General features: G+C 38.6%; 3 protein-coding genes and 1 long non-coding RNA gene across 4 annotated transcripts; 1 reads left to right on the top strand and 3 right to left on the bottom strand.

Moving 5' to 3' along the window:
• Positions 1-1,406: 1,406 nt before the first annotated feature.
• LOC124281474 lies at positions 1,407-23,351 on the bottom strand. The gene is made up of 3 exons (XR_006899934.1): positions 23,341-23,351; positions 21,888-21,891; positions 1,407-1,520 (listed from the first exon to the last, which is right to left on the bottom strand). It is a non-coding gene; the product is annotated as an uncharacterized LOC124281474 (long non-coding RNA).
• A 12,246-nt stretch (positions 23,352-35,597) lies between these two features.
• LOC124281065 (putative nuclease HARBI1) lies at positions 35,598-37,181 on the top strand. Its single transcript, XM_046717078.1, has 3 exons — positions 35,598-36,310; positions 36,455-36,676; positions 37,110-37,181. Exons 1-2 carry the CDS (start codon positions 35,813-35,815, stop codon positions 36,563-36,565), a joined length of 609 nt encoding a protein of 202 aa, XP_046573034.1. The 5' UTR covers positions 35,598-35,812; the 3' UTR covers positions 36,566-36,676; positions 37,110-37,181.
• Positions 37,182-41,549: 4,368 nt separating this feature from the next.
• LOC124281673 lies at positions 41,550-44,151 on the bottom strand. The gene is made up of 4 exons (XM_046717614.1): positions 43,867-44,151; positions 42,543-42,672; positions 41,936-42,086; positions 41,550-41,712 (listed from the first exon to the last, which is right to left on the bottom strand). Exons 1-4 carry the CDS (start codon positions 44,035-44,037, stop codon positions 41,550-41,552), a joined length of 615 nt encoding a protein of 204 aa, XP_046573570.1. The 5' UTR covers positions 44,038-44,151.
• A 2,915-nt stretch (positions 44,152-47,066) lies between these two features.
• On the bottom strand, positions 47,067-57,095 carry LOC124281678 (sodium- and chloride-dependent glycine transporter 2-like). The gene is made up of 10 exons (XM_046717628.1): positions 56,981-57,095; positions 56,155-56,286; positions 54,885-54,940; positions 53,967-54,101; positions 53,512-53,615; positions 52,837-52,961; positions 52,150-52,262; positions 51,636-51,764; positions 48,130-48,213; positions 47,067-47,249 (listed from the first exon to the last, which is right to left on the bottom strand). Exons 1-10 carry the CDS (start codon positions 57,093-57,095, stop codon positions 47,067-47,069), a joined length of 1,176 nt encoding a protein of 391 aa, XP_046573584.1.
• Positions 57,096-72,089: the final 14,994 nt, after the last annotated feature.

Consider the following 72,089-nt stretch of genomic DNA (forward strand, 5'->3'; position numbering starts at 1 on the left):
CCTGTCCTCCTGAGATGGTACGTAAGTACCAAAACATTCAAAGACAATTTAAATCTATCCAACTTTTTAATCGTAGAATATGTGTTTTTTTAATTAATGCTAGATGTGTCTAAATTGCTAGCAGCTGCAGGGATGGTGTAAATCCAGCTAGGGGCCATGCAGGAAGCAAATGTACTGTAGATCCCCATGGTCCCTAGTATTGTGATCTACCTTCAGTTGTTGGCAATCTATAGCCTGTTGTTGTATTGTATTTTCTTCTGAGATTCAGCTGTTTTATAGTAACATACTAGTTTTATATTCATATCTGTGATATTCTAGTTAATTTTACTGTCCTTCGTTGGCAGGTTTTTTAAAACATTTACCTTCATGTATTCTAGATTTATTACCTGTTTTTTAGGCACGATATGGCTGAAATATTGCCGATGTGACTTAACTCACTCACTCACAGCCATCCCTTATATACCTGTTATACAGTTCTTGAGAATTCTAGCAGAAGCACGCCACTACGACCATTAAGATAACACTATGACCATTTAGAAATTTATCACAGCTTCCACAGCTTCGCAGCATCCGCGGGGACAACGACAAAGAGCAGGTAACTCCCAAGCCCACTCTTAACAGGTGCAAATACACAGCCTAAGTTCAAGGTGTGAGTTCAAATCCACGCTCAGCGCTTTAAACTTTTGTGATAATAATAACTAAAAGTTACTTAATGTGACATAATTAACAAAAACACATCCTCATAAGAATACATCTTGTAGGAAGCCGAATAGTTGTCCATAATAATATGTCAATAGGCTTACATGTTCAAGAAAGTTACAACAATGAAAATAATACCATACAGGTGGATTTGTTAACGTTGTATTTTAGTTGTATCATTTTGGCTTTTGTCCTCAAGAAAACAAACGTTACCTCTAGAATGCCAGTTTGGGTAAAAAAAATTCGTAATTTTCCCTAAAATTTTGAATTTATTCATTTTAAAGCTTGAGTACTAAAGTACTTAGGAAAAGAAACGTGCATTAATTGAATGTTTTTTACCTTTAGTGTTACAAAATATTCTATTTTCTTATTTCCTGCTATTGCTCCAAATACTTTTTTTTCCAAATGCATATGAGCTAGTTTTAAGGTGGCAAGGGTAGACTTATTTGTTATTCTTGAGAAAGCTGTGTTCTACATTCTCAAACCTTATAAGGCATAATTGTAAAAATATTTTGCCAGTTACGCAACCATTATGTTTCTTTATAGAGTTGCACAAAGTAACGTATCTGTCAAAGTTTCAAAGCAAGATCAAAACAGTCTGTATTTTGAAGAAAACAAACTTTTATTGTCCACGATTTGTCAAGAAATGTTCTCAGTTAACATAGCAGTAATTGTTTCTTGACTTAACATAGCAGTCTGTTTTCAGACAAACTGAGGCCTTGAGGATATATTCGCTGAAGAAATTCAGCTTCCCGTGTGATGTATATGTTACTAGTTTGGTTCTGTGATAGCAAATCAACCATTGAAACACTAAATGGTATCTGATCAACTTTTATGTTTTATTACCTCCAACAAAGTATTATGTATCTCATTTCGCTCAGGACAAATGTGCAGTAAAGTATCTGTTCCGAAAACAGTCAAGGTTTCAGTCCCCGTGTATGAGAAATCACGACAAACTAAAACAGCTTCAAGAAGCTAGCATAACAACTTTAGAATTAACAATTTAATTTTACGTTTACCTTAAAACAACTGGACAAGCTTCATGTTTGTTACTTTGCATGTTAAGAGTACTTGGCGGCATCCTGAACTTTCTGGATAACATGTAGGACCTTCTTGAGTGAACTACTGGACCTTTCGTTAGTGGACTGACAATGAAGGAATCAAACTCTTTTAAATCCACCTCATCCACTTCCAGAACTTGTCCCACGTACCACTAGTCATCATACACTGCAGTAATGAATAACTCTACATCTGGTACCTGTCTTGGATTTACTGGATTGTCTGGTCCAGACTCGATTATTTACAGACCTCCGTCAAACAAACATTACCACTAAGGTGAGACGTCACATCAACATATCTAAAAAAATATACTCTAACAAGGGTATTATAATTCATCTCTAACGGGTAAGTTCCTAGTATGGTGATCTACCTTCAGCTGTTGGCGATCTATAGCCTATTTTTATATTGTGTTTGCCCCCTATAGTTAAAATGTTTTAGATTTAATTACTAGTTTTACATGTATGTCTGTGATATTCTAGATGTTTTACTGTCCTTTGTCGACAGGTTTTTATAATACATATATATTCCATTTCAATGTCAACTGTTCTCGTCACGGTACGGCTGAAATATTGCCGATGTGACGTTAAATATTAAATCACTCGCTCACTATAACGGGTAAAGTCTGTGCAGTTTGTGTTATAAGGGTGTTTGGTAATGCAACTGAAGATGGTGAAAACGCAATAACATTTTTCCCTCGGGGTAATATAACTTCAACCTGGCTTGTAATCTCAGTGAACGCAGTTTTTAATCAAGGATTCATTACCAAAGACCATAATAGAAAGTTCAACAAACTAAGACGCAAAATAATATACATGTTTTTTTTATATTCTTAGTATACTTTAATTTCAGTACATTGACACTATCAAAGTACACATGGTATGACATTTCCCATGTTTTATGACATTAATATTTTAACAAATGGAAAAGTCGATGTCTGAAAATTATTGTGTTGCCAGCGAGTGCGAGGTTCCCTGCGTGGATTGAATGGCATGAAGTTTATTACCTTATTTATGACGAGCAGTTTTCTTGTGTACACAGCAGGTTACAGATTAAACCCTGTTTCCTTAATGAAACTAGGCTGTGTTTCCGTATTGTTCCCAAGCGTTTCCACATGGCATTAACACTGATGAAAAAGTTGGATGATCGATGGCATACACATACTGGTCCATATCAGTACAAGCTACTGGTTAGTTAGAACAGTTTTGACAGCAGTAAGGAAAGCAAGGTAGATCTATCGAGTGAAGACGATCAATCAAATGTCAGAAGGGAACATCAATTGCTGATTTGCAACGTATAGCATTCATTTTCGATTTCGGTGGAAGTAAACTTTAATTAGGCTATTTGTTATACTATGCTTTTGATTCCGTACTTCCAACTGAAAATACATCCGATGAAATCATAAAACGATGGCAAGTTTTGTTCATGCAGGTATATTTTAGGTGTGACTGTAGGTGGCGTGCACCTGTAGAACGGAATTAATGCTGTCGGGAAATACACCAATTAGAGCCTATGTTATATGTGCATACGCGAGAGTTATTCTTATATTAAATGTACCAGATGTAGATGGAAGCTTACCATTGTCAATGCGTTGTTGCTTGCATTGTCTTAACGCCAAACTTTTAGCCTAGAAGAAAGGCAAAACGTGTTTTCTTAACAAATACATGTTATGTATAATTGTACATATTCTAGAGCGTCTAGTCTTCCCATTCGATATTGAACAAAATGTCAGTACTAACCAGCAAAACCTAAACGTCGCCTTGCTGCCTCTTTTTCCCTTGAGAAGTTGGTCTGAGCCATGAGGATATGATATCTAAATTTTCTTGATCCGGTCCTTTCCTGTGTTCTGAATGTACGTGTATTTCCTTTTCTCGAAATTATGCTAGCTGAAAGCTTACTTGCGCTTAAAGTCCACAAGACGTTAGAAAATATGTTTCAAATACCCCAAGTGGTCTGGAAGACTGTCACCTAAACCGACGATATCACCAATGGATAAAAGACAAAGCGACAATATAACACCAACTAGACGTTCTTCCATCTTCCGTGATGTTGAGATGCACTCACCAAATGTGAAGCAATTATATCCATGAAAGCTGAATGGTCTGACTGCCACTGCACTTTGTTCTTCCTCCTCGGTGATTCGTTGCTGGTTATGACCGGACATCTGTTTCCATCCATCAAATTTATTGTTGCTTGGATGAGGGGAATAACATACGAAATTTTGACAGTCCAGGACAAAGTTTGACCTAGTGAGTGTGGTTTTACGCCGCTGTTAGCAATACTCCAGCAATATCACGGCGAGGGACACCAGAAATAGGCATCACACAATGTACCCATCTGTGGAAGCGAACCCGGGTTTTCGGCGTGACGAGCGAACGCTTTAACCACAAGGCTATCCCACCGCCCGCGACCATCTTTGAGCTTACGCAAGACAATATTTGGTGACCAAGGTATTTGAATAAAACACTACTTGCTAATGACTTTGTATGATCGTTGCTTATGTACCATGTCCACTTATAAAATTATGTAAATCATAATGTTAGAAATCCAATACTGTCGTCAATGGACACCGCGTGGCATTGTTTTGCCTTTAGAACATCAAGATTAATTAACGGGACACCATGTGTTATGCAGGATTGACATTTGTCGGAACAGGTACTTCTGGTAAGTGAGGTGAGGTGAAATTGGGTTTTACGTCATGCTTGAGAATATTTCGTTCATATGACAACGTGCATGCGTGTGTATGTGTATGTGCAGCTGCTTGTACTAGCCCAGATTAAAGCTGGTTTTATAGTGCTAGCCCACTGAGATATCATGCCGCAGTGAAGCATGAAGTCTGTATGACTGTATGAAGTCACGTGTCATGGGTTTTCGCTTGAGCCTCTCTTTTCATTATCACGTGACTGTGTAAGAATGGCGACATTGTACGCGGGTCAAAGATTTGCTGGTACTGAAGACACAGCTATCATGATATCATGATGAAGCTCACTATAGTCCACTCAAGATATCCCATTTCTCAAACGAGAAGTAAGATACATTATTCATGGTATTCTATTGAAAACATCGTTTGTTCTACCTTGAGTCTGAATTCTTTGTTACAGTAAATATGGATAGATTTAAGAAATACAGTTCGCTTTACCACCATGTATAGTGTAATAAAACACTCTTTCGCCCTGAACTATTATAGTTAAAGTACGAGGACGCTTGCGTCCGAGTGCTTTAACGTTATAATAGTTCGGGGCGAAAGTGTGCTTTATTACACTAATCCGCATTTTAAATTCAGCTCTTCACGGGACATCTGTACGTAAGAATGCAATAAATTGCCTACATATTGACCAACAATTCAAAGGCTGTCAATACCAGTTCAGAACTGTGAACCGATCACCCCAGTAAGAGTGTGCAACAGAAACTGATTCAACTACTCGAGGGAAATTAATAGAGAAGTGAGTGTTGTTTTACACCGTTTAGCAATATTCCAGAAATACCACGGTGGGGAAATCAGAAATGGGAATCCCACATTGCCCGCTTGTATGGAATCAAACGTGAGTCTTCGGCAAACCTCTTACCGACAAAACACGGTGAGTTTCTTATCGGATGAGTTTGGCAAAGAGTTCGACGTCCTTGGTCGTGATAAATCAAGAACACATATCCCAACATCACTGCATTGTCACAACCCGTGAATATCCGGGTTAGAATTGATCTTCAGAATCTCATACTTGTCGTAAGAGGTGACTTTAACGGGATCGAATGGTCAGGCTCGCTGACTTGGTTGACACATGTCATCATATCCCAATTGCGTATATATCGATGCACATGTTGTTGATCACTGGATTGTCTGGTCCAGATTCAATTATACATTTCAGAACACACACAGTTAAACAAAACATACACCAACCATTGTTTCCGGGTCACAAATGTCAGGTTTCTGTCACAGCGTGTTGCCAAAAAAACAAGAGATGATCATTGTCAGTGTGAATTCAATTAATGGTCATATTTTAATACCACGTACATTGAATCTACATTTCTCACAGTGCTACAATAGAATTATCAATTACAGTGGAAACCTGATCAGTAAAATTTCAAGGGACTTGCCAAAATTGTTTACTTATCAGGTATTTTACTTATCCAAACTTATAAAAACCTGCAAATGACAACCATATGCATGTATATGTATGCATATTTAACAATAAACAGCTTATCAGGGCTGGCCTCCAGTTGTCAGTGTATTGCCAACTGCTTGACGCCAGCGAGCTGTAAGTAGGATGTTTGTTTGACTGGAGACTGACACGACAGCCCCTCATGTCGGATATGTGGTGATCGCTAATTTAGTTATCTAGTATCTTTTGCTAAGTAATTTACTTCCAGGGACCGTGAGAAGACGTTTAGTTAAGCGGTATTGTTTACTTATCCTAGGTTCGATAACCAGACTCTAATAGTGATAATTAATGAAGAAATTTGCGGGGACCAAAGAAAAGTGTTTACTTATCAGATCTGTTTAGTAAAGCGGTCTTTACTTAGGCGGTTTGCACTGTCGTAATAGTCAATAAACATGTGTGATATGCTACATGGTTCAACTTCAGGAAAGCACAAGGTGAAGTTGAACCGTAAGTAGAGTGTTATATGTATCTATGGAATATATTATAAAGAACATCTAAAACAAAACCTTTGAAGATACTTCATTGGGCTGCCGCATTTCCCTTGTGAGTCATTCTAGAGTACTACCATTGGTTGGAACACACCAGGGACATCTTCCTCGTTCTGTGATCGAGTCCAGTCTTCATTGGGTTCAAAAGATTTCTTCAATTTCTGAAATGTGTCGATGTGATGAAACCATATTGATATTCATCAAGCAAAGGGTGATATTTAACGAACGCTGTATCCCCAGGAAAGAGCATATCATGAGAACATGATTTTCATGCTTCGTGACATGACACGTTCAGATGCCCAAAACACTTCAGCAGCTAGTTCTAGTGAGTTACAAGTGTTCATAAAATGGCATCACTGATAAAATATTGATGATCATCTGACGTAAAAAGAGAGTACACACATTGTACTTTCGGATTCGTTCTGAAAAGCAACGTACATAGTTTGAAAAGTGTTTTTCTTGTGACTTACACGTCACAACCATGTTGGCATGCTGTCACTTTCGAACTGCTCCAAGACGACAACGTACAAAGCAGAACACATACGTAACGGTATACACCAAGTGAGTTGAAGAGTGCCAAACTGATTCAGATATCTTTGAGTCTAGTTGCGTTTACCTTTTTCATTGTTGCTCCTGGAGTGTTGTAAACCGTCCAAATGAAAACAGCCGGTAAAGGCAGTAGTGATGAAAAGGATATGAGCCACCCAAGAGCTGTTGCCCATGTGGGGTAGATGTAGTCCCCGTACTTTGGGGGTCGGTAGGAGTAGAAGGAGTAGCAGCAGATCACCTGGTACAACAGTTGGAACATAAAAGATACACACTGTCCTCTATAGTGGTGTTCACTTTAAAACTGAGGATCATGTATTAATTTTCAAATATTTATAGACGTTGTGGTGGTGTGTGGTCCTGTGCATAGGACTGAGGTCACAAACCAGTTGCAGTTAAGCAACGATGGGCGCGGAGAGTCCTTGGTTCGGGGACCGTGTTTAGCAGCTTGACTCCTGAGAGTTTCTAGGAGTTCAGTCCTGCCCCACAAAGAAGCGCATGTGATACATGTGGTCTCACCTGAGGCAAGTGAGATTGTTCAAAATTGCCTCTGTTCACCCAGCAGAAAATGGGTACCGGGTGGAATAAGTCATGTGTCTAATAACCTAGCGCCTCACTGGTAGTCAGATTGTTAGCGCTATGAGCATCCACCTAGTGAATGGAGTTTAGAAACTGGTGGGATAAGTCATGTGACTAATAGTCTAATAACCTAGCCAGGGTAATAATAGTGAGATTGTTAGGAGCATTCGCCCAGTGAATGGTGTTTAGCTCATTATAAATGCTCAATTATTATAACTCGGTGTTTGTCCAAGATACGTTACATGGATCAGGGCTGGTGATTTCCTAAAGAGTGATTCGTTGCTCGCCCCTAGTATAGTGATCTACCTTCAGTTGTTGGCGACCTATAGCTCGTTTTTATATTGTATTGTCTTCATAAATAAAATAGTGTTTCATGTACATGCTAGAGTACATCTGTGATACTCTAGTTATTTTACAGTCCTTCGATGACTGATTATTTCGCAACCTAAATGTATTGTTTCTGTAAAACATTTCTCGTCACTATATCGCTGAAATATTGCCGAGGTGACGTTAAATTGTAACTCACTCACTCACTCACTCATTCGTTGCTCATAATATACCCAGCACTAACCTGTCTGTCATTAACAGTTTGCCATCGCACAGCTGAAATATTACTCTGTTATTGAACAACAAACAAAGCCAATTATATGACGAACTACTCGTACATAAGTACCTCGGGCATTTACGCACTAAAACCGCCGCAGAAATATTTTCTTCAAGGCATTATTTTGGCAAGAGTTTAAAAGTATATACAAGCATGTTAACGCTGGGGGCCCCTAGTATGGTGATCAAGCTTCAGTTGTTGGTGATCAATAGCCCGATTTTATACTGTGTTGTTTTGTAATGATTTAACATATTACACTGAACTCAAACTAGTTTTAATCGATTTGTGATATTCTAGTCGTTATATTGTCCTTCGCTGACAGGTTTTTAAATAAGTATACATATGTTTATTCTGAGTACATACGGTTTGTCGTCACATTATGGCTGAAATCTTGCCGATGTGACGTTAATATTAACTCACTCACTGTTAACGCTGGGACTTTGTTGACTGCAGCATGTAACACGGTTTTCTTCAGTTTAGCGTATCATAGCAATAATTTTATTGCAGTTCATTAGCAATTGCTGTTGTGTAACATGTTCTTACTTATATGTTAGTATAGAAGATTTAGAAGTCTCGAATTACTTACGACTAGAAATAGAGGGCACACAAACTTGAAACTTATGACCATGACCCGAGGTATCGTCTTTCCCCACATCGTACGGATGTCCTCCTGAAGCCTCTGTGTTCCTGAAGAGATAGTCACTACGTTCTATTATTCACAGGTACACCAGCAAGAGTACCTACTTTGCAAAATATGCTTAATATAAATTAAGGCAAACAGCTCTACCAAAGATAGCTTTGGTGACTGTTGATGAATATGTTTACCAAAAGAAGTTCTTGAAACGAATGAAGCCAACGAAACGTTTGCAGATTAGTCAAACCTAAAGCAGGTGGCTGGTAAGTTGGTAACACCGCCTATTACTGTAATAAAATTATTTTTGTCTTGAATATAATGATTAGATGATGTTAGACCAGGTGCCAATTTACTACAATCGGCTACCAACATTTAGAACCGTCTGTCACAGGACAGGACAGCTAACGACAGGATTGTATAAGGCAGCAACTCCAGCTTACATTTCTGAGCCTTTGATATGCAACTGATCCAGCTCTTTCCACGAAGCTTTTAAAGAGCGTCAAAAGTCAAAACGGGCATGGAAAAGTTTTGAAATGTGTTAATGCTTAACACGCTTGCTCAGGTTATCATGTTTTGCATGTCTTTGTGTGGCGGATGCCGCCAGTGGATTAGGACACGTTCTTTTCTGATAGCATTTCGTGTTCACAGCATCATGTTACAGTACAGCAGATTCGACTTTCTTCCTTTGATTATAGAACGAGTTTGATCGCATTTTGTAATTTGTCGGCCTGTCTGAAGACCATAAAAAATGAAAGGGTGAGTTTAGTTTTACGCCGCTTTTGGCAATAGTCCAGTAATATCACGGCGGGGGTGACCAGAAATGGGCTTCACACTTTGTACCCATGTGGGCAAAAAGTACCTGAAGGGTAAATAATGACTATTTGCAAATGACTGCTTTTTGCTGCAGTAGACATATTGTACTCATTTTAAGTTGATCATTATGTCAGTGTTTGCACTTAAACCTGAAAAGCTGCAGACCCGAAGGACCCAGAACCATAACAAGTTGTGGGTCCTGATCAGAATGTGCAGGCTCTATATTTTAGCTACAATATAAGTAATTCCCGTCATCTAACAAACTGAGTTAAAAAAATATCGTATGTCAGTAATCTAAATTGCTTCCTCGAAAATGATAGCCGTTTCACTTACAGACAAAATCTACTGATCGAGATAAAATCTAGAAATTACCGAATGATATTTTCTGAAAAATAGTACTCTTAGTTATTAAGGATGAAAAAGCCATGAGGACCTGCAGGAAGCAAAAGTTGTTGGTCCGAGTGGTTTTCAGTCGGTTTCAGGCCTATGGACCGACGCTGCATTATGTTACTTGAAACGTCAAAGACTTACGAGTATCTAAGCATCGAAACATACACATCACAATAACAAATAAAAGATCATATCTTTTTTGACGATTTTGTAATTGCCAAGAATCATGCATCCTTACCATAACACCATCCCACAGCAATACACTCAAGGATGCCAAACACGGCCGTCGATGGGAAGTAGGCGTACCAGTCCATAAGCGTCAACACGTATATCCCACCCTGAAATATACATATTGACCAACAGGGATAAAGACATGGTATAATAAATCCCTAATATTCACACTCATTGGGAGCAATATGACAAGCTTTCGTCGAAAAAAATAATGAAGTAGCCATGCATAGTTCAGAAGGGTATAAATGCATGCCATAACAAGAAGACGTGGTCATCATCACTAAGTCAAACAACGCGTGACAAGGGCCATAATTCTATCACAAATTGTAACACTGTTTCCGTTTTCGAACTCCATCAAGGCATGAATATGTCCTGAAAACACATACCAAATTTGGTGTCCCTATCTATAACGGTTGCTGAGAAAATCTGCCCCCATTATCTCTGACGGACGGAAGGAGCTCAAACCAACATCCCCCTCCCACGCGGGGAAAAATAACACCCTGATATTCATACAGGTGGTTTTTTAGATTCCCAAAGCTGATTTTCTAATTTTCTAATTATCCTATATTTGCATTGGGAACAATACAAGTTCATGTCACAAACTGACAAAAATAGTGAGTGAGCGAGTTAAGATTAATAATTTAAGTATTTCTGCCATATCGTGACTAAAAATATATATATATATATATATATATATATATATATATATATATATATATATATATATAAGATACGTACAGTTAGATTTTAAAACCTGTCGACAAAGGACAGTAAGTGGTATATCAAAACTTCCATCGTGAGCTAAATGATTTGCACAACTGAACACATTACCAAATAAAATAAAAACGGGCTGCAGTAACTTAAGGTAGATCACCTTACAGGGGGCCATGGGGACTTTTGCTACTTGCTTGATAGCCTCACAAACATATAATGAAGTAACCAGAGTTAGTTATCTGTCTGAGGAAAAAATCATATATATTTCGTTTGGTGTACAAAACCACAATTACCTGTGAAATTAGATGTTTGATTGGCATTTTAGAAGATGCTATTTGATGAACAGAGATACTTTCTGGGTTTCAATAAAAAGAAGATGAAACCCAGAAAAGTCTCTCTGTTTACCTGTGAAACATACATCAATCCAAACAAGAAGGGACTTGGGGAGTACTATTACCTGTGAAATATACATCAATCCAAACAAGAAGAGACTTGAGGAGCACTTACCATTACCTGTGAAATATACATCAATCCAAACAAGAAGAGACTTGAGGAGTACCATGACCTGTGAAACATACATCAATCCAAACACGAAGAGACTTGAGGAGTACCATTACCTGTGAAACATACATCAATCCAAAGTACTCATTAAGAAAGAGACTTGAGGACTTAGGATTACCTGTGAAACATACATCAATCCAAACAAGAAGAGACTTGAGGAGACTTACCATTACCTGTGAAATATACATCAATCCAAACGAAGAAGAAGAGACTTGAGGAGTACCATTACCTGTGAAATATATATCAATCCAAACAAGAAGAGACTTGAAATACCTGTGAAATATATATCATCCAAACAAGAAGAGACTTGAGGAGTACCATTACCTGTGAAACAAACATCAATCCAAACAGGAAGAGACTTGAGGAGACATCAATCCAAACAAGAAGAGACTTGAGGAAATTATACATCAATCCAAACACGAAGAGACTTGAGGAGTACCATTACCTGGACAACAAACAGTACCATTCCAAACTGTGAAGAGACTTGATATACATCAATCATCAAAAACAAGAAGAGACTTGAGGAGTACCATTACCTGTGAAATATACATCAATCCAAACAAGAAGAGACTTGAGGAGTACCATTACCTGTGAAAGAGACTTGATACATCAATCCAAACAGAAGAGACTTGAGGAGTACCATTACCTGTGACAAGAAGAGACTTGAGGAGTACCATTACCTGTGAAACAAACATCAATCCAAACAAGAAGAGACTTGAGGAGTACCATTACCTGTGACTTGAGGAGTAATTACCTGTACATCAATCCAAACAAGAAGAGACAAACCACCTGTGAAACATACATCAATCCAAACAAGAAGAGACTTGAGGAGTACCATTACCTGTGAAATATACATCAATCCAAACAAGAAGAGACTTGAGGAGTACCATTACCTGTGAAACAAACATCAATCCAAACACGAAGAGACTTGAGGAGTACCATTACCTGTGAAACATACATCAATCCAAACAAGAAGAGACTTGAGGAGTACCATTACCTGTGAAACATACATCAATCCAAACAAGAAGAGACTTGAGGAGTACCATTACCTGTGAAATATACATCAATCCAAACAAGAAGAGACTTGAGGAGTACCATTACCTGTGAAATATGAAACAAACACATCAATCCAAACAGGAAGAGACTTGAGGAGTACCATTACCTGTTGAATATATATCAATCCAAACAAGAAGAGACTTGAGGAGTACCATTACCTGTGAAATATATATCAATCCAAACAAGAAGAGACTTGAGGAGTACCATTACCTGTGAAACATACATCAATCCAAACAGGAAGAGGCTGAGGACCACAGCACAAGAAGAGACTTGAGGAGCCAGCGTCGCTATCATCCAAACAAGAAGAGACGTACCATTACCTGTGAAACATATCAATCCAACAGCAGGCTGAGGACCTAGCTCGTTGATGAGCCAGCGTCGGTGCCATGCGGAAACAGATTCAGCGATGATAGCTCAACAAAGGTGTCTGCACAGATACACATTCAAAAGGTGTCACACGTATGCCAGTTTCAGAAGTTGCCACCTCGCTGTTTCTACTCGTACAAAATGTGAGCAGACCATCAACGATGAGTTGACCCTCCCAACTTCAGCTAAGCAAGAATTCCACGTTCAAGACACATGTTACGAATACATCTCAGCGTTGTTACTATCCAAAATAACATGCACATTTTGTTTTATGGTACATGGTTTGGACATGCAACATTTGGTGCATTGCACTTTTTAAACAATAATAGACGTGTTCAATAATTTTCTGAAAACAATTTATGACTAGATGATCATTAAGGATACATGAAATAGTTGTTGTTTGAAAAGATTTGAAAGACTCCTCGAATTATTCTTGACAAAATTGAAAACATCCTTAACAAACTTTATACTACCCATTTCCTTTACACGAAGACACTATCACCTAAATTTGAAAACAATTTTTATTATATAGAGGAACAAATTTCAAGTTTGGAATTTTTTTCGAGTTTAAGAGACATAATTTGTGATAATTCTTGATACATTAGAAATATCATAATAAAACATTTCACCAGACACAATATCTCCCAAAACATGGCCAGATGAGATTGTAATGGTATTACAGTTAATCCTACGTTCAATTAAAAACATAGGTTGATGTTCGAGAGCTATTTATTGTATGGGAAATCTGGAGTTCCCTCATTACCATTGTATCGATAGCCAACAACATCAAGGTAAAGAAGGTCATCACAGACCACAGCTGAGGAAGAGGGAGAGCGGAAATGACCTCGGGGTAGACGATGAAGGCAAGGTCCAGACCTGCAATACAACTGAGGTAGTCAATGTACGTTTGTATATCTGTTCAATGTTTAAAGTGATATTTTGAAAGAAACAGACACGTAATTTTGCTAATTCCGATCTCTTTATATTCAGTCAAATGTTATTTGTTTGGACAACAGTAGACACAGGGAGTGAGTATTGGTTTACGCCACTTTAGCAATATTCCAGCAGTATCGCTGCGGGGAACACCCAAAATTGGCTTCACACATTCTACCCATGTGGAAGACACACAGGGACGGAATAGCATGTCAAGAAACCTTCCATACATTACATGTATGCAAACAGTGGAAGAGACTGTTCCTATTGGGAGAGGGCGTTCCTAAGATGGATAATTTGTGCCCAATCCATTTCCTTTTGGAATAAGATATGTTTAAAACAAAAATAAAAACTGTTCTTATCCTTGAGACAATCCGACCAGCATCAAGTATGCATTTAATGGGAAACTTGGACTGTCAGATGTTGAAGAGGCCAAAATGTAAAACGTTCAAACAAAAGGACATTGATTTTGAGTGACAATCGTCATCAGTTAAAGTGCACATAACTGTTTGTTTTATAATAGGCAAAAGTTGTTTATGGAAATTATGCGACTTAAACACATGAGGTTGTCATGGGGATGTCGATAATGTTGAGTGAAATAGCGTTGTGCAGATACATGTTCAAAGAGTCCACGCATAACTCAAAGGATGGCTGTGAGTTAGTATGGTTTAGCGCCTCTTTGGTGAGTATTTCAGCTATAAGACATCCTGGCAGCGCGAATACCTTTTGAATAAACTAACGAGTATAGGGATGGTGTTCTGACAAACTGTAAAATCGCTAATTGCAGAGTCTTGGTACCTCCGTACCCCTAAACTCATCAGCAATAGGTATCATTTTAGGTATCAGTATGTTATTTACCAGAGGATTGAAACGCTTCAACAGTTACTCCACGTTGGTAGGCCACGTGACCAACGACACAGAAGAAAGCGAAGCCGAAGAAAACGTTGGTGAGTGAATCAATCAGGCAGATTATTATTGCATCCCTTTAAGAAACAATACATAAAAGTATATTATTCAAATAAAGTTGAAAGTTAAAGCATTTTACAGACAATCGGGCCAATCATAATTCATGGTCTGGGACCTAAATGAGGTAATCAACATCTCATTCTTCCTTTGGAGTTTGATATAGTGTAGTCACAAATTATCATAATTAGTGTTACCATGTTCTCATACAGCTGTAACATATAAAACCATGGAATATACCTGAAGCAGTTGTTATCCTTTCTGTTGTGTCCAGACATCGTGACGATACACCCCATGGCTATACCCATGGAAAACAGGGCGTATCTACACGAGTGAATCCACACCTGAGACCATAGAAACGTGCCGTGTATGTACAAAATTACATTCTATTTAAAATTACAATATAGAACTTCATCTTTGATTATTGTATATACATCCGTATCAAATTACACATATATAGGACGCCATATTAGTGTTTTTGGACCTTATCTATTGTATGTGAAGATGTCATGGTTGGAGAGAAACAACGAGTTTGAAGTACTTCCCTGACTAAGCATCAATAATTAAACGGGATAAATTGAAATTAGCTTTATTGATATAGTCATTGTGATAATTGTAATCACAATGACGGCAAAACAAGCAGTTGGGCAAGTCAAAACAGATTTGTGCTCACTTTAGGGTCTGCCAGCTTGTCAAACTTAGGGTAGACGAAGTAGTAGATTCCTTCTGCTGACCCCGGCAGTAGAGAGCCCCGGATCAGGAACACCAAGGTGAGGATGTAGGGAAGGGTTACAGTGATGTAGACAAGCTGGTGGAAATTAATTATTTAGTGACACAGGGAATGACGGAACTAGGATTCGACTAGGTTAACAAAAACAAACTATATCACTGAAAGATCTGATCTCATTGGTGTACTAAAGATACATGCATAAAAGTAAGAATTCTTAGTGTTCCGTGTAACTATCCAAGAGAGTCGAAAGTACCATACACGTACATATGACATATAATACCTTCCCTGATACTTTGATTCCTTGAAATATCCAAAGGAATAAGATCACTGTGGTGACGGCCAGACACCCAACAAGATGCCATCTTAGACCTCCAAGGTTGTCGAGACCATCACTCTCTCCGAGCATCTGGAATCTGTGGAGGTGAAAACCATTAGATCATTAGCCTGCATTAGGAATGAGACTGAGTGAGGTGGGCGCCATGCAAACAATATTCCAGTCAGAAAAAATGAAGTCAGCAGAAAGACGTGCACGTCTTTAAAATGTATGGTAAAGCAAAGAAGGGTTTGTTTTGGCTGAGAAACAAAAAAGCATGATTATCTGCAATGTTACTTTATCTAAGAACATGAAATAAATTGTAAATATAAACATTCCAGTGAATACTACTGTATGCCTAATAAGACATTTTAGAATTCGTAAACCAACTTCCAGAATTCTTCGGCAGCAGCCATTCTTCCGTCTGATTCGTTAAAGGAATGTCCAGCGTCTGTTGTGTTAGACGTTGTATCATTTGATACATATGTAGCGTTCTTGTTCCATATGCATGCTGGGGTGTTCCATGCATTGTCGCAGTGAGACCAGGGCAGGTTGTTAAAGAACGAGTAGTAGAAGTAGTAGACAAACCATGCAAACGTGACGTTGTAAAATCCAATGTATATCCACGTAACGACAACAGTACCGACGCCTATACCTGCAACGGTGGGGAAAAGGATTGGTATACTGATTCCGAAACATCGCCATGTGTTAAAATGTTTCGAAATGTCAATAGCTACTTGATATAAACTTCTTCACAGAACGCCATATTCAGTGCGAATGCGAACCTGTGGTTTGAATTCAAGTTCACTGGCACTTCCTAAAGGATGCGATGCCAATTTTAGGACCATAGATGAATGAACCATCCATGCAAACCAACACCTGACAGAAGTTCGGGCAGATTTGCTGTGATTTTCCGGGGCGATATGGCCCTAATATGCCACTATAAATAATTGAAGCAACGAGGAAATGCACGAAATTTCAGGTTTCGTAGGGAAACTCGAAGTAACGAGAAAATAGATAAGCAATAAGAAAATGCCAAAAGCAGTGAGAAAATAATCGATCCAAAAAAAAAACATTTCTACTACAAAAGCGTCTTAAAGAGTTCTTATTGAAACTGGACTTGTTTGTGTTTTGTCACTTGGATGTAGTTCACTTGTTACCTTTGAAAGCAGGACATATATTCCAGACTTTTATGGGTCCACTCTGAGAGAACTGCCCGATTGTCATCTCCAGAAACACACAGGGGATGGTTCCAATGATTGTGAAGAACATGAACAGTATCAGATAAGCTCCTTGACAACAAACGGAAAAACATAATTGCATGTTTAACAAAATATATGTTTAGCTGGTACACATCAACAGATCAATTCTAACTCTGGTGGAATGTAAGTAGCTGTAGCAGCTGGCTTTTTTCGACTTTTCTCACAAACGTACAAGGAATCTGCTATATGTTTTCAGAGGAGACCAGTCAATTTTGTCTTATACGTCACAAACAGTGTTCGAAGTACTTTCCACCGCATATTTATTGCATCCACATTATAACCATTATAACTACCTCCAGTTTTTAATCTTAAATCATAAGAGCTTCGGCCTTCCTCTATGACAAGGACATTTGTGTTATTGTTCATATCTTCTGTTTCATTTTGAGATGCAAATATATTATTATTTATTATTTGTTATTTTATTGTAGGATATTTATATAGCGCACATATCCACGCATCTAGTGCATGCTCAAGGCGCTGGTATTTCTTCCCCACGATCACTGGATGTCAGTCTCAACGGCACATCGTATTATCAATCTCATCTCCCTGGGGAGTATACAGCTCTTGCAGCCACCGAGTTATTGTGGCTTTCTCATCCTAACGAGGTACCCATTCACAGCTGGGTGGACTGGGACACATAGTCACAGTACTTTGTCCAAGTTTACTGCACGTTGCTGTACCCGCAACTAGGTGTTTGTACGTATTCATGTGGCCACCATCTGGTCATATACCAACGGATTTGTGGGTTCTTTTAAGTGCACAGGGTTGTGTACTGTACACTAGGGGCTGTGACAACACTGAAAGAGTCTGCAAAGTTGACTCCAAGGTTTTTACACCCGGTCACAGGTGGGCTCGATCCTGACACTAGCCTGGCGACTTAGCCAGCTCGCCCACCGCGCCCCCTAATTGGGAGGTATTATTTGACTGAGGCTCACCTCCTCCGTTGCGCATGCAGTAGAAAGGGAACCTGATGAATGCTCCCGCCCCGACACCGTATCCCACAAGGGTGATAATGTAGTCCAGTTGATTGCGCCATTGTTCGTGAACCATGGTTGCATCCAAACTATAAAAAGAATTCCAAGTGAAATTGACAATTGCATGTGAAGTATCGGCAGCGTAAGACACATGACACCTGTCTTGTTGAGTGCTGCAACTTTTGATATTCGATATTGACGATGGTTATGCCAAATATATTGTTTCCTGATAGGCGGTGTCTTCCTAGATTATAACATACAACAAACAATGAAAGTTTTTTATTTACGGTCCGTATATTCACTGAGGACGAATCTGCCAAGTTCATACATTGGTAATGTCAACTTTTTTCTTGTCTCTAAAGCTTTAGGGCGTGCTCTTCTCTCCTGTAATGGTCTCCAAAGCGCCATTGAAATCAGCACGAAGAGAAATATAGTAGTAAGGCCAGCAGATATACCACTTAAAGGAACTACCGGTATATCACGACACACTTCTCTATAAGTAAATAATGCATTTCTCTATTAGTAAATACTGCATTTCCCTCAATAACACTATCAGCACTCAGGGAAGCTAACATATGATTTATTCCCCAATACACTGCATATTTAGATTTAAGTATTAAATTAAAACGTTCGAATAAATTAATACAACGTTGCATTAAATCGACTCTCGCGACCTCTACCTGCCGAACATTATTTCAAGTGAACCCCATAGACTTATGTCCCTTGGCGCGCTCTTTACGAATATCCTTCACATGTTGTGATTGAAACCAATTCGGCAAACACCGAAAACACCGCAAGCGACAGTTTTCAATGTACGGAGCAATTGTTTACATTCCATATATGGCAAATTGTTCTCTGTTTGGAAGCTGTTTCTAAGTTTCAATTATCCATTACAGACAGCAAGTCGTAAGGGATGATAAGTTTTTATTGCGTCAATAGGAAGCTAAAGTGCGTGCATATGCCCCAATGTATATATGGGAGGCCAAAATATTATCGAAAATGGGCCTTTAAAGCTTGTCAGAAACATTAGCCATATTCTTTTACGGAATCAAGGTAGTGTAATAGGCGACTCCGTTGCGGCGAATCACCCAGTGACAGTAAGGTTCTAGGTTCGATGTTTCTGAACGGTTTCAGCAGCAGACTTTGCGTTGTGTATTTTTTTTAGTGGATGTTGACTTATTTCTTTGAAACCGGAACCTTTATAACCTTTCTTTTAGGTTCTATGATAGTTTAAGTCATGACTAATGATTCTTGCAGAGAAATAACATAATTCAAGTTCGCCAAACAAATACAATTTATTAGTTAATAAAAATAAACTGAACCAAACTTAACAAAATAAATACCAGACTTCCTCTCACGCACTCACCCCTAATAATCTATTAAGCCTAAAAAGAAAACCCTAACTAATTCATTCCTACAAAATAAAAACCTACTCTAAACCTATCATTTCCCCCAACCCACTAGTCAGTCTCCTATTCTACATGAAAAACAACCCTACACAATACCTAATAGGAAAGGAGGAAGACCTCCCTACTTACTACAGTCAGGGTATCCTGAAGTAAGCCACTTCTCTGAGCTTTGCAGGCCCGTGCGCTAACCTTTGACCCGGGAGACGTTAGCTTAACACCCATTGGCCCGCAATGGAGTTAGCCGACCAATCACGGCAGCTCTACCATACCGCACTCGGCATGCGAACAGAAAACACACCGGGCCACGGCAATCCGAGCATGCGCATACCGTGACTGTAAACAGTTCGGTAAAGGAATAATTCCAACTGAATTTTACAGCCAAACAAAGGTAAAAAGCGGAATTTTATGCACTACAAGCAACCTCTGAAGAAATCACTTACTCCGGAAATTGCTACGTAAAACTTCCCACTAAATTACAAACCCACTAGCGTGAACAAACCCAATAGTGTGAAAAATAACATTTACTCCCAAAGAAAAACCCATTTTCCTACAGTAGGAATTTCATTATGTCCACAGCATGTGTTCCAGAGGCGTGGTTAAACTATTATGGAGATTCCGAAAGATTTGCTTGAGATTGTTACAATCCGAGGAAAAACGAATATCAATTCTGACAAAACATTTTATTTGTAAACTTTGTACAAACGTTGTCCCTTAGCTTTAATCATGAAGCTTTTGTTGCCAAACGTGGTGACAATATATAAAGTTAGATATATGTCTTCGAAAATTAAAGACAGTTCTTAAAATTCATTTTGATATTATTACAGTGCACATGTTAACTTCACATGACATTTGTTTATATTGTCCTTTTGTTTGTAATGTGTCACATCCAACAAAACAAATACTAGTACATATAGTATATAGTATATCGTGTCTGGCGTTCGATGCAAAACGTAACAAAGTTGTCATTTGTTGAAAATACAAAATGAAATCTGTTGACTTCACTTGGTTGACACACGTGATCGTATCCCAATTGCGTCTATGCTCATGTTGTTGATCACTGGATTGTCTGGTCCAGACTCTCGATTACTTAAACAAGACTCAAAGCAATCTATTGACTTCAAATGTCACGCCGTCACACGCATGCGACATTGGTTCACCCTGTCTGTTTATCGTAAATTTATACAAGGTTCTTGAGAGGCACACATTTATACATGTTCCGCCAAATGCCGACGAGAAGAAAAGGTAGCTAGTCGAGCGAATACACATTGCCTTCGCAAAAAAAGGCAAGGTAACCGATCACTCGTGAGGGATTGTACGAATACTTAACTACCCTCATTACACTGTGTGTATGGTGACACACTTTAAAGGCATCTGTGGGAGGGCAAATCATTGCGTCAACACGAGCTCGAGGTGACATTGAATAGGGAATGTAATTAACACTTCCGGCGCTCTTGAGGTAACACGAGGCGTAGTGTCGAACAAATAATGGCAGTTTTATTTCTTCTAGTTAACTTGTGGGGCGGGCCGAACAGCTACGAGGGGTAGGCAACAAAGTGACGCTGACAATTGGGCAGTAGATGGGCTGGATTCACTGGTCAGTTCGTTCCTTCAAGTCCCTGGCTTGCCCTTTTTCTTCTGGATTGTGCGTGCTCTGCTCTGTCGGCTCTCCCCAGTTTGCATGTCCTGCCTCAGTTCAAAGGCAGATGAACGACTAACAACTGTCTGCAGTTTCCTCGGACATATCTGTGTTGGTCTGCAGTTCACATGGCCATATTTTGACGAGCCTGACATATGTCTGACAAAAGCACAACAACAGTGTTGTTGGGTGGGTGTTGGTTTGAGAGACCTTGTCACAATGTAGGACAATCTATCTGGAAATGATTTATTCTGTTGAACCTTCTTCTTATAGATATATGAGCCATTCAACACTATAGATAATAACTTCTTGTTTATCTTATCTGAGATTTCCTCATACAAAACATATATGTTGTAATTTGGGTTTCTGTGTACTGCATAATATGTCAGTACATCCCCCATGGTACTTAGTATGGTGGTCTACCTCCAGTTGGCGATCTATAGCCCATTGATATACTGTATTGTCCTAATTGAAAATCCAACATTAGAGAGAAATGCTAGTTTTTATTCTTGATACTGTGATATTCTAGTTGTCCTTCGTTGACAGGGTTTTATAATTTACAGGTCTTTCTGGTGAATTTAAAACTTGTTTTAGTCACGATATGGCTGAAATATTGCCGATGTGACTTAAAATCTTAACTGACTCACTCACTAGTGATCTACTTTCAGTTGTTGGCGATCTATAGCCTGTTTTCATATTGAATCGTCTTCTATATATAAGCCGATTTAGATATAATTACTAGTTTTAATTTCATATCTGTGTAGTCGCTTTACTGTCCTTCATTGACAGGTGTTTATAATATACTTTTAATTATTATAAATCTGTAATTTGATTTAGTCACGATGTGGCTGAAATATTGCCGATTTGACTTAAGATCTTAACTCACTCATAACAATTATAATAATTATTGAACTGAATGTTTACCTGCTAACCCTTTATAAATAAGAAAGAAGCCGACTGGAAACTAATTAAGTAATTTAGTCGATAGAGTCTACCGCTTGATCAACTCTTCTTCTGTTGACGGTATGTCAGACAGATATTATTATTTACGTCTCATCGCTGTACATCTTAAACATATACAGACAGACATAAGACTTCGTACAAATAAGAATATTACCCAACTCCACATATACTAGGCGTCATTAGTAAAGGGTCAAATGATATATAGCACATGTGAAGAAAGGTTTCTCGGAAATAATAGAACTGAGAGTGTCATCATGATGTTTAATGTATTGACAAACGTGACACATCGTGACATACAGAAAAAACGTTCAAACAGCACTAACTAGCTAACATCAGTTGTATAGACCAACACCCGAAAATGAAAATGACAAACATGAAGCACTCGGTCATTTAATATCTTGTGTACCCTCCTCGCGCGTCAAAGACATAGGTGCACCTTATCATGCTCATTATTAAGTTCATTAAGAAAGCTTGCGGAATTCCTCAACTAGAGCTCTGCGGAGTCTCGGAGATCCACTGGTACTGGGTGACGTGTGTACACACGTCGACCGAGTTCATCCCAAGCATGCTCAATTGGGTCTGGCGAACATGCTGGCAACTCTATCCGCTCGACACCCTGCCACCTAGGGAATTCCGTGACAACCCTGACTCTGTGAGTCCCAGCGTTGTCGTCTTGCAGAGGGTCGACCATAAAAGCCATGCTTAGCTTGCAGGAATGGTACTGCTATAGGAGCCAGAATCTCGTACCGATAACGCTGTCCGGTAAGAATACCGTCGTCGACCACGCGCTGTGGAGTACGTGCAGTAGGAGTTATCCCTGCCCAGCACACGAGACCATTGACGTTGATTCCAGCGGCCATGATGTCTACTCCATCTCAAACGGGCCTGCCTGTGACGTGGTGTTAGTGGTGGACAAACCTGCAGTTCGCCCACAACGGAGTCCGGCTGCCCTTAAACGTCAACGAACGGTGTTCCTGAGTATCCTTACATTGTTAACATTGAAGTGTTCTGTCTGAAGATCTGCTGCGTTAAGTAATCTGTTACGTAACGCAGCGTTAATCTCGGACTATAGCGACTCGGGGCGACCACATTCCATGGATCAGTTGGCTTGAAATCTCTGCCACATTCTACCAATGGCACTCTGACTCAAAATAAAGCGGACAACAACCTGAATTTGACCAGATTCCAAAATGCCTATAGCCTGCAGCTGACCCATTTCATCAAGTGTCCAAAAACGTCTCATTTTAAGCTGCGATTTCAAACAGGTAACTGAACAGTGAACGACAAAAGCATCAATGCACGTGTGTTGTCCTCCACTTTCCATGGATAGAGCGACTTGCATGTGCAAATCATAGACATTAATTAGCAGGTGAAATTCCATGTTGACAATTTGAATTAAAAATTCTTTGTAACAGAATGTATCGGACGTTAAAGAATATTTCAACGGCCTAATGTGTTTTTCCATACTGTTACGAAAGTTTGTAAAACATTCAGTTATATATATTTCAAACAAAACAAAAACGAAGATATTACAATTAAAGGCCGGGGCGCAAATCCCCCGTGGGTTTCAAAACACACACACACACACACACGCACGCACGCACACACACACACGGTTACTCCTCAGCATTGCCTGGCAAGAGCCTGATGGAAGTCTGGGGATGTCAAAGCTTAAGCTTGGAATTTACTACTAGAACAAACATGTGCCTGATAGTAAATGTCCAACAACCCTTCCCTTCATTTCATGAAGATAAAAATGACAGACTCATTTGATAAGCGACATGCTAATTTACTTATTCATTTGAAAATCAACTTTTTCTCAAAAGTTATTTCTAATACAAACAAATAATTTTTACACAAAATTCAATCATATTACTTCAGTTATACGCTATGTTAACAATTTATGTCCTAATAAAAATATAATATTTACCATTTGTTTTGCTGTAAAATAAGTCTCTAAATTAAATACATAATATTTATAACATATTTTAATCATGGTATATTACCTTCATAACAGAATAATGCATTCCACTTGAAAACAGCATTTCGAATAGGAGACAGCACAGACATATAGCAACGATAGCATATGTACATAACGTTCATATAACATCAGGTATGTCCCATATATGGCTTATTTGCAGGATTGGGGAGCCATGTCCGAACTAATGTTATGACACAATCTGGCATCAAGTCACGCTGGTGTCTGGTTCCAGTCCACACCAAGTGATGTCTGTTGAAATGTCTCTCTAATGCCTGTCTCTTTCTTTCTTGATATCGAGCATCTCTCCATACACCTCGGTGAAGAAGCATGGTCCAAAATCGCTTTTAGTGCCCATTTCTAAGTTCAGAATTTCTTGTGTTTTCCTGAAGGATATCTTCCTCCCACCACATGTGCCTGTTCACTGGGTCTGTTATGCATGGTTTGCACAAACAGTGAGGACACTCATCTGCACCAGGTCTCTGTTGTATGAGAAACTCGGGGTCACCTTCAGATTCATTCATACCTGGAAGCGTTGTCACTGTTGCCTCGGAATGGGAACTTCTATTATATCCCAGTTATGCTGATGAAATAGATTATATATAGTTTCTCTCTGGAGAGGAGTAACCATCAATGTGTGAGAGAGTCTTTCTTCTTCAACTTCCATGATCGCTGTTTCTCGAGGTTGTACTATTTTACACAGCTTTCTCAAGACTTTATCTATGAAGTAACACTGTTGCGATAATTAGTAGTAACAGTAAAGATAAACGAGTCAGCAAATTAGAGGGTCAGCAAGGAAAAATGAATTATCTGATGGCCATACATAATTGTTTCAGGTCAAAATAATCTCCCAAGATATCTGTTCCATACATTGCGCCTGTAATTGTAGGAGACAGGTTTGTAATTCCCATTCCTGCGACATCTCTGCACAAAGGATTCCTTGAATGCCACTCAGAAGTATAGCTTCTATTCACATTTTCATTCCAGTGGCAAACAGTGAGTGAGTGAGTGAGTATGGTTTTACGCCGCTTTTAGCAATATTCCAGCAACATCACGGCAGGGGACACCAGAAATGGGCTTCACACATTGTGTCCATGTGGGGATTCGAACCCGGGTCTTCGGCGTGACGAGCCAACGCTTTAACCATTAGGCTACCCCACCGCCCCTCCAGTGGCAAACAGCTAATTGAGATTTTATATTGTAAATACTGCCAGTAAGTGAGATTCGTTTGTCTTGAAAAATATTCATAACATTATTGAAACTTTCAACATAGAAAGTATCTTTAGCCAAACTGATGTCGTCTGCATACTTGAAAAGGATGGAATCTGTGATAACACCTTTCAACAATGACACAGCTTTCTCACTTGTGAGCACTATACGTGATGGTTCATAGTTTGGATCTTCCTTGCACCTTGAGGGTGGGCTGCAATCAGAATGATTGTTCTTATAATGTTCGATCACATTTATGAGTGAGGATCTCGCTGTGGATTCTCGCTGTCACCGTTACATTTCGAATGGCATGATGGAAGTGTGTAGCAACAGGTTGCACTTTGTCTGACAGCTGTTCATGCCAGGTATTGCCATGCTTGTACTTTGGCCCAGTGGATACAGCAGAAAGGGACTAGGCTGCTGATTTTATGCCATGTCATATGTCATTTTGGTTCATTGTTCCACTGTCCCGAATGAGTTTATTTACAGACAGGTTTCTGTCGTGGGTGTGTACATTAACATAGACATTTCTCTCTTGGAGGTAATAGTATATCTCCACTGTTCCAATCCTTTCGCGCCGCTGTGAAACAGGATCATTCTATTTGGTAATATGTTGGCATGTTAACACCTTATGAGTGTAATCACCAATGGCCACCACACTACTATCCTTGACATTTGTTCTCCAGCCATCTGTCTGTCATGATGTTGATGCCGTCCAAATCTTCATAACCAGCAACTTCTTCTAACAATGAAGTTTCACACCAGTCAGTATATTCTGCCTGAACACAAGCCTTATAGGTGGTAAGTTGTTGTTCTCTATATTTCTCAGATTACCAATCCCTGCAGCTGAACAGAACCTTTGGTACTGAACTGGTAACATACCACAGCTGTAAAAAGCATGTCCAACCTTCTCATTCACAAGAAATTTGTTGTCGGGTAGGTAGGGTTATAACGCCAGACGATACTGGTGTGACTTGCGGCAGCGAACTGTCATCTTCATTTCATGGCCACCATAACTGACTTGTGTAACAGTCAATTTATTGGAACATTTTCGTCCATGCTTCTCTGCTACATCCAGACACATTTTCATGGATGATTCAGATATAATGAAAAAATTGTCATCAGAGTCACCTGGTCTGGCTGTGTCAGGTATGTAACCGGTGGATCTTCTGGGGCAGTCACACCATGGTGCTGGAGATAATTTGACGGAACCCGGTCCAGAACCTCAGCATTATTAGCAGGCTTGTTTCTCTCTGCTTTTAGGTGTGCTTTCACTTGTTTCAGTTTTTGGAGAATACCTTGCTTGACTTCTTTGTCACCAGGTATTTCGATTGTAAAACGAGCACATCGCTAACTTGGATCCATCATGTGAGGAAATCAGTATGGTCAGCCAGATAATGAGATATGTCAAGTTTATTCCGATAGTAGGATTCAATGAAGTGTGATCTCACCCACGAGTTAGCATACCAAAACTAAGCATTGTTCATTTGAGGCTTTTGGGTTTTGAAAAGTACAGAATGTTATGTTATTACTGCATTTTAGAGAATCTTATGTTATTATAAAGAATTGAGGACACCAAAGGTTTACTATAGAAGATAATTAAATTTGCCTACTTGATGTGTTGATAATAATAACAAGGATACCAAGCCAAAATCACCCCGGGGGGCGGGGAATCAAGTGTTCCACTCAGTGTCAAGAGGCAAATCAGTGTACAACCCGCACATCAGGAGTGGTGGAGTGCATCAGTTTCACTGACTGCCTGGGAAGAAAGTGAAATATGAAACCCTGAATGAAGCTTTAACTTCCACTAAGAGGTCTGTTTCTGCCGAGACGCACCTCCTCTGGCCTCCTGACTGATACAGTGGCAAGTTCAAATTTGGATTTCAAAAAGAGATTATATATTTTTAAAAGGCAGGTTTTGTACACAGTCTACATCAACACGTTTTGCAGTGAGTCTTCATAACATACTTCTTTACACAATGGCTTAATTTCATCAAGAACCGGTAAGTCAATTTTGTGATATTTCATGGAATGTTTTGCATTGAAAGACACCTTTGGCAAGGCAAGGAGGCCAGACCCCATCTGTGTATAGGTTTGAAGCCCGGCCTTTAAGAACGTATTAGTAATACCAATAGCTTGACCCTTCATTAATGACGCTGAGTATATGTATCGTGATGAGAGCCGGAAAAAAGCATACAGGCGTTTGTGCATATATAAAAGCAATGGTTTATCCATATAAAATATGTTTTCTACGTTGCAGCATTAAAAAGCAGGTTGTGGCAGTTAGAGAGAACTACTCGTGTTTGAAAATGACACGTGACGTTTCGTAGCTTGACAATGTAAACAATTTATAAACAATTTGTAAGGTCAGCAAAGCACACTGAAGGACAATGCCTGAATATGGGTTAGTTCTCTTTCATAACTGATTGTCACTATTTCACAATACCATATTAAATATTTACCGACTTTCCTTGTTCACATATATCATGGTCATGCGATGTATCATAACCAATGGACTTCAGGCTCTAAGGGTGTGGGGCGATGGGGTAGCCTTGTGGTTAAAGCACTCACTCGTCACCGGATTCAATTCCCCGTATTGGTACAATATGTGAAGCCCATTTCTGGTGATATTGCTAAAAGCGGCGAAAAAACAAACTCACTCTCTCTATGGGTGTGGATATACACGGTCACAAAGTGACCCTTAACTGCCCAATCGAAAGAAGAGATGGCACCAAACGACTGCACTATCGGTATATTTCATTCAACTCAACCGGCCCAAATACTATACAGACTATACAACCCATCAAAAGTCACTATATGTTATGTATATATATGTGGTTACATCGAAGATGAAGTTTTACTAACTTAGGGAAACCAACTGCAAACCTTATGCAGATGAATTGCACGAGGATCATGCATCAAATTGCTGAAAAGCATATGCAAATATCGTGCATGTGAGCAGCTGCGTTTCGATGTAAAGTTTCGTTCAGAATTCGCCAATTTTCACTGCGTTTCATCATTTATTGAACTCATGACAATAATCTTTTCAACAATACGAATCTGTTTTACAATACATCAATTCATGTGTAAACAGTACCTTTAAACAGTATGGAATATTTTGCATATTTGAATATTCTGGTTCAGAACAGTTGAATGAAGTAAGTGGCTACATTTACACTAGTGAGTCTTAACTTTTGATGGGTAGTATAATTTACTCGCCACATGGAATAAGTAAGAGACGCAATAGATTTAGAACTACATTGAAGGGTATTACATGGCGGCGTTCCCTATGCTGTACTGCCCCATTTCTACTAGTTATACATCAACTTACCCCACTTCAGTTCTCTCTCGCGGAGGTGTTGGCAGAGTTTTCAGCCTCAACGTCTCAAAATTAGAGGTACAGCAATGCCACAGAAAGAATGGCCCTGCAATCTCTCACATTAATAGACGTACCACGACTTTACAAGTTTTCCCGCTGGTGGAGAGTATGTTACCTCTGTCCTCAGTTAACTGGTCTCAACCAGAATGCTCGTATACCGTAAAATCTCGGAATCTATTTCAGAAACGTGAACAGACCCGACTCACCTGAGGACTTAATTAATATCATTTATATGACGGCTTTCTACACGGATGAATTGATCCATTAAACAAACTCGGCAGCCTGTTGTACCTCAACCCTGAAACTAAACTGATGTGCAAAAGAAAGTACACAGGTTGTGTTTCTTCCAATAAGATAAAAATAACAAAACCTTTTGATGAAATGGAACATGTATGTTGAAGCACACTGCAATACACATGTTTTATCAGCAAAATGACATTGTAACAATAAACAGCGATGTAGTGATGACCACTGCAGACGGTTCCTACGATGCTGGAAGGTCAAGGCCATTCCACGCAGCGGTCGGTAGGCCCATACATGCCAGCAGGACGAAGTCGTCTTGTCACTGTGAATCGGCTTACGCGATGATCTAATGATGTGGCTGCCGATGACGTCACCGCCAACATCCAGTTGCGTAGGTGAATAACCCGCAGATAGCGATCCTCTTGGGGTGTTGTGACTCTGGAACGTCCACTTCTGGGTCGATCACATGTCTGGCCTGTCGTACTGAAACGGTTAAACAGCCGAATTATGGTTTGTCTTGTGCAACCCAATGTCCTTGCAATATCGCTGTTGAAAGCGCCCATTTGTGTCATTTCTTTGTCCCGTTCTCGTTGCGCCGACGTCAATCTTGGCATTTCCTCGTGAGATTTCTGTCAAGTGATTGTTCAGTCTTCACGACAAACAGGTTTTATACTCTCTGTCAGAAAAGTGCTGGTGCATGGGACAATAATCACAACTTTGCAAAAATTCGTGCAAAAAAAGTACAAATGTTTTTGGTTGCATTTTGTCAAATGAAACATGATGGTTGCGTTCTATACAATCAATGTTTTTCAATATTTTTTTTAGTTAGAACGCATATTTGGGATTGCAACAACAATTACACCTGTGTACTTTCTTTTGCTTGTCAGTTTATTAAATGTGAAAGTGTAGATGACGAAGAAGCTTTACAAACCGTGCGTCAGCAGTGGAGCAGCAAGATGTTACCTACTGATAAAATGACTATTCCATCTTATCATAGACCGCCTCCGTGGTGTAGTGGTTAGAGCGTCCACCCGGAGAGCGGTCGCGGGTTCGATCCCCGACCGCGTCAAACCAAATATGGTACTTGTTGGTCCCAGCCTGGCGCTCGGCATTAATGGGTACATCAAGGACTGGTCGGCTCGGAGTCAGTATAATGTGTCTGAGTGGGGTATTCATGCTTCACTGCGGCATGGTATCTCAGTGGGCTAGCACTATAAAACCAGCTTCAGACTGGGCTAGTACAAGCAGCCGCACATACACATACACAAGCATGCACGTCGTCATATGAGCGAAATATTCTCAAGCACGAAGTTAAACCCAACTTCACCTCACCTCACCACCTCCATCTTATATGAACAAGTCTGGCAAAGGACATTTTCTAAAATGTTTGTCAGCCAATGTACTCCACGACATATACAGATTATGAAAGGGAAACAATTTTATTTACCTATTTATTACACATCCCCTTTAAATGTTAAATAACGTCCCCAAACACCATTATTTGCGTTCTGTACAAAAGAAGCAAACCACGTAGCAATATAAGTCGTGTGTGAATGGAATGTCAACTGTATAAACTATGTGAAAAAAATTCTTGCGTGCAGAAATAAGCTCCCCAGAATAATGGTTTAAAATAGCAATGATGACACTATTCTAAATTAGACAAACAGTTTACTCAACAGTTTATGTTAATAAGTTTATTCTATTAAAATGGTTGTTTTTTTAAACATGAATATGTTATCATTTAGAAAATCTATCACCCCTTATCTCAGTTTGGTAGCTACTCGACGCACAGATCAGTGGACGGATATCTTGCAGGTCATAACAGCGTGAGCAAGACAAGTCATCCACTTAATTTGAGGAGAGTAAAATTACTGAAAAATACATGCATCTTAAGTCTTGTCATTTTTGCCATATTACATAATCACCGTTCACGGCATTATTAGTGTATATTTTGGAATCTAAATGTCAAACGTTCACTCTGGCAACTGGATCTTAAAAAGCATCGTGATCATGGGTATTTGTTCATCAAATCACCAATTATTAATCCATTTTCACAAATGATATTGAATCTCATTTACTTACTTCAGACTGTAATGGTGTAAATCTCAACTATACTCAGCTACAAAAAACGTCAGTACGAATTCAAAATTAGATAGGCACTGTAATCAAATCATTACAGAAATTGAAATAATAAGCGGATCAAAAACTCTTTTGTGTACAATATCTTGACACATCAATGAATAAACCCAAGACATTACGTGAACGTTTGCAGTCCATTCAGACTCTTGACTTCAGTATCTAGTGTGACAAAGATTTGATGATATTTATGAAGTTGTTAGTTTTATTATATGCAGATGATGCAGTATTATTTTATGAATCGCCAAAGGGATTACAATATGCGTTGGGCACATTTAAGGACTATTGTGATTCATGGAAGTTAGCATTTGACTTAATGGTAATACCTATCTTGACCTATGGTGCAAAAGTCTGGTTTTTCGAAAAACTTGAACTTTTGGAGAAAATTCATTTCATACTCATAAGACTCATTACAGGATTAATCAATTCAATCCCTCGCTGTATGCTCTACAGAGAACTAGGAAGATTCCCAATTAGAATTATGATATATAAACATTTAATAAATGTTTGCCACAAGTTAACTTACCAAGAAGGTGTTTTTGAGCTAATCAACTAAAGTTATAAGTATTTATAACTTCAAAGGAAAATAAAAGATTTCATCCCTGGCTCTCGCACGCTAAAAATATATTAGACAATACTGGACACTCGCATGTTTTTGAAAATCTCTCAATTTGTACAGCCCAGTGGCTGTTCTCAAAAGTTACACATATCCTTAAACAACAATCTATTCTTATTATTACAATCTATTTATAAAGCACCGAGTTCCAGCTAGGCTGCTCATAGGCGCTTTGTTTTTTCCTCGATCATAGGATGTCAGTCTCAACGGCACTTCGTAATATCAATCTCAATTCCTTGGGGGAGCATACAACTCTTGCTGCCACTAGGCGCACCGACTTAATGTGGCTTTCCCATCCTTACGAGGTACCCATTCACATTTGGGTGGACTGGGACACGTAGTCACAGTACTTAGTTTACTGCACGTTGCTGTACCCGCAACTAGGTGTTTGCACGTATTCATGAGGCCACCATCTTGTCATCTACCAACGGATTCGTGGGTTCTTTTAAGTGCACAGGGTTGTGTACTGTACTGGTTGTGACAACACTGAAAGAGTCTGAAATACAAAGTTGACTCCAAGGTTTTTACACCCGGTCAGTTGTGGGCTCGATCCCGGCAGCTCAAGCTCGCTGGATTACTAGCCTGGCGCCTTAGCCAGCTCGCTCACCACGCCCCATTATCCAAAACTGGTAAAATGACATTATTTCTAGTCCCATGGGAATTTATTACCATCTGAAGTCATTTCTTAATTTTGATGCATATTTCTTCCTTCCAAAACGTTTTGTTTTACCATTATTGAGATTTAGAACATGTAACCATAGTTACAGATGAATATCATTATATTTTTAATTGTAAAGGACTAGATACTTTGGGAACGAATTTTTACCAACCCATGTAACATCTTTTTCCATTATATGTTTACAAAAATATTATTTACACAGCAATCTCGAGACATAGTAAATTGGTCATAGTGTATTATACATCTATCATCTGTTGTCAGAAAATAATGTTGTTTTCTTCTGTTTGTCTGCTATCTTGAATTTGTATTAGTATATATGTTTAAGATATATGCTCTTGTACCAGCAAGGTGGTTTATGAGAATAAAGAATTGAATTGAGAATCGTTATGGGTGTTTTGTAAAATAGAAAAACACAAACGCCGAGGCGAACTTTCTCCGATATTATAGAGTGTTTATAAACCCATGTTACACTAATGTCGGATGTCTGTTACATCACGTATTATTCAAACTCAGCTTCAATCACATGGGTTCGTCAATGCCTCATACATTTTACAACAAAATGACGAATGATCTTTGTCACCAATACCAAGCGTCTCGGTGAAATACATCAGGTGGTATCTTCCCATAAGACAGACCTCCCAAAAGACAGACCGCTTAAAACAACACATTTTATGGTTGGTTGCATAAGGCTTAATGAAGCTGTACCCTTGATAATAATATTAATGGCATGTGCCCAGATAAAAAGACAACATTAGGTATTAACTATAGTTTTTTTCAGTTCATATAATGAATCATGATTTTAAATTAAGACATATTGCAGCAACACATGTGTACATCAGCATCTATTTGCCAGATCACATTTACTTGTGAATATTATCAAAAACAATAATTTATATACATGTACCTATCAAACATATGAGACCAAGCACCATATTATTTTACATCACATGTTTGTCAGTGCACAGATAACACTTATTAGAAAGTCACTTGAACATCTCATTTTCTCCTTTCACCTTGCTCTTGGCATACAGGTAGCTATCTAGAATGTTGATCGGAATGAAAGTCACGGAAAAAAGTCATGGGGAAATTAACTATTATAAAACATGTTTATACTGAATTTTATAAATACTATTTCACTTTCATCTTCAGTAATAAAAATATCCTGTTATCCAGTTATTTGCAAAAACTAATTCAACAACATGTAAATAAGCTTATTGAGGACCAGCTTGGTATCTTTATGAAATTGTTGATATTACTTTACGCTGACGATACTGTCATATTAGCTGAAACAAGTGATGGATTGCAAAAAACGTTGAATGTGTTTGACCAGTATTGTAAAGAATGGAAACATAGTGTGAATTTAGATATCTGTGATGAACTTCACTTTTTATTTTTCTGTCCAGCACTAAATGCCAGAGCTACAGATAACTTTTTGGGTCATTGAGTTATGTACTCGCTTGTGGTCATCCCGATTGGGTATCCTAATTTTTCTTTGAGAATAATTTATTTGAGTAACCAAATAAATTGTACCCACCTCACTCCAACTCAATTGGGTATTTTGTCATTTTCCATTAACTGTAAAAATATAATAAAGTTTAAATTTTAGTGTTTGTTATCTATATTTGATCTGTAATATGAGAAACGATAAGAAAGACTGCAAGTTGCCAAGTTCATGTCCTGAATAAATAACTGAACAGAACAGAACTTTATTACACTTAGGCCGATATCATCGGCATATGAGATACAAATGACAATAAATGATAATATTATGTCGGAATAGTAGTTAGCCAGAAGAGGACATGGGTATTGCGTTGGTAACACGGATAAGTGCCTTTGATGTTGTCATTTCAATGTAAAAACTCGCTTGTAAATCAGGAAGGATGAATGATAGTAAGTAATAACACTCAACTCGCATTTAAATACAGAAGTAACAAGATACAGTGGTAATACCGAGTGAATGGGCTATGAGTATCATCAATCCTATCCCGAAGTCATCATGTGCTGATAAATATGACCCTTTATCATACAGAGGTATCTCCTTGACAAATTCAAGCTATAAACTGTACTGTTCGGTGCTGAATACAAGAATGTACAAGTATACAGAAACCAGGGACTGTATAGCTGAGGAGCAGAACGGTTTCAGGAGGGGCAGGTCCACAGTAGAACATATATCCTCACTCACATCCATAGTGGAAACTCGGAAATCTTTAAAGAAATCGACGTTTTTAGCATTCATAGATTTTAGAAAGGCTTATGATAATATTGATAGGTCTATATTGTGGAGAAAACTGTCTGATCTTGGAATCTTTGGAAAGATGTATGAAGCTATCATCTTCCTTTACAAGAGCGTGAAGAGTTGTGTCAGAATACATGGAAATATGACTGAATGGTTTAACGTCAAGTGTGGGCTTAAACAAGGATGCCTTCTCTCCCCTATGCTATTCAACGTCTATATCAATGATTTGATAACTACCATAAAGAGTTTCAATATTGGTGTGAAGTTTATTGACGAAACACTGATTGTGCTAGCTTATGCAGACGATCTGGTCCTGTTAGCTGAAGATGAAGCGGACCTAAAAGTACTTTTAGACATTTTACATAACTGGTGTGAGAACAATTTCATGACTGTAAACTCGGATACATCAAAAGTTCTACACTGTAGACCTGTAAATATGCCAAGAACGACTTGTGTTTTTCAGTGCGTTCCTACGTCACTAGAGCTAACGGACAGTTACTGTTATTTAGGCCTATTGATAACAGAACACTTAGACTACGCAAGGATGGCCAAGGTTGTAGCTAGTTCGGCAGGTCGAGCGCTGGGTCTACTGATTTCTAAATTCAAGTCCATGGGCGGTATGCACTACACAACATACAGGAAACTCTTTGACGCCATGGTCTGGTCGACAGTTGACTACGGAGCAGCGAGTTGGGGGACCTCAAACTCTACATACACAACGACTGCAAGAGAATGTGCCCACTGTGTAATATAGATGTGGAAAATGAAATCCATTTTTTACTTGTATGTCCTTTGTATAAAGATTTGCGTACGAAATATATAGCTGAATATTATCTATGTAAGCCACCTACATTAGCATTTAAACTACTTCTTTCATCAACTGACCAGCATGTAATAATAAAGCTGTCGTACTATATCAATTATGCTCTTTTATGCTCAATTATGTAGGTCCATCGTATTTCACTACTTGTACATAATTTACTGCCTGTATCATGAATTGCTGTTTGGATCACTAATTACTACTTATTGCACCATGGGCGGTATTCTATAAAAGTCTTAAGTCCTTAAAAAGACTTAAGTCTATGGAAAGTGACTTAAGTTTTTTGAAAAAACTTAAGTTTTGTCTTAAGTCACTTGTTTTTTCTTAGTCATATTCAATAAAGGTTTTAGACTTAAGTTTTGTTGTTTTTGGACTTATTTCCTAAGCCTGCATCCATGTAGGCTTAACTATAGGATTTCAACTTAAGTCTGTAACTAAGATGGCTGCCGCACAGCGTGTTTATTTGCCAAGATCCAACAGATTCAATGATATGCGTGATGAGGAACTTCTTAAGAGATACAGACTGAACCAACAAGGTATTAGATTTTTATTGCAACTTGTTGGAGCACAAATACAGCCATTAACTGGACGGAATCATGCAATTGACGCGACAACAAAACTTTTAGTCACTTTGAGGTTCCTGGCAACAGGCAAGTTTCAATTGTGTAACGGGGATGATCATGGGTTGAGCCAACCGAGCGTTTCACGTGCGATATGCACGACTGTAGAAGCCTTGACCACACCTGCCATGGTGGCACGGTTTATACACTTTCCCAGTCCTGCCGAGTGTCAACGTAACAAGGTGGAGTTTCACCGGACAGCCAACTTCCCGGGGGTGATCGGCGTCATTGATGGCACACACATACAGATACAGGCACCGACTGTAAATGAGGATGTTTACGTCAATCGGCATCACTACCACAGCATCAACACACAGGTACTTTCTTTACGGATTCATATTTTGTGTGATGAAAAATAGTTCATTTCTAAAGACACACATGTACAGTAACGTCTCAAACCTTTCGATCGTCGATTTGGGCGTAACAAACTTGTAAACGTGCCGTGGTTTTGTATTTTTCAGGTAGTATTCGATCCCTTCGATCGCATCATTGACATCGTTGCACGCTGGCCTGGGTCCACACGACTCGAGAATCTTGTCCCAGAGTGGCCTTTTCCGGTTAATGGAGGGTAACAACTTGCCAGCTGGGTGTCACCTCCTCGGTGACAGCGGTTATCCGTCCAGACGTTGGTTGCTAACACCTTTCTTACACCCACAACCCGGCTGTCAGATTAAATACAACCGGTAAGAATTAACCCTGACACGTTGGAGTGATCCCCTTGGTACTATATAAAAGGTGCAGTCAGAATTTGGATCACACATAATGCGGTAAACAATATCAAACTAAACCTTTTCGTAATATGCAAGTATGTATCCATCAGATAATCATAATTTCTTTTGATATATGAATATTAAGTATGCACTGATATAAAACTGTGATTAGGTCACACCAAAATATATGTTTTGTTTTCTTCTGTTCATTTCAACTTTTTTTTAGTGTTTGCAATGATAATCCACATTCTGACAGAAGAAATATCTGAGTTTTTGGAGTAAAATTGAATATAAATAAAAGTAAAAAGACAATCACCCATAAATATCTAAAATATTTTTTTTCAAACTTATGTGAACCAAATTTATTTTGATTTATTTCAATAATTTAAGACAAAATTGTTTTCAGAGCTCACAAGATCACAAGAAGTTGTGTTGAGCGGGGAATTGGCCAGCTGAAACGCAGATTTGGGGTCCTTCACGCGTAGCGTGAGGTTTTAAATGAACAATTTAGAGCTATTATAATTTCGTTATATACCTCTGATTTTCCAACACAGTAGGTTTATCTCCATTCTACCATGACAATTTTATGAACAATTTCAGGTGGAGCTCTTTCTTTGGTTACGAGTCAATACGGGAAGCGGCCTCGCATTCCAATCTCAAGTGGTATCGCCCGAAACGGGGTGTTTGGTGGCAAACCGTCAATGACTAACAAACTCCAGATTCAGTAATAACAAATCACGTTTTGTTTTTTCAATGCATCAATCACCAATCATTAACTGATAAGTTGGAAAACATATATCAAATAAGTTTAAAAAGCTTGGTTCACATTTGAAAATTCCACCGTAGACCCTTTCCCCACCAGAAAAGTGGCAGCAACCTCATGGCCTTGACCTTTTCTCGAAGTCATTGTTTACATTTACGTGCAAATTTGGAAAGATTCGACAGGAGAGCCTCTGACAGTTTGCGCAAGGTTAACCTGATTGTATGACTGAGATAGTCTTTGATATCTAATTACTGGTACTGGTACAAAATTTAAGAGTAGGGGCGCTTTTGCTGTAACGAGAAGTCCGTGTTGTACCGAATTTAGATACTGTTGAATTTTGCGCCCTGTCAACTTGACGATTTCACGCACCTCTACGTCTGCGTGCGACAGCTGTGGTGACTCTTACACACTCATGTGTGTACTTTGTGCTCAAATTCGATTCTACGGATATTATTTTCTACATTTTGGAAAGTGTTTGGTGACCTAGTGGCTTCAAAGTGTAGTGAATTCAAATTGAATCGGATTCGCTGGCATGTTCGCGAGTCTGTTGACAAAGAGCCAGATTTGTGGTGATATTTCCGAAAGGATGGATCAGGACACGAGGGTGTACCTCTGGCATTAACACGGTAAGGTAATTAATTATACTTTAATAGACTACTTTAGATCAAGCAGTGTAATGGATAAGAGGGATCATGACTAAGCTTAATAACTTTTTGAACGATATTATACATTTAGAAAAAAAATATGTTGGGCTAAACAGAACGGTTTGCAGATTCTGTAGATCAAATTGTGTTTTACTACCGCTAAATTGGAAACAGTACAAATTTCAAAATATCATTTTGTTTGAATTGATAACCCAACTGTTTATTTATGTGGACGGAAGGCATTGAAATTTCTTCGGCGTTCGATGTTAATGCATCCTCCGTTACCGGATCAAGATCAGTGGCGATATCGTTGACGAAAGCTGATAATAAATTTAACACGGAAATTTTGTAGCAGTCTATTGCTGGATCTATTCTGACATAACAAAGAATCAACGTAAACAAATTTGTTTTTGCTGAATTTTTATTCGGAAAGCAGACGATGTTTTGATCCTGTTCGACTGAATATTTGTTTCCATGCTTTCGAAGTACTTTTGTATGTATAAACACCTATTGCTGTGATTTACGCAAGTAGTGAGTCGAGCCCGTCATCGCTAAATCCATCTTTAAAGACATATGTGTAATTTCCGACAGTAAAATCGCCGTAATTTATCGATGCATCGGTAGGTTGTTTGGTGTCCGCCATGTTAGTGGGCAGGCAAAATAGTGCATTACCGTAAACCATGTATGATTGCGCACGGAAAACAGAGACCTGTATAACGTGATTATATACCTCTGAATGACTTTTAATTAACCAATCACAATCCAGTGTTTACTGAAGTCATGGTAGAATTAGGAGATAAACCTGCATTGTGGGAAAATCAGAGGTATATAACGGAATTATAATAGTTTCTAAATTTCATTTAAAACCGAACGCGTAGCGTGAGGTTTTAAATGAACAATTTAGAGCTATTATAATTTCGTTATATACCTCTGATTTTCCAACACAGTAGGTTTATCTCCATTCTACCATGACAATTTTATGAACAATTTCAGGTGGAGCTCTTTCTTTGGTTACGAGTCAATACGTGAAGCGGCCTCGCATTCCAATCTCAAGTGGTATCGCCCGAAACGGGGTGTTTGGTGGCAAACCGTCAATGACTAACAAACTCCAGATTCAGTAATAACAAATCACGTTTTGTTTTTTCAATGCATCAATCACCAATCATTAACTGATAAGTTGGAAAACATATATCAAATAAGTTTAAAAAGCTTGGTTCACATTTGAAAATTCCACCGTAGACCCTTTCCCCACCAGAAAAGTGGCAGCAACCTCATGGCCTTGACCTTTTCTCGAAGTCATTGTTTACATTTACGTGCAAATTTGGAAAGATTCGACAGGAGAGCCTCTGACAGTTTGCGCAAGGTTAACCTGATTGTATGACTGAGATAGTCTTTGATATCTAATTACTGGTACTGGTACAAAATTTAAGAGTAGGGGCGCTTTTGCTGTAACGAGAAGTCCGTGTTGTACCGAATTTAGATACTGTTGAATTTTGCGCCCTGTCAACTTGACGATTTCACGCACCTCTACGTCTGCGTGCGACAGCTGTGGTGACTCTTACACACTCATGTGTGTACTTTGTGCTCAAATTCGATTCTACGGATATTATTTTCTACATTTTGGAAAGTGTTTTGTGACCTAGTGGCTTCAAAGTGTAGTGAATTCAAATTGAATCGGATTCGCTGGCATGTTCGCGAGTCTGTTGACAAAGAGCCAGATTTGTGGTGATATCCGAAAGGATGGATCAGGACACGAGGGTGTACCTCTGGCATAAACACGGTAAGGTAATTAATTATACTTTAATAGACTACTTTAGATCAAGCAGTGTAATGGATAAGAGGGATCATGACTAAGCTAAATAACTTTTTTCAACGATATTATACATTTAGAAAAAAAATATGTTGGGCTAAACAGAACGGTTTGCAGATTCTGTAGATCTAATTGTGTTTTACTACCGCTCAATTTGAAACAGTACAAATTTCAAAATATCATTTTGTTTGAATTGATAACCCAACTGTTTATTTATGTGGACGGAAGGCATTAAAATGTCTTCGGCGTTCGATGTTAATGCATCCTCCGTTACCGGATCAAGATCAGTGGCGATATCGTTGACGAAAGCTGATAATAAATTTAACACGGAAATTTTGTAGCAGTCTATTGCTGGATCTATTCTGACATAACATAGAATCAACGTAAACCAATTTGTTTTTGCTGAATTTTTATTCGGAAAGCAGACGATGTTTTGATCTTGTTCGACTGAATATTTATTTCCATGCTTTCGAAGTACTTTTGTATGTATAAACACCTATTGCTGTGATTTACGCAAGTAGTGAGTCGAGCCCGTCATCGCTAAATCCATCTTTAAAGACATATGTGTAATTTCCGACAGTAAATCGCCGTAATTTATCGATGCATCGGTAGGTTGTTTGGTGTCCGCCATGTTAGTGGGCAGACAAAAATAGTGCATTACCGTAAACCATGTATGATTGCGCACGGAAAACAGAGACCTGTATAACGTGATTATATACCTCTGAATGACTTTAATTAACCAATCACAATCCAGTGTTTACTGAAGTCATGGTAGAATTTAGGTTAACTTTATCCATGTTTATACCTGAAATTATTTGATTTCATTTTATTCCAAAATTAATATAACACTCAATGTGTACACATGATATTCAACAAGTATATTCTGTAACTATCAATACAATAACAAGCAATAAAACTTTAAAATATTTGAAACATTTGACACAAAAATAGACTCATCTTCACCACTTAGTTCATTTAACCATTTGTCTATTTGTCTATGTAATATTTCAACACACAAAGAAGTTAGCCCCAAGTATTGTAAATATCAATACAATAACAAGCGATAAAACTTTTAATTTTTTGAAACATTTGACACCCAACAGAGTCACCTTGAACACTTAGTTAATTTGTCTATGTAATATTTCAACATACACAAAGAATTAGTTTTAGCAACAATCAAGTCAGAACATATGCCATAATTTCCTGGTAAGAACATGTGTTTACCCAACAATTCAAGTCAAAGAAAATCAAAATTGTTCCCATATTCTGTTATTTTTGTAGTTTTTGTTAATCTGCTGTCATTAGCTCTGAACATTGAGCAAATCTACCTTTGAGAGATACATATAGATACAATGACCAAATTTACTTTTGTCAAAAAAATACCCCAGTACAACTCATACATGTTAATAATTAGACATAAATAGACACAAAATTCTATTTCATATTAATGGATAAGTCACACATACCAACAAATCATAACTTCAATGCTTATGCTTAATCAAGATTTTTTGTGTAGGTTGAACTAGTCATACAGACATAAACTGATACTGACTACTAGTATTTGATACAGCTATTCTTCTAATTTCCTTAATTTTGATTGAAGATAAGTTTTCTGTGTACTTTAGAACTTCAATCTCCAGTAGAAACTTCTCTTTCTAGGACTTCTAAGGAAGTTGTTGATATGGATGCTGCTGCTGATAGTGATGCTGATGCTGCTGATGCTGATGATGACTGTCCCACCTGTGATGTAGGATAAGGACATCTCACTCCCTCTTGAACTGGATCTAACTCTCTGAAACACAGATGTAGATTATCAGTATTGTATTCATCAAAATATATCATTACTTTTTAAATCCTGTTTTCTGTTATTATTTTATCTCTTCAAAGATTTTCAGACAAATATAGAAACAAGGTTTATCTAATTTCTAATTTCAACTTTAATTTTAGGAATTCAAATGGTCAGGCGTACATGGTCAGGGGAACTCATACAATTGTTTCAATATGTTATTACCTACTTTTCAAAGGACTGATCTAGCTCTAGGAGCTGGATGAAACTAGAATCCATAGACATCGGCCCAATCCCTGTCAGCACTGTATTCTCCCGGCCTATACAGTCCACCACAGCTTCCGTAACTGGGCTAATTGGTGTTGGGGGAGGTCCACCACCTGAAAATATTGTCAGACATTAATTATTGTAATTATAAAAAATTGTTTTTTTCCACTTAATTGGAATTACTCATACTATCTAAACATACGGTAAAGGTCATACGAAACATATTACACAACTCACCCAATGTCATCTACACATATCATATATAGAAGATTACTATTTTTCGTAATAAATACCATGTTTACCTCATCAAGCAAGATAGAAATTTGATGTTTTTATGATTTTGCAATGTAGACTCATCTGTGTGATATTTTACATTTTACAGTTTTCTGCTGGAAAAAGTTTTAAATAGTTGTATGACAGAAAGTAAATTTGATTTATAACGGAGAGTAAAATTGTTCGGGTCAGTAGCAAAATTTGGGGTCAGTAGTTAAATCGGAACCCCAAGATTTTTTTTTAAGGCCCTAACCCCAATATGTTACCCTCCATAGGACATAAATTACAAAATTTACCGGTTGCAGTTGTTGCATTCTTGAAAGTGCTGTAATTTTTTTTGCCCGCACTCTTAAGGTTTTTCCATTTCTTTATAACCTCATCTCTGCTTCTTTGCTGTCCAATTGAATTGATGGTGTCAGTGATTTTCTAAAACAAAAAGTTGTTAACAACTGGATTAATATCACCTCCTTGATTTGAAAATAACAAATTTATGTTTGGCATTCTTCAATTGGAGGATGGAAAACGAAAATTATTTTAATTGATGAAAAACTAATATTTCAGTGCATTTAATGATTTCTCTGTTGATTATTTCAAGTCGGAGGGAACAAAGGTAAAAAGGTTGCAAAAAATGTATATAATTACACCTTTAAGGCTTAGTAATTGTGTACCATTAATCATAGATATGTGTATTATAAACTGAAGTAAAGCCCTTTATTGGATTCCAAAACAGAATGTAGAGAATATTACTGTAAATAAACAATCTTACAAACAGCATCCGTCATATCATAAGAAGGGCATTGTCTTTGTTTCAATTCAACTATTTTTTTAAATATATCAATTCGGAGAGGGTAAAGATACCCACCTACATAAAACACTCAAGGGAATACATCAAGCAAATAAGGATGAAATACACTATTTCCTTTGCACATTTTGGGCATACTTCAATACAGGTGTCTCTAGAATAATGGAGCACAACACAGTGACACATTGCTCAGTTCCAGTTTTGGAGTCCCATAACCTATCAGTATTTCCCTCACCTTTTGAAAACAGGGATAAAAAATATTTTAATCATTGTGAAAATGTCAAAATTAGGAATGCTATATTAGCCATAAAACACGTACTCCATGCGCATCTTTAGCCTACACTTACATGTGCTTATCTATGGATATCTATCTATCTATCTATCTATCTATCTATCTGTCTCTGTCTGTCTGTCTCTGTGTGTCTGTCTGTGTGTGTCTCTCTCTCTCTTGATAGACAGACAGACAGACAGAGAGAGGCAGACAGAGACAGAGAGAGACTCAGAGACAGCCTAGGCTGGTCCACTTGAAACTGTTCTCATCAATAACACTGGCACAGGAATGTGCAATTACATATTTTGCATCAGCCTTGACAACGGTAAAAATTGTCGTTCATATCTGATCATGTGTATAATTTCTCCTTCAACAGCACAGTGATTCTCTTCGCGAAATTCAAACACTGTAATTCCATTACTTTTGTGAGATAATTTACACGAAAGACTCTTTCTGATTGGCATTTTAAACTTCATCTGATCAACTGACTCAGTACTGAATCACACAACATTTTACATGATATAAAATCACTCGAGATTTCACTCACTTGCCATGTCTCCTGGCGACTCGTGGCCGTCACTCCCTGGGAAAATTTCCCCTCAATCGTTTGCTTGCTCGCCTTGACGAGATCCGCTAATAGGAGGCACTCATCCTTCGTCCAGTTTGGCTGCCTTTTCCGTGAACTACCACAACTACCGGCGTTATCAACATCTGTCATTTTGTTTACGAGTGTCGTCTGCTGTAAACATCCGGGGAATTCCGGGGATATCCCGTGACGTCAGGAAATTTGTCCTGGGATTTCCCTTGACAACATGCGCACGCATGGATATGAACTTGACTAAGATTTTTTACGCAGACTTAGCTAAGTCTCTGACTTAAGTTTATAATGAATACCGACTTAAGTTTTTGACTTACCTAAGTCAATTTTTTTAGTCTTAGGAAAAAACTTAAGAAAAATCTTAGACTTTTATAGAATACCGCCCCATATGTATAATGTATATGTATAACTCCAATGTATATGGGCCGGAGGCCTTTTGTACAATAAACATCTTTGACTTTGACTTTGACTATACAAAATAGAGCTATGAAATTCTATATGGGAGTGCGAAAATCTACCCCCAACGCTGCAGTGACAGGCGACATGGGATGGACACCTACACCAGTGAAACTCTGGGGCTCTCTCATGAGAATGTACACTAGACTTAATTGCTTTAACCCAGACAGACTAACTTACAAGATTTTTAACTGGACAGAATAGATGGATTCAAGAAAGCAAAGAAACTGGATAAAGCGCTTACACCTACAATTGTCATCACTAGATTTGACTGATTTGACAGAAGTTGATAATGGATTACGGAGGAAGGAAATTGTACACTCAGCCCAGGAAGCAGTACACGGAAAATGTTTTAATGAATGGAAAAAGAAAATAGATTGTCCGACTGGTCGAGATGGCAAGGGAGGTAATAAACTACGGCTATACAGAGCCTTTAAGATAGACTATGGAGCAGAGCATTATGTTACAGAACACATACCACGAGGACACAGAAGAGCTTTAGCTATGTTCAGATGCGGTGTTGCCCCCTTACTAATAGAAACTGGACGTTTTAGTAATATGCCTGTGGATGAGAGGGTGTGTTTTAATTGTTTGAATGTTGTTGAAGATGAAATACATCTTCTTTTATTTTGTCCTTTATATCAGTCTATTACAAAATGTTTGCTGGATAAGTGCCAATTTCTAGACAGTAACTTTATAAATTTTACAGATGTGGAAAAGTTTTTGTTTATAATATCTAGTCCTTTGATGTTTTAAAGGAACGACGCCGCCAACTTTACAATTAGTCTGTTAACATATGTAAATTTTATTATATCATATATCATTATATTTATTTTCTGTATAATTTTATGTGTAAATAGTCTATCATAATCCTTTTAAGGATGGCTCATCTTATGTTTTTATTTTATATTGTTTTGATTTCTGTAAATGAGGTGAGACTTATAATAAACAATCTGTCTGACTGTCTGTCTGTCGGTAACAAGGTGCATCTGTAATCCTTAAGTCGATGCTTTCGATGCCTGTACGTAGACTTGGTGATCTTAACAATCAAAGGGTTTGAAGATTCTTGCAAATGCTACAATTGTTATAATCAGTGAACACATGTCAGTGTGCAGGATGTGATTTGTAAAAAACTGTCGTTTGATTAGTAATCACTAATAGCAATCACATCTTCAAACTCCGCCCTATCGAGCGCCGCTGTGGCGAGACGACAGAGAACACAGAAATTTCAGAGGTAATTATTTAATCAACGAGAGGGTTATGAATACAGATTTGGTATCGATGTGTAGAATGTCACAATCATTAACGAATCATAAACGAATGAAGCATACAACGTTATGGACAACAACGTCTTGTTGATTGCCTAGATTGACGTTTCCATATAATTTCTTACACCATTATCAAACTCAATAGACTGCAACCAACTAATTAGAGGTGATAGTATCTCGTGACAAGCAGCAGGTTAACATTAGCAACAGATAATTAATAATAAGTAGAACGTAACTGCATGGGAACAGATGGAGTGTAAGCATAGCTAAGGCGATAAAGCCAAGATACACCAAATGGCTTCCACCTGACCACCCGATCACGTTTGTCGCCTCTTACGACAAGCATAGGTTGCTGAAGACTAAGTTAAACCCGTATCACAGGTGCTCCAGGAGAAACGGTGGAGCATGTAACCGTGGCTGTTCAACGCTGTCGAAAAGTGGGGTCATGGATCAGATGTAACATATTGATCAAAGGATCTTTTTTCAGTTACAGTTAATCTTAACTACTGACAACATGTTAACCTTTTTTAGTTTCTACTACATTTCTTACACAACATTACACAATAAGAGATATGTACATGAATCAGGTAACACAATGCTTTCAGAAATAGGGATCACGCTTTGGATGTATCAGGAAATTGTTGATCATTGGATATCTGTCTCTTCCTTAACTGTTGAACATGTGTGCAGTAAACTGATTGTCGATCTCCCATCTAAATGATAGGCATTTTTACGGCATGCAGTCGACACTAAATGTGACATGAGACAATGTGGATGAAAATGACGCCGACGGTAAACACAATCTGCAGCATTATAAATTTATAGGAACGTACCAGCGAATAGGGCCCGTAAGTAGGTCACGGCACTTCGCGAGACCTTAGCACTCCCTGCGACAAACAACATACACTTGGTTCGGTCTAGTAAAGTCATATTTGGCGGTGGCGCAACTTGGAACCAGAACTGGTTCTTGAATATACGCTTGTCACCGGAAATCTGATACCGGAAGTAAGCCTACCATGTCGCAAATTGGTTCGCGCAAAGGGAGCCGGGGACCGGAAGTAGCGCTCGTGAAACTTACAGGCCCTATATCTGTGGAAAGAAACGACCACAGTTGGCTGGCAGGCCGAAAGTTTAATTTTCATTGTGAGGCTGAGGTTTTTTCAAGTGTTACCATTGGTTGTAAACCTTCAATGAACTCTTCCCCTTGAGGCGATTGACTCCAGTATTCATTGGGCTCGAGGGATTTCTTTAGTTTCTGAAATAATTCAATGTATGAAATAAGCGTAGTGATCAGTTAGTCCTCATTAACTTTCCTGTCCGATCCAAGATACTTCAAGATATCATGCATTCATTAAGGTAATTGCAACGGGTTTTTTATACTTCAAAGATGCTGCAAGCTGCGATCTAAGTTGATTCAAATGTTTTCTATGTGTTCACCTCTTTCACGGTTCCACCTTGTGTCTTGTAAACCGTCCATATGAAAACAATCGGAAACGGCAGGAGTGATGAAAAGGATATGAGCCACCCAAGAGTTGTTGCCCAGGCAGGGTAGATGTAGTCCCCGTACTTTGGGGGTCGGTAGGAGTAGAAGGAGTAGCAGCAGATCACCTGGTACAACAGTTGGAGTAAAGCACAAACACACAGTGCAATGCCACGATTTCCGTATAAAATTGAGGAAGTATTCTCCATATAGTTACTATAATAGCATTTCTTTTAGCACTCTAATTATATCCCCCTAAGTATCCCTGAAAAATAATGTACCACACACAAGTTTCTGACTCTTTGTGAAGTATCGATTAGAACCTTTGCCCAGCAAAACTATGTTCCTTTGCATTTCAGCTATCATGATTGTATGGCGTGATTCGATGCTTACATTTTTTTCCATCACTGATGTGTCTACTTACCACGAGAAATAGAGGACACACAAACTTGAAACTTATGACCATGACCTGAGGTATCGTCTTTCCCCACATCGTACGGATGTCCTCCTGAAGCCTCTTTGTTCCTTCGTAAGAAAATCATCATGAATTACTATGCACACATCCATGTACTATCAAGCACACCTATTTAAAATACCAATGTAAAATAGAAACAAAGGCAGAGAAAATAGCACATCCAAAGGCAATGTTTTGGGATTATTGATGCTCGGAAGACGTTTACAGATTAGTCGAGTTGGAAACGGGATTGTCTATATAGATCTATGTTTGAGCAGTTTTCGGAACAAAGGATTCTGCTTTTGTAGATATTTCTTTAGGTTATAGAACGACTTTTGTCATTTTTGTTAAATTTGATGGCCAATCTGCAGTTTGCATTATACTCATTTCAAGTTGACCATCATGTTCATTGTAAACGTCTGACTTATATAAGACTGATTTGTATTCATATAAGTATATCACAACACAATAACAAATTAAAGGGACATAACATGTTTTGACGCTTTTCTGAAAGACGCCAAGGTTGATGCATCCTTACCATAACACCAACCCACAGCAATGCACTCAAGGATGCCAAACACGGCCGTCGATGGGAAGTAGGCGTACCAGTCCATCAGCGTCACCACGTATATCCCACCCTAAAATGTAAAGATTGTTCCGAAGTGTTTTAAGACACGGTATAACATCTTCCTCATATTAATATAATGAAGTAACCATGGAGTTGTCATTGTAAGGACGAAATCATATATATGGCTATTCAGAGAGCGGCGCTGTGTGTGTGTACGCGCGCGCGTGTGCTCGCCCATGTAGAGGTTAGTGGGGCTTAATATTTGTCTTCCACAACCCATGTTTGTCATAAGGGGTCGGGTGGTCAGGCACAGTGACTGATTAACACGTTTCATCGTATCCCAAATGCTTATATAAATGCTCATGATATCGATCACTGGATTGTCTGGTCCAGACCGCCACCATTGAGCTGGAGTGAGTGAGTTTAATTTTACGCCGCACTCATTCATAGAGCTGGAATATTGCTGGGTGCGTCGTTAAACGTGGATGGGTGGGTGAGTGAGTGAGTGAGTGAGTTTGGTTTTACGCCGCTTTGGGCAATTTCCCAGCAATATCACGGCGGGGGACGAAATGGGCTTCACACATTGTACCCATGTGAGGAATCGAACCGGAATCTTCTGCGTGACGAGCGAACGCCTTAACCACTAGGCTACCCCACCGCCCCAGATAGGTAGGTAGGTAGGTAGGTAGGTAGGTAGGTACACATGCCCGTACTAACGGAAACAAGCAACTGTGCAAACCATAAAATTGTATAAAATAAAGTCAGTTGAAAAGTTATAAAAATAACCCTAAAAACATGTAGTAAAGCACTTTGAATGATATTTGATGTCACGTATCGCACGTGGCACGTGGAATTTGTGCACAGTGAGCTTACTTTTTGCATGCTTTTTTGACACCTGACGTTTACAACACCTGATATTGAAAACTGCTGGGCGGTTGATTATTCTCTAGCCTCTGAATGTTGTGGAAATCACGCTAATTTCAACCAAAACAGCGCGTACGTCATGTTGGGTCTCCGTGCCGTGGGTATGCTGGAGGCTGGAATGGCCCAAAATGAAGTGACGAGACATTTTGATGTCGATCGAAACACGATCTCATCTCTATGGAGATGTTTTCAACATAATGGGTACACGAGTGATTTGCCTCAGACCGCCGTCCACGCGTGACGTCACGTCAGCAAGACAATTACATTCGGCTAACCCATCTAAGGAATCGATTCCAGACTGCCAGTTTGACTGCTCGGACCATTCCTGGCTTACGTCCAATCAGTTCCAAGACTGTACGAAAGCTACTGAGGGAGCACAACACCCGAACCCGGCGGCCTGCAAAACGTCCAATTCCGCTCCAAAGTTACCAACTGCCACGTCTTGCCTGGCGGAGACAGCATTTACGGTACAGGAGACAAGATTGGAATGGTGTTTTGTTCACTGACAAGTCGAGACTTTATCTGGACAGCTCAGATAGCAGGGCAAGGGTGTATAGACGGAGAGGTAAACGGTGACCTGACGCATGCGTTGTTCAACGTCAGCAGTTTGGTTGCGACAACGCTATGGTGGGAGGCGTCACAGCTCATGGTCGGACACAACTTGTCATTGACATTGGCAATATGACAGGTCTGCGATACAGGTATCATTGCCTTATATGCAGCCATCCATACAAGGACAGGGACGTAACTTCACGCTTCAGCAAGAAAATGCCCGTCCACATGTCACTCGTGTTGTGACAGATTACTTGAGACGGCAGAACATTCCGGTACTCCCCTGGCCGGCTGTTTCTCCGGACCGGTCCCCTACCGAGCAAGCTTGGGATGAAATGGTGGGACGTTTACGTCAAGCCCAGAATCAGCCATTGACGTCAGCTGAATTGGGATAAGCGTTGATTCAGACATGGCACAGCATTCGCCAAGGTTTCTTCAGTCGCTTTGTGTCGTCTATGCGTCCTCCTTGTCAAGCCTTGTCGATACTGAATTTGTGAACTGACTTTTGACACCACATCTCTTCCAGGGTGTGTCATAATTCCTGGTGTCAAATCATACAGATTTCGATATTATCCTGTCGATAGGTAGAAATTGTTTAAGGAAAACACCACAAACCATATTATTACATTTTGCATTAAGAAATGGCATAACATCAAATAATACACAGTTACTTTATTCAAATGTATGTTGAACCAAACGGACACTTGCACTTTACCTGTTAAATATATATCAAACCAAACAAGAAGAGACTTGAGAAGTACCATTACCTGTGAAATATATATAAGTCCAAACAGGAAGAGACTTGAGGAGTACCATTACCTGTGAAATATATATCAATCCAAACACGAAGAGACTTGAGGAGTACCATTACCTGTGAAATATATATAAGTCCAAACAGGAAGAGACTTGAGGAGTACCATTACCTGTGAAATATATATCAATCCAAACACGAAGAGACTTGAGGAGTACCATTACCTGTGAAATATATATCAAACCAAACAAGAAGAGACTTGAGGAGTACCATTACCTGTGAAATATATATCAATCCAAACACAAAGAGACTTGAGAAGTACCATTACCTGTGAAATATATATCAAACCAAACAAGAAGAGACTTGAGGAGTACCATTACCTGTGAAATATATATCAATCCAAACACGAAGAGACTTGAGAAGTACCATTACCTGTGAAATATATATCAAACCAAACAAGAAGAGACTTGAGAAGTACCATTACCTGTGAAATATATATCAAACCAAACAAGAACAGACTTGAGAAGTACCATTACCTGTGAAATATATATCAAACCAAACAAGAAGAGACTTGAGAAGTACCATTACCTGTGAAATATATATCAAACCAAACAAGAAGAGACTTTAGAAGTACCATTACCTGTGAAATATATATCAAACAAAACAAGAAGAGACTTGAGAAGTACCATTACCTGTGAAATATATATCAAACCAAACAAGAAGAGACTTGAGAAGTACCATTACCTGTGAAATATATATCAAACCAAACAAGAAGAGACTTGAGAAGTACCATTACCTGTGAAATATATATCAAACCAAACAAGGAAGAGACTTGAGAAGTACCATTACCTGTGAAATATATATAAACCAAACAAGAAGAGACTTGAGAAGTACCCATTACCTGTGAAATATATATCAAACCAAACAAGAAGAGACTTGAGAAGTACCATTACCTGTGAAATATATATCAAACCAAACAAGAAGAGACTTGAGAAGTACCATTACCTGTGAAATATATATAAGTCCAAACAAGAAGAGACTTGAGAAGTACCATTACCTGTGAAATATATATAAGTCCAAACAAGAAGAGACTTGAGAAGTACCATTACCTGTGAAATATATATAAGTCCAAACAAGAAGAGACTTGAGAAGTACCATTACCTGTGAAATATATATAAGTCCAAACAAGAAGAGACTTGAGAAGTACCATTACCTGTGAAATATATATCAAACCAAACAAGGAGAGACTTGAGAAGTACCATTACCTGTGAAATATATATAAGTCCAAACAGGAAGAGACTAAGGAGCACCGCACCGATGATAAGCCAGCGCCGCTTCATCAACCGCGGAAACATATCCTCCAAGGCAGCGATGATTAGTTCAACAGACGGTGCCTGCAAAATGCACATTTAAAAAGTGTCACATTTAAAGCAATTTCAGTTGGCAAGAAGTTTGTCAATAAAAGTGTATCAACAAACTATTACAGGAACTTCCTAGGCGTGTATTGTAGTGATCGTGGGATCGTTCACAAGATGTGCAAATATTCTGGAAATAAAAGGAAGCAAATACGCATGTATAAGATATAGAGCATTTCACCAGAGAGAGGTTCTCCCGGAATATGACTACATGGGGCAATCAGTCACTCCTTCGTGTTGGATAATGGCTTGGTCAGATTAACCAATTAACGTTATTGAAATTGATCCTAAGTTCAATTTGATTTATAGGTTCATGAACAAAAACTAGGTATCGATTTCGGGAGTATTGGCCTTTCCTCATTACCGCGGAATCGATAGCCAACAACATGAACGTCAAAAATGTCATCACAGACCATAGCGGAGGCAGAGGGAGAGCAGATAGGACCTCGGGGTAGACGATGAAGGCAAGGTCATAGCCTGAAAGACAAGTGGAGTAGTCAGTGTGACTTAAAATATCAATTTGATGCTAATAAGTTCTTAAAGAAGCGTACATATAATTTTGCAGAATGTGATATTCTGTTACAATGATAAACACACAATGACTGAATAACAAAACCTTCCATACTTTCCATGTGAACAAAGACTTGCCTTATCAGCGAGACAATCTGACCAGCACTAAGTATGCATTGAATAAAAAATTGAACTGCTGGATGTTGAAGGCAGCCAAAATGCAAACGTTCAAACAGACGTCGATCCGTTCTTTAAGTGACATGGAACATGCCGGCAAAGAGTAGGAAAGAACTATCGTCATCAATCATACAGCAAAAATATTTTTTTGTGTCTGTCTTTTAACAAGAATTACTTTATGCTGCTTAAACACCTGAAGTTGTCAAGGACATGTCGCCATAGTGTTGTGTGAAATAGTGTTGTGTGAAATAGTGTGAAATAGTTCATGGATGGTGCTAACTGCAGAGCCTCAGACATTAGAAATAGGTTATATATTATACTTCTAAACTTCTAACATTCCATTCAAAGAACGTATGCTTCTCACCAGAGGATTCAAAGGCTTCAACAGTTACTCCACGTTGGAAGGCCACGTGACCAACGATACAGAAGAAAGCGAAGCCGAAGAAGACGTTGCTGAGTGAATCCATCAGGCAAATTATTATTGCATCCCTTTAGGAAAAACATAACACTTAATTTATATCATACAAACAGTTTTGATTTGAACATATTTTAGTCATTGAAGAAAAGGATTGGGCACAATGGCGCCCTCTCCCAATATTTACAACAAATTATATTCATTTACAGAGAACATATACATGAGAGATCTTTGAGTTTGAGAATATATCAGATTAGGATGAACAGAGGAATCGTTTAGTTTGATTGATGTAATGATGTACATGTTTGAAGATATTCAGATTTTCTTCAGTTGAGAGATCTGAATTGCCATATAAAATACGACATATATCTAGTAAATATCTATTTTGTAAATATCTATTATCACTTATATTAGCTAACAAAGTTTCTCTAAGTAATTCATAATACAAACAGTTTTGAAAGACTGGATGTTACAGCTTTTATGTAAATAAATATTTATACATATGGCAATGAGGCCCATCTTTGTTACGTGTTAATTAACATTACCTTTTGATTCGTCAGTCACAGGATATCAAGATGCCTTTACAACAACTGCAGCATTTCTTTGAAACCTGATTGACTATACCTGAAGCAGTTGTTATCCTTTCGGTTGTGTCCAGACATCGTGATGATACACCCCATGGCTATACCCATGGAAAACAGGGCGTATCTACACGAGTGAATCCACACCTGAGACCAGAGAAATGTGCCGGGTAAATACATCTCTATTCAAAATCACAAGATAAAACTTAATTCTTGATCATTCCTTTTTCATGCAACTCAAGGTGTGCAATAATAAGAAGCATTTTAATTTTTCCCTTTCATTGAATGAGTAGGTGAGAGAGTTTAGTCTTTTACGCCGCTTTTAGCAATATTCCAGTAATATCCTGGCGGGGAGACACTTTGGACCCACGTGAGGAATCGAACCCGGGTCTTCGGCGTGACGAGCGAACGTTTTAACCACTAGGCTACCCACCATCAAATAACAATAGCGTCAGCAACAATGTAATTTGACAAGTCAAAACTGATATTTGTGCTCACTTTAGGATCAGTAAGCTTGTCAAACTTAGGGAAGATGAAGTAGTAGATTCCGTCTGCTGACCCCGGAAGTAGACAGCCCCGGATGAGGAAGACAAGGATGAGGATGTAGGGTAGGATTACAGTGATGTAGACGAGCTGTTGGACCATAATTATTCAATGAGTGAATTAAATAACTACTTGCTTAACTAAAGCTAACTAATGACTGTAAGAAGCGATTTCATTGTTTTCATGTGAACAAAAGACACTTGCTTAAAAGCAAGATTGTTTTATGAATTTTGCAACTCACGTGTAACTACGCAAAAGAAACGCAAGTTTCTTACTCAAAGGAGGAATTAAACTCAGACCCTAAAATTATAACAACGTTGGTAAATAATGATGGTTGATGGTGTTGTTAACATTTTCTGTTGCGTTTTGCAAAGCCAGTGTGGGAACAGAAGAAAAAACGAATCGCCAGAACGCACCGCTTCAATGGCGATGTGGGCATCATGCACACTTTCCTCATGCAATCAAACATGCACGAGTTGTCACCATCTTCAGTGGGTATAAAACTGAGCCAAAATCTTTGGCCAGTCACTCTTTGTTCAACAATGCCACGTTTAAATCAACTTGAGAGGAACCAGGCTATCGGACGGTTGGAAGCTGGAGAGTCTGTCCAAGATGTTGCCCGTCACTTTAATGTCAACATAACCACGATCTACCGTCTCCAGCATCGATACAACACAACGCAGACTACAGATGACCTTCCCCGAAGCGGCCGACCTAGGGTCACCACCCCTCGACAAGATCGACACATTACACGTCAACACCAGCGAGATCCTTTCCTGGCAGCAAGCCAGACTGCTCGAGACACCATAGGAACGCATAATCGACGCATCAGCCGTGACACTGTCATCCGACGTCTTCGTTCCAACAACCTACGATGTCGCCGACCAGCACGTCGTCCTGTCCTCCAACCACGGCATCGACAAGCACGACTTCAGTGGGCACAAGGTCATCAAAACTGGCGTCAACGTTAATGAAGACGTATCATATTCTCTGATGAGAGTCGGTTTTGTGTGTCACGTGCAGATGGAAGGGTCAGAGTTTGGCGACGTCAAGGAGATGGTTTTGCTGACAGAAATGTTTTGGAAAGGGATGCATGGGGTGGATCTAGTGTCATGATTTGGGCCGGAATTGGACTTAATGCGAGACTTGGACCAATGTGCTTCCAGAATGTGGGTCAAGGTCGAGGACATGGGGTCACAGCTCAGCGTTACATTGACCAAGTCATCAGACCTCCATTTTTCGCCCAACATCGTAACCACCTTTTCCAGCAGGATAACGCTCGTCCACATGTTGCAAGAGTTACCATGGACTTTCTTCAACAACACAACATCCGTGTCCTACCGTGGCCAGCTCTCAGCCCTGACCTGAACCCCATCGAGCACTTGTGGGATGAGGTTCAAAGGCGCCTGAATGAAGTGCGACCAGTGCCTACAACTGCTGATGAACTTCGTACAGCTGTTCTGGATGTGTGCAGGAGGATCCCCAGGGCCTTTACGAATCGTCTGATCCACTCCATGTACAGGAGATGTGTTGCAGTGATCAATGCTAATGGTGGCCACACCAGGTATTGAATGACGTCATGGCAATTGACTAGAATCTGCGCAACTCTTTTGCTGTCACAAAATGTAATGACGTCATCTGTTTTGTTGCCAATGAACTGTTCTTGCTCAAATTTCTGTATATCTGACGCTGTTGGTATTTGTATTCTATACTGTTAAAAAATAAGTACATATATACTTTATACTAGACTTGCGTTTCTTTTGCGTGTGAGTTTATATGCGAAGATGACGTTGTAATAGGTAATGACTATCCATGTTACGATAACGGTACCGATACCTATACCTGCAACGGAGGGTAAAATAAGGATTTGTATGAGGGCGCGTCATACTAACTCCCGAAGCAGCAATATATTTTAGTGTATGGTAACTGATATTTTTGGTATACTTCTTCACAGAAACGTCATGATTAAGTATATGTCAGTAACAAAGGATCATATTCAATGCGAACCAGTGGTTGGTATTTACGTTCACGGGCATGCCTAAGGGATGCAATGCCAATTGTAGCAACCTAGATGAATGGACCACCCATGCAAACCAATACGTTACATGTTGAAACTGAACTGTTTGTCTTTTGTCACTTTTACCTTTGAAAGCAGGACACATATTCCAGACTTTGATAGGTCCACTCTGAGAGAACTGTCCGATTGTCATCTCCAGAAACACACAGGGGATGGTTCCAATGATTGTGAAGAACATGAAGAGTATCAGGTATGCTCCTTGGCAACAAACAGAAACACCTCATGATTTTCCAGACTGGCATTGCATTGCAAACAGAACAGTATACAAATGAACCATATCCACTTACAGGCACAGAATTATGAACACATGACGACATATGAAAATATTTTTGAATATAAATATATTTTTGGTTGTATTTGTTTTGTTGGGTTTGTTGCTTTTTTTTTGTGAGAGAGAGAGAGTATGTTTTTCACATACAAACGTCATGGAGTCTGCCATATGTTTTCAGGGACGACCAGTGAGATCCATGTGTCTTCCAGCCGTGACTCTTTTATCGCATAGCAAGGGTCCTGGTCAAAGGCCAATCATGTCAGTTAATAGCCGCTGGTAGAAAGAACTTTACTGTGTTGATGCACACACTTTGTATCCACCCGGCACAAACGAGGCAGTTCTTAGCACAACCCTGGAGCTTTAACTGTACCAATTGTCCGCCAGAATCCCCTGGACGTGTCGTACGTCACAAGCAGTGTTCGAAGTACTTTCCACCGCACATCTTTTGCATCCACATTATAACCACGGTATATAGAAAACTATTTCCAGTTATTAAGCTGAAAAGATTTGAATTATAAGAGATTCGGCCTTCCTCTATGACAAGGAGATTTGTGTAATTGTTTATATGTTTTGTTTCGCTTTGAGATGCAAATATGGAAGTATTATTTGAGTGAGGCTTACCTCCCCCATTGCGCATGCAGTAGAAAGGGAACCTGATGAATGCTCCCGACCCGACACCGTATCCCAGAAGGGTGATGATGTAATCCAGATGACTGCGCCATTGTTCGTGAGCCATGGTTGCATCCAATCTATAAAACAAATTCCCAATAACATTGACAATTGCATATGACTTATCAGCCGCGTAAGACACATGACACATGTCCTGTTCAATGTTTTGCAACTTTTGATATTTGATGTTGACGATGGTCATGCCAAATATATCTTTTCCTGATTAGTAGAGTTTTCCAAATTTATAGCATACAACAATTAAAACGTTACATGGAATGCATCACAGCCTTATTTGATTCATCAAGTGACAAATCAAATACATAAGTTCCGTATGTTCACTGTGGTACAATCTGTCAAGTTCATTCATTTGCCTCTAACGCTTATCAACGTTCCATTTACTCCTTTATACAGGTCTCCAAGGCGCCAATGTAGCCTGCTAACAAGCGAGTACCATTTTCTATGCTACCCGCTGGGAATGCCGAATTGTGGGAATTCGTTTGGTACTTCGTGTTAGTAAATCTTTCTTTGAGTGGCATTTTAGAAGTTGGGAAGTACAACATAGAACAAACTTTATGGATAACAACTTCTTTTTATTCGTGAGTGCGACGTTTCGATACAGATTCTTGTACCGTTGTCAAGCATGAATCTGTATCGAATCTGTATCGAGACGTCGCACTCACGAATAGTAAACCTTTATCTCGAATAATTGAGTCACGTATGATATACGGAAATTGCCGATGTTTTACGAATGCAAATCGATGGAAGGGGAATAACTCTAAATTTGTTTTCCTTGTCTCTCGTCGGTGTTGGCTAATTGCCTGATTGTGATCCAATACCCGTGCTTCAAATAGTTCAAAAGTTACATTGAGGTGTTCGGTAAGATCAATACATTGATCATTGGTTCCTCGGGGCCCATGGGTTGATGTATCCTCTTTGAAGACGATGGGCTCATGGAGCATAGACAAACATAGAGGGTATATCAAGGAATATATCAAGTATGTCAAGTTCAAATGTTAACTTCAGATCACATTTCTTTTAAGTTCACTTTCATTCCAGTTTCTAAGCAAAATAATTTCAGAGCATCTATTTTCTTTTGGAGTTGAATGGCTGAATAAGATTTATTCAGTATAAGGCCTTCGGCCCAAAATACAGACAATATAGAGTAACAAAATATCCCTGCGCATAATACATATTTACATACATTCCATAGCATAAAATAGTACAAATGCATGATATGAATATATTATATATTACTTTGCCTTATTTGTTGTGCTTTAAATATAAAGATTGAAGTTTTATGCAAAATATCATAATTATGAGAAGAGATTATAGAAATAAAGTTATGTTGAGAGGTAGTATTGATGTATTTACCAATAAATGTATTACGGAAAACAACTATAAATTTCACATGCGACTAACTTGGGATACCTTGGAACATTGTTTCTCATCATTTGGGACTGGATTGTGGCCAAGCTTTTCTTCCATCAAATTGATACCGTCTGATGTATGGATTGACCAATCAAATTCGAGCATTTTTTTCATTAAAATAAAACGTTTTGGGGATAAACAGAGGACAGAGTCTTTCTTCATATGGTGTAGCTTGATGTCTTCCAGTGTTGACAGCTATTCTAAAGTTACTGCATCTGAAGCGTGATAAGATCCTTTTTAAGCGAGATGGAAGTAATGAGTTCAGATAGTATTCAACAGTCAGTAGGGATTTATATTGATTATATGAATAAGAGTAAGATAGGTTATTAACATTTACATTCCAGGTTTGTTGTAGATTGTCAAATAGTCCCTGCTTGAGCATTGATAAGAAGATATATTTGTCTCCAACATCTTGGGAAATCCATGCATATCCAAATCCAAATCTGAATAAAATATTTTAATATTAGTAGCATGAGAGGTGCGTCCCAAATCATCAAAGGCAGTGAGATTCTGTTTTACTGGTGGCGCAGTCTCTCAGGGCCCATTTGTATCAGCCTACGCCAGAACTTGACAGCTCTTGTCATATATGTAAGTTGCAGTGGAGCTCTACCACATTCACCTAGCACCATTACATTACGTGTATTCTTTGACACTTTGAGAAAAGATTTTCACATTTTCACATGAACATCTTCAATTATTTTGCTGTAATTAAATCCCCAAATTTCAGAGCTATAGCACAAGATAGGAGTAACAATACTGTCAAATATTTTGAACAAATCTTTACAAGGAATATCCCCAAGTGTCCTCTGATATCTGTTTATAGACATCACAGCTTTAGAACTCTGGGAAGCTAAAGAAATTTGAGCCTGTGTCCATATCAGTTTGGGCGTAAACATAATGCCTAAATATCTGTAGAAGGGTACAACTTCAATGTTTTTTGCCATTGTAGGTCCGATTTTCATAACTTCTGAGGGGTCCTCCATTTCTAACGACCATGACTTTTGTTTTCTTCAAGTTTTCTTCACTTTCATTCGAGTTTCTAAGCAAACTAATTTCAGAGCATCTATTTTCTTTTGGAGTTGAATAAGCTACAGATGACACATCATCTGCAAACATTATGGCAAAAACATTTTTAAAATCTTGTGAGATAAAAACAACTTCTCCTCCAACATCTTCCAGTTGTTTTAAAAGCTTGTTGTTGAATATGATAAATAGCTGAGGGCTCAAAATACAGCCTTGGCGGGTGCCAATGTTACACTTGAAATAATCTATTAATCCCCCCTTGAACCCCTCACACAGGCACACAGGCTCGAATACATAGAGATAAGTAGATTATAAATATTTCTCTTTATTCCAACATACTTCAAACTTTGTAATAGAATATGATGTCTTATAGTGTCAAATGCCTTTGAAAAATCCACAAACAGGCAGTAAAATCTCCCTCTCTTTTTTCCGGTATATATTGTATCACTGCTTGCAGACTGAATATAAAGTCAATAGTTGAGTAATTTGATCTGAAACATGCTTGTAGCTCATCAATAATCATATTGTCTTCACATTTCTTTAAAATTATCGATGAATTATCCTTTTGTTTTAAATGTGTAAGATCATAGAAAACAAATACTAATACATGTGTATGGTCGCGCCGTCACACGCATGCGACATTGGTTCACATTACATGAGCTATTTACACTTATGTGTTCCACCAAAAGCCGACGGGAAGATGAAAAGGTGGCCAGTCGAGCGAAAACATATTGCCTTCGCAAACAAAAGGCGAGATTAGGGATGACTCGTGAGGGATTGTATGAATACAAAGGTACATTCATATCTGAGTGAGTGTGTGAGTTAAGATTTAAAGTCACATCGTCAACATTTCAGCCATATCGTGACTACAACTAGTTTCTAAATTCATAGTAGATACATATCATATATAAAACCCTGTCAACGAAGGAAATTACTAGATTATCACAAAATGGGTTAAAACTAGCTAGCAGATATCTATTTTTGGACAATGCAATATAAAAATGAACTAGTGATCGCCAACAACTGAAGGTAGATCACCATACTAGGTTCATTCATATCTGAGAGACCTTGATACATGTCCGACATATGCGCGACTATAGTGTTACAGAGGTTGGATTGGGGATGGGAGCTGGGTGTTGCTTTGAGAGATTACCACCAACGGGGTTTTCTCGTCTTCCCATCACGTTAAGCCTGAAAAGGGTTTATGCATCTACACCGAAACGTCGCTCTGTGCAATAAACGAGAAGAGGTTCTTCATAAAGGTGAATGCTTTTTTATCGCCACCCATGGTTTTAGGGTTCCAGTTCAGTGAAGCGCTTGATGTATTCTTCCTGGGGCGACGGTATCGCCTGACATCTTAAAAATATACATATATACAGACAGACATTTAAGGCTTCGTACAGTAAGGATATGATACAGCGCTGCTTACATTAAGTTCTGAGAGATTGTAAAAGCATACATAGAGAATCTCATTGATGTCTACTGATATCAATTATATCAACACGAGTTGATAAAGTTACTGATATTTTTAATTTTATCAACGAGTATTGATATATTTGATATCAGAAGACACGAGGGTGAGATTATATTTGTCATAAATATCACCCTTCATTTGTTTTCAGTGAAATATGTAGATCTCTGAACACGGTGCTGCCATTAGGCTTGTAGTGCAGCGATGTCATGAAATTGTGACGTCATCAAGTTGACGTCATAGCATTGTAAGTCATGTAATAGATGATGTCAGGGCATTGTACAAAATCAACTGTCAAAACGATATCTCCTGTGGAACACAGGTTTGGATGATAAAAAGGTTTATCAATATCAAATAGGTTTAAAATGAATTAAAAGCAGGTTCAATTTTTTAAAAAGACACTTAACTGTTCGTAGCTCGACAATGTAAAAAGGTTGGGCAGTACCATGTGTACAAAAAGCTATTCTCAAACCATCACATAAGGGACGCTGGACAAAAGCATGCTCTTCGTCTTCAATAATTCCATTACAGTTAAAACATACTCAATCCTCAAACATGTAAATTTACAAATTTATGTAGAATCCTTGATCTGTGTTGATCAAAGGTCAGCTATGCTCAATGGAGGACAATGCTCCATAACTGATTGTCACTATTTCACAATATGATTTGTAAAACTTTGTAACTTTCTTTGTTCAGATCTCGTTGTATCATGGTCATGCGATATATTTGTGATCGTAACCGATGTTCCTCAGTCTACAAAGCGGATCTCCATCCCATTACAAAACCACACAATGACTTTTCACTGCCCCAATAGAGAGAAAAGCCGGGATCAAACAACAGAGCTATCTACACATTTCAGTCAACTTTACCGAGCTCAAATACTCGGTTGTGGGCGAGCTGGCTAAGGCGCCAGGCTAGTGATCCAGCGAGCTTGAGGTGACGGCATCGAGCCCACCTTGACCGGGTGTAAAAACCTTGGTGTCCACTTTGCGTGCAGACTCTCTCAGTGTTGTCACGAATCCGTTGGTATATGACCACATGGTGGCCACGTGAATACGTGCAAACACCTAGTTGCGGGTACAGCAACGTGCAGTAAACTTGGACAAAGTACTGTGACCACGTGTCCTAGTCCACCCAGCTGTGAATGGGTACCGCGTAAGGATGGGAAAGCCACATTAACTCGGTGCGCCTAGTGGCTGCAAGAGTTTTATGATCCCCAGGGAGTTGAGATTGATAATGCATTGTGCCGTTTGAGACTGACATCCAATGATCGAGGGAAAACCAAAGCGCCTTTGAGCGGGTGATCTGGATATTGGCGCTATATAAATATATATAAATAAATAAAATAATAAATACAAGGCAGCATAATTTACTCACCACCAAGAAGAGTGAGTGAGTGAGTTATTATTTAACGTCACATCGGCAATATTTTAGCCATATCGTGACGAGAACATATGTGACATTGAAATGGAATAGATGGATATTATAAAAACCTGTCGACGAAGGACAGTAAAACAACTAGAATATCACAATTACAACTAAAACTAGTGTGGGAAATTAAAACTAATAGCACTATTTGGACAATACAATATAAAAACTGGCTATAGATCGCCAACAACTGAACCACCAGGAAGAAGTGAGAGACGAAATGGATTTTGAAATACATTGAAGGGCATTACATGGCGGCGTTAATGTGTTTTTTCTCGAAGCTTATCCGCACTCATCGGTTGCCTGTGTTGTACTGCCCAAGCTCTACTAGTTGTACATCAAGTTAGCCCACTTCACTACGCTATCAAGGAGGTGTTGGAACAGTTTTCAGCGTCAACGTCTCTAGTTTCTATCATCAGAGCAAAAATAATGTCACAGAAAGAATTGCAATAGCTCACATTAATAGACTTAGCAAACTTCCCCTGAATGAAAAAAGCAATGACCCCCATGCCCCGCCCACCCCTCACTCGTGAGCGATTAATTAGAAGTGGTCATCGACACATCTTGTTCTAGTAAAACTAAAAGATTCCTACCTTTGCTACCCCAACTGGTACAATCGTCTCATAGGTATTTCCTAATGTAGCTGAATCGGTGGCAGCCAAGAGAACAGTTCCAGCCAGTTAACACGAAACCGGTTGGCTTGGTAAGTGTTACAAGGCATTGTGTTATGTTTGGATATGTTTGACCTAAATATTTCGTTTTTCTATCACGTGTTATCTCAGTTTGGTAGCGCTCTCGCCACAGGTCAGTCGACGGATATCTTGCGAGTCGTTACGTGGTGAGCAAAGTCGTCCACTTAGTGTGAGGAGGGTAAAATTACTGAAATATATATGCATCGTAAATCTTGTCATTTTTGCCATATTACATAATGACCATTAACGGCATTATTTAGTGTATGTTTTTTAATCTAAATATCGAACATTCACTCGGAGATCTGAATTTCAAAAAGCATAGTCATCTTGTGTATTCTTTATAAAACACAAACGCTGAGGCGAAGTTTCTTTCGAGTGTTTATAAACCCATGTTACACTAATGTCGGTTATCTATTACATCACGTATTATTCAAACTTAGTTCCAGTTACACGAGTTCGTCCATTCCTCATACATTTTACAATAAAATAACGAATGGTCTTTGTCACCAATACCAAGCGTCTCGGTGAAATACATCAGGTGTGAAATCGAACTCACAAATCAAAATCGAAAACAACACTTGTGTGAAAAGTAAACAAAACAGATTACCAATTTTCCCATGTGAATAATCCGTGCTTCTTGCTCATTAGTTATTGAATATTCATGGGTTTCAAGAGTATCGAAGCAAGAATTGGGGAAATTAAAACAGATGTATTTCATTGGCACATTCAAGACAATTTATCATAGTTTCCGTTTAGCGTGACACCATGACTGACGCAACATCGCACACAAGGTTAACGGATCTTATCCCCATTTCTGACTATTACAATGAAACCATACAGGATATAACAAGTAGATTGTCAGAATGTTTCTGTCTACTTACATGTCACATTTATGCTTATACAATCCCTGAATGAAAGAAAGTCCCCCTAATATTCCGCGTAGTCGTGTAAGCCTCATAATGGCATAACACTTCAACTCTTACATAGAGCGTATCTATAGGGGTAACCTGTACTCCTGTAGGGTTTTCTTCAGTTCTGGGATTGGTCTGCCATTGGCTTGGAGAATGTTCTGTAGGGTGCTCTAGAAATTGATCTTGGTGTTTGAGTAGTTGGCTGATTTGATGCCTGGTTGTGCCTACGTAGGGCAGGCTGATGACGCGAACTGTTTGCTTGGGGGTTTCTCCTTCGAGTTGAGGGTGGTGTTAATGGCGGTCTACAAGACTGATGCAAAACTGGTGTAGGTCTTGAGGGCATACATAACACAGGTGTTGGAGTTCGGCTTCCAGTTGTTCAGGTGTGGAGCAGATGTTTTAGGCACGTCGGGCAAGAGTGGCTAGTATTCTCTTTTGACTTGTGGATATGGTCTGATGAGTGGTGAAGGAACAGGTCAGTGTTTGTTGTCCTCAAAATGCGAGGGCGTTGTGTCTTGAGATGCTTGACTGAACAGACCATCCCAACAATGATACATTCATTGCTAATATTGAAACTGTATCACCTGCCAGCCAACTTGTTTTGTTTCTGCCACACATTTCTCCGGCACCACCCAAATTAAAGTAAGATACACATTTAGCTCTGAGCTGGAACATGATAAAGATTGCTGACAATGAGAAGGCATCTCTCACTTAGTACCAACCGTGCTCTCCTTGTTGCTGATGTGTTGTGTTTACATACATATGAGTTGGAACTTTTTCTGCAATTGGAAATATCAAACCTAGGAGAACTTGAGTTTCAGGTATATTGGGGATCTGGTATCATTCAACGCTGTCCATTCCCTTCCACTGAAGTACCTTCGAGAAATACCTTTAGCTATAAACGCATCCAGTGAAACCGCCTAATCTGTCTCATTTTTAGATTTATGCATAAGTGACAACATGTTATAGACAAATATATGGAAAGAAGTATGATTTCAACTTTCTAATAGTAAACTTGCTCTTCATGTCGAGCAATATATCAACAACTACGTCTTTGGGAGTCTACGTTTCACAACCCTTCGGGTACAATTGAGCATTCTACGAAGATTGCAAAGAGCGTCATGCGATTCATACTCAGAAGTTGTACCACCAAAGTTAACACAATCAAATCCGAAGTGAAGCTTTCAAATTGTTTTATGGAAAAAGAGCATTTATGATGGATGTCAATAGTGGGAGAGGATATGCTCATCTTTTCTCGAACACCCGGTGTTATCACTAGTTGATAGGGATTCAACACATGCTCATGATAGAGTCTAATTCGTCAATAGACTATGCTCCTGGCGGACATACTTCACATAGAAGCCTTAGTGTTGGGTGCTGTTTTGTTATAGTGTAGATATAACCATGGCTCAAGAACTATGGCGCAGTCAACCGGATTACATGATGGAAACCAGATGTTTGCTTGATCTGAGCCCCGTTTCACAAGGCTCTCCTCGGCTTAAGATCTCGTAACTTTTCTTGTAGCATTCGTACGTCATGTACTGTAATATTGACTTACGATAGTCGTATAGCTACGAGAGCTTTGTGAAACGGGGCCCGGGATCATAAGATTCAAGGCGTTAAAAAGGTTTATGGTCGGTTTGTGGATTCTCGTGCCAGCACAGATAAGAAGGTGTTATCCATACATTTGACACTATTACACTAGGGCCCCGTTCCTCAAAGCGATTGTAAATTACAATAGTTGTAAGTTACAATCACTTCCGTAAGTTGCTTATGACCGTCTGTAACTTACTTACGATCGATTGATGTGTATGAACAAGATGGCGGCGTTTGCTGTAATACATAAACAGAGGACACTGAGAGGATATTTCGAGACCGTAGTCGTGTTCTTGATATTTACAATGACGCTGTAATATTTTCAAGGTACAGAATGACGAGGGCTTCCATTCTTAAACTGGTAAGCATGCTAGAACCTAGGTTGTCCTCGAACACCCAGCGTTTACATGCAATCTCGGTAGGAATCAAGGTTTTAATTACTATGCGATATCTTGCGAAGTGCGGATGTTTCTCCGAGCTTGGAGATATTCATGGCACCGCAAAGTCAAGTGTATGCAGGGTGATTCACCCAACGATCAGAGGAATAATTGACGTATTGAACAATATACATTTTCCTACTGTCGAATCAGCACCTCATACCATGATTGGCTTGTATGAGATCAGTGGCTTCCAAAAGTGTTAGGATGTGTTGTGGAACCCTCATACCGATCAAGCGTCCCCCATCGATACCGAGCAAGCGTCCCCCATCGAGGGCTCGAGCCATTAACGTACAGGGGATTGTGACCACACACTAAAGCGTGTATTGTTTACAGTTACAAATGTATACGTAAAAAGCAAAATTGTCAAGTCCTCCGATTTATTTCTGATAATGTCACCTTGAAAAACCTAAACTACAAACATCCTCCGCTGTTGTGGTGTGAGGAGTTTAGTGGATGAGGAGATAACTCTAAATCTATTTCCTGTCTATGATGACAAGACTTTAGATAAATAAGCGTCCATAAAATATTAATTGTCTCAGTAATTAAAGGAATATTTATGGAAACAAATTATTGTGAAATATTGTTACGTAGCAGTGCATTTTTATTCTTATGAAGGATATATTTTCAATATGCTATCATCATATTTTTTCATTTTATTAGTAAAATACTTTGTAATAATAATACGTGTATGCATTATAAATTTCCATCAAGAAAAAATTGCCTGCCTTTCAGCACAGACAAGACAGATAGATTTCACATTCGTTTACATCTGTTACAAACAGTGATTTACACATAATGACATAAATGAATTTGTTTTGACTTGCAGATTCGGCAATGCAGTTGCAAAATGGCCAGGCTCAAGCCATGACTCCTCTATATTGAACAACAGTCAAGTTGCAGAGCTCCTTGACACTGGGATCCTGCCAGGGGTATTGCTCGGAGAATCGGGGTTAGTATCATTTACCTCAAACAAAATATACTGTGATACTATTTACAGAATCTTCTATCTGACTAACCCCCAAAATGAGAGTAACCAATAAAGTTGGATAAAACTTACATATTTCACAATATATTAGATAATTAAAGGAAATACTGAAATAGTTGAATAATTTTTGTATATTGTTGGTAGACTTGCTACTAAATGACCTGTGATTACATGTAAACAATTGTATATTGTTCCACAGTTTACGGATGTAAGCCATGGCTCTTGACCCCAGTACTGGAGCCCAGAAGCAAAGCTGAACAAAAGTATAACACTGCCCACATGAAAACTCGCAACACCATTGAGAGGGCTTTTGGAGTATTAAAATCCCGGTTCAGGTAACAATATTTGTTCCCTTATTCAAAAGAAATCATGTCATTAACATCAACTGTTTAGGAGATAAGCATCATGTGTTTGGCCGATTTGTTATTGTTATTGAATATTTGAATAACAGTTAATTGATAGACTCGGCAATCGGCCAACTCATAATGTTTATCGATTTAGTAACATAACTGTTTTATAACAATATTTCTGTCATGTTACAAATTTGTTGAATCAATATAGAAAGATAATCAAATTCGATTATCTTCCAACAATGAATGAATAACTTGAAAGGACCACACAAAAAGGAATGTCTTGGATATTGTTATATTCTCAAGTAACAAGGTAACATAAATCAACATTTTGACATAGAATTTAGAAGAAATGGTAACATATGTAAATGACCTTATTGGTCTGATGAAAAAGGGTTAACGACTCCAGTTAAAGGTCATGGTAAATGTTGCCATTAGGCTGGTAAGAGATATATTGAATCTGTATGGTAAAAGGATACTTATATTGTTCCTATTCAATTCATGGATCTGCATACAGCTTTGTATATTCAACAGGTGTTTACACAAAACGACTGGTTGCCTGCCATTCAGCACTGACAAGTGTTGTAAAGTCATTATCGCATGCATGGAGCTTCACAATTACTGCATGGATGAGAAAGTGACGCTACCAGAGCTACATGAGGAGCATGAAGACCCCTCTCATCACCACCTGGCGACAGATGTCATCCATGCCAATGATGGACTCTCATTCAGAAACAAGATAATTCAACAAGTATTCAGCCAGTAGTAAGTATGTTGTTTTGAATGGTATGTCTAATATTAGCTCTAATAAATACTAGCATTACAGAATTAAGATACATGACAATTTCAGTATTAACAGAATTTAAGTCAATGAATTATTCCCAAAAGAAAGTGGTTCTCAAATTATTATTATATTTAATACACTTAAATGAACTTAAAATGAACTATTTATTTTCTTAAAACAACTTATTATTTTTCGCACATATTCTGGTTTACATATATCAAGACAATATAAATATGAAAATTAAATTTACAGATGCTGGTCAAAATACACTTATAATATAATGGACAGATTCATTTGGAGTACAAGATCAATGCATTTCCTGTAAGGCCCATAACATTAAATGCTATGAAACAACTTCTTCAGGATAACAACTAATGCAATGGAAATAATTGCCTTGAATATTAGACTATTACTTTCGTTTAAAAAGTTCATTTTCCCTATCAAAACGAATTGGATATCCATACAAGGAACATGGGAATTCGGGACGAAAGAGAATTGATATACAAAAGTGGATTAAGTGGGTACCGGTAAGTGACACATGCTTAAATTCACTCTGACTTCATGTACATTACTAGTACATGGATGCTGCTCTTCTGTTTGTTAGCATTCTCCTGACAAAGGGACAAGGAAGAGCTTTGAAATGTTGTGTACAATAAAGAAGAAGTTGACATCCATAATATTGTTGGTATTTCTCTGCAAAATATACACGCTAAAATCACAAAGGTATCCCCAAATACGAAAAAAAGAACATGTGCATGTTTGCAGAGATATTGTATTATGCATATTATACTCTGGTTTGATTTTCTTACTTTATGTACTGGGGATTTATCTGAAAGTTCATACACGGTAAAGTGAAATTTTTAGCAGTCAACTCCATTACACAATACAATGTCAGGGTTTTGTATATTTTCACAGTAGATATTGTACAATTTGCTACATTGATGGACTCTCATGTATTCCTAACACGACAAATCTGGCAATTAGGAACTATTTATATTTATTATTAAACTGAAATGAAAATAACTACTGGAAAGGTTAGCTATTTCCCTTCAAATAACTACAATTAGTTGACATACATTTCAATACTCGTTAGGGAAGTTGACTGTTGGGAAGACACTGTAATCACACAATTCGTTTTCCTTCTCCTTCATGGCCAGTAATTTTTCTTTAATTGCCAAGTCTCTGTCTTGGTAGGCTTTTGTGCAGAGGAAGAAATCTTGCCATATGGATGTCAGCTCGTCAAGTTTGTTTACTTTCCTCTCTTCTGTAGCGACTAACTTCTCCAAGGGGATTGATTTCTGAAAGATTAAAACTAACATGATGCAAAAGAATATTAAGGATCATATATAATTCATGCAGTCATAAACTGACATTTTATTCTGCTCATGTAGCTCTGGTAGCGTCACTTTCTCATGCATGCAGTAATTGTGAAGCTTCATGCATGCGATAATGACTTTACAACACTTGTCAGTGCTGAATGGCAGGCAACCAGTCGTTTTGTGTAAACACCTGTTGAATATACAAAGCTGTATGCAGATCCATGAATTGAATAGGAACAATATAAGTATCCTTTTACCATACAGATTCAATATATCTCTTACCAGCCTAATGGCAACATTTACCAGGACCTTTAACTGGAGTCGTTTACCCTTTTTCATCAGACCAATAAGGTCATTTACATATGTTACCATTTCTTCTAAATTCTATGTCAAAATGTTGATTTATGTTACCTTGTTACTTGAGAATATAACAATATCCAAGACATTCCTTTTTGTGTGGTCCTTTCAAGTTATTCATTCATTGTTGGAAGATAATCGAATTTGATTATCTTTCTATATTGATTTAACAAACTTGTAACATGACAGAAATATTGTTATAAAACAGTTATGTTACTAAATCGATAAACATTATGAGTTGGCCGATTGCCGAGTCCATCAATTAACTGTTATTCAAATATTCAATAACAATAACAAATCGGCCAAACACATGATGCTTATCTCCTAAACAGTTGATGTTAATGATATGATTTCTTTTGAATAAGGGAACAAATATTGTTACCGGAACCGGGATTTTAATACTCCAAAAGCCCTCTCAATGGTGTTGCGAGTTTTCATGTGGGCAGTGTTATACTTTTGTTCAGCTTTGCTTCTGGGCTCCAGTACTGGGGTCAAGAGCCATGGCTTACATCCGTAAACTGTGGAACAATATACAATTGTTTACATGTAATCACAGGTCATTTAGTAGCAAGTCTACCAACAATATACAAAAATTATTCAACTATTTCAGTATTTCCTTTAATTATTTAAAATATTGTGAAATATGTAAGTTTTATCCAACTTTATTGGTTACTCTCATTTTGGGGGTTAGTCAGATAGAAGATTCTGTAAATAGTATCACAGTATATTTTGTTTGAGGTAAATGATACTAACCCCGATTCTCCGAGCAATACCCCTGGAAGGATCCCAGTGTCAAGGAGCTCTGCAACTTGACTGTTGTTCAATATAGAGGAGTCATGGCTTGAGCCTGGCCATTTTGCAACTGCATTGCCGAATCTGCAAGTCAAAACAAATTCAATTATGTCATTATGTGTAAATCACTGTTTGTAACAGATGTAAACGAATGTGAAATCTATCTGTCTTGTCTGTGCTGAAAGGCAGGCAATTTTTTCTTGATGGAAATTTATAATGCATAGACGTATTATTATTACAAAGTATTTTACTAATAAAATTAAAAAATATGATGATAGCAAATTGAAAATATATCCTTCATAAGAATAAAAATGCACTGCTACGTAAGAATATTTCACAATAATTTGTTTCCATAAATATTCCTTTAATTACTGAGACAATTAATATTTTATGGACGCTTATTTATCTAAAGTCTTGTCATCATAGACAGGAAATAGATTTAGAGTTATCTCCTCATCCACTAAACTCCTCACACCACAACAGCGGAGGATGTTTGTAGTGTAGGTTTTTTCAAGGTGACATTATCAGAAATAAATCGGAGGACTTGACAATTTTGCTTTGTTTTACGTATACATTTGTAACTGTAAACAATACACGCCTTAGTGTGTGGTCACAGATCCCCTGTACGTTAATGGCATGGTAGCCCTTCCTGCAAACGTACGCTTGCTCGACATCGATGGGGGGACGCTTGATCGGTATGAGGGTTCCATCAACACATCCTAACACTTTTGGAAAGCCACTGATCTCATACAAGCCAATCATGGTATGAGGTGCTGATTCGACAGTAGGAAAATGTATATTGTTCAATACGTCAATTATTCCTCTGATCGTTGGGTGAATCACCCTGCATACACTTGACTTTGCGGTGCCATGAATATCTCCAAGCTCGGAGAAAAATCCGCACTTCGCAAGATATCGCATAGTAATTAAAACCTTGATTCCTACCGAGATTGCATGTAAACGCTGGGTGTTCGAGGACAACCTAGGTTCTAGCATGCTTACCAGTTTAAGAATGGAAGCCCTCGTCATTCTGTACCTTGAAAATATTACAGCGTCATTGTAAACATCAAGAACACGACTACGGTCTCGAAATATCCTCTCAGTGTCCTCTGTTTATGTATTACAGCAAACGCCGCCATCTTGTTCATACACATCAATCGATCGTAAGTAAGTTACAGACGGTCATAAGCATCTTACGGAAGTGATTGTAACTTACAACTATTGTAATTTACAATTGCTTTGAGGAACGGTGGTGTGATTGTAAGTTAAAGTTACAATTGGATTGTAGTGATTTACAACTATTGTAGTGTTACAATCGCTTTGAGGAACGGGGCCCTAGTGTAATAGTGTCAAATGTATGGATAACACCTTCTTATCTGTGCTGGCACGAGAATCCACAAACCGACCATAAACCTTTTTGACGCCTTGAATCTTATGATCCCGGGCCCCGTTTCACAAAGCTCTCGTAGCTATACGACTATCGTA

Source organism: Haliotis rubra, unplaced genomic scaffold, assembly GCF_003918875.1.
Source record: "Haliotis rubra isolate DU_JTF1 unplaced genomic scaffold, ASM391887v1 Scf108, whole genome shotgun sequence".
Taxonomy (NCBI): domain Eukaryota; kingdom Metazoa; phylum Mollusca; class Gastropoda; order Lepetellida; family Haliotidae; genus Haliotis; species Haliotis rubra.

Coding starts and splice junctions, on each gene's coding strand:
- LOC124281065 (XM_046717078.1), top strand. CDS start 35,813: ATGGCTGCCGCACAGCGTGTTTATTTGCCAAGATCCAACAGATTCAAT. Junction 36,311..36,454: donor ACCACAGCATCAACACACAG/GTACTTTCTTTA, acceptor TGTATTTTTCAG/GTAGTATTCGATCCCTTCGA.
- LOC124281673 (XM_046717614.1), bottom strand. CDS start 44,037: ATGACAGATGTTGATAACGCCGGTAGTTGTGGTAGTTCACGGAAAAGG. Junction 42,673..43,866: donor GTCGCCAGGAGACATGGCAA/GTGAGTGAAATC, acceptor TTTTTGTTTTAG/AAAATCACTGACACCATCAA. Junction 41,713..41,935: donor CTAGATCAGTCCTTTGAAAA/GTAGGTAATAAC, acceptor TCTGTGTTTCAG/AGAGTTAGATCCAGTTCAAG.
- LOC124281678 (XM_046717628.1), bottom strand. CDS start 57,095: ATGGCTCACGAACAATGGCGCAGTCATCTGGATTACATCATCACCCTT. Junction 52,962..53,511: donor AAGGATAACAACTGCTTCAG/GTATAGTCAATC, acceptor TTTTTCCTAAAG/GGATGCAATAATAATTTGCC. Junction 48,214..51,635: donor GACTTATATATATTTCACAG/GTAATGGTACTT, acceptor TTTACATTTTAG/GGTGGGATATACGTGGTGAC.